The 72,089-nt window shown below is 40.9% G+C and overlaps 2 protein-coding genes and 2 pseudogenes across 2 annotated transcripts; 2 read left to right on the top strand and 2 right to left on the bottom strand.

Annotated features, from left to right (window-relative positions):
- Positions 1-13,849: 13,849 nt before the first annotated feature.
- LOC119524610 (butyrophilin subfamily 1 member A1-like) lies at positions 13,850-27,475 on the bottom strand. Its single transcript, XM_037823329.1, is given in 8 exon segments — positions 13,850-18,457; positions 18,459-18,919; positions 22,785-22,811; positions 23,965-24,147; positions 24,718-24,999; positions 25,747-26,100; positions 26,303-26,468; positions 27,127-27,475. Coding segments are annotated over 8 exon segments (1,785 nt in total). The 5' UTR covers positions 27,217-27,475; the 3' UTR covers positions 13,850-18,235.
- A 10,676-nt stretch (positions 27,476-38,151) lies between these two features.
- On the top strand, positions 38,152-38,979 carry LOC119524538 (annotated as a pseudogene).
- A 6,661-nt stretch (positions 38,980-45,640) lies between these two features.
- Positions 45,641-49,263, top strand: BTNL10 (butyrophilin like 10). The gene is made up of 5 exons (XM_037823283.1): positions 45,641-45,976; positions 46,697-46,802; positions 47,005-47,358; positions 48,044-48,325; positions 48,896-49,263. Exons 1-5 carry the CDS (start codon positions 45,887-45,889, stop codon positions 49,012-49,014), a joined length of 951 nt encoding a protein of 316 aa, XP_037679211.1. The 5' UTR covers positions 45,641-45,886; the 3' UTR covers positions 49,015-49,263.
- A 19,894-nt stretch (positions 49,264-69,157) lies between these two features.
- Positions 69,158-69,804, bottom strand: LOC119524615 (annotated as a pseudogene).
- Positions 69,805-72,089: the final 2,285 nt, after the last annotated feature.

The following is a 72,089-nucleotide window of genomic DNA, read 5'->3' as shown; positions in this document are numbered from 1 at the left end:
TGACACATCTCTCTACTCTCTGGAAGAGGGATCTGAGGTGACAGTGCTGGGGGCTGTGAGGTCAGCCAGCCAGGAGACTATTGCTGAAGTTCAGCTGAGAGAAGACAGGGACTGAGTTAGGGTAGTGGTAGCAAGCATGGGAAAGAGAAAATGAACATACAATTTGTATATTTAAACATTACCTTTATATATGCATTTATATTGATGTATAATGCTGCATGTAATATTTATATATACTCACATACATTGTATGTGGACGGGGTATGGTTATTTCTTTGATGGGGTGCCTGGGGGAGAAAAAGGAGACAAGGATGAATCCAAGCTTTTTAGCTTGAGTGATTGGGTTGATGGTGATGCTCCCAAACAGGAAATATAAAATGATGCAGCTTGTTTAAGGTGCGTTGGGTTTGGTGGGACGAACGTATTATACTCCCAAGGTAAAAGTTTATTAGGTGATTATACAAAGTAAACAATTGACTGAATGAAATGGCTTAGAAAGAGGGTATAGCTGAAGAAAAGCAATAAGCCAAGTGCCAAAATTTCCAAAGCATGAGTGGAATGATTAAGAGGTTGGCAGCTGACAGTAGTGAGTCTCAAAGATTGTCATGAGTCTCAAAGAAATAGGGTTCTCCGCTCATATGTGTGTGTGTTGGGTTTGTTTATTTTATAGGAATGGGGAGCAATATTGGACACAGGTGGTGAACGCAGGGCATAAGGAAGATGCCATCCCCACCTATTGGTCATTGGTAGTGTGAGCAAATAAAGAGACAGCAGATCCTGAGGCTTTGCAAGGCTTTAGCATAGCATTCTCCCCTGTGTTTCAGACTTATGCATCTAATAGTTGGGGACCCTTCCATTTGGGTGATCATGACAATAAAAAAAAAAAAAAAGCTGTACCTATTGAATTCTTACTATGTTTCATGCACAGTTTTACATGAATTATCTCGGTCTATCCTCACAACTACCCAACGAGTTTGTATTTTTATCCCCTGTTTACAGATGAAGAAGCTAAGGCTGCAAAAGTTAAGCTCATTGTTCAGTATCACACAATTAGTAAGACAGTTGACCTATAGCCTTATCTCTTGGCCATCGGAATTAAAATGCCTCCAACTTGCCTCCTTGCCTACTCTTTGTGTTTGGTCTCTCCTCTTGCAGGCTCAACCTCAGCAGTGGTTTAGAAACCTGAAGATCAGACATCCTTGATTCCTTTCTTCTCCTTCTTGCCCACATTCACCTATTCCCCGATTTCTCCCAACGAAATAGCCCCAGCAAATTCTCAGAGGCTCAGATATGGGTAGAGTAGATGCTGTACACCTCTACTATATGCTCTTAGTTATTTTCTGTGGCAAAGGTTTTGAAACAAAAAATAACTTTTAAACTGAAGTGCTGTTTGCCATAGCCCCAAGCTGGAAGAATCCAAAAATGTCCATAGACAGCAAATACATTGTGGTCTATTCATGTAATAGAATACCAGACAGCAATGTAAGTGAACAAATGTAGAGCAACATGTATTATTGTTACAACTGTGATGTTGGGCAGAAGGAACCAGACACAGAAGAGTACGAGATGTATGATTCTACTTGTATGACATTTAAAACAGGCCGAAGATTTGAGTGAAGTACGCCAGAAACCAAGGCAAACACTATAATGCCTCACCAATATGGACAAACTACAGTGTGTAAACTCAGAATTGGATCTTAGAGCACAGCCTAACAGGGAAATGCTTATAATTGTGCTTAAGAGTCTCCCCCTGAGTGCCTCTTTGCTGCTCAGATGTGGCCTTCTCTCTCTAGCTAAGCCAACTCAGTGGGTGATCTTGCTGTCCTCCCCGCTACATGGCACCTGACACCCAGGGGAGTAAATCTCCCTGGCAATACAGGATATGACTCCCGGGAATGAATCTGGACCCGGCATCATGGGATGGAGAACATCTTCTTGACCAAAAGGGGGATGTGAAATGAAACGAAATAAAGCTTCAGTGGCTGAGAGATTTCAAATAGAGTTGAGAGGTCAGTCTGGTGGACATTCTTACACACTATATAGATAACACTTTTTAGGTTTTAATGCATTGGAATAGCTAGCAGTAAATACCTGAAACTACCAAACTGCAACCTAGTAGCCTTGACTCTTGAAGACGATCGTATAACAATGTAGATTACAAAGGGTGACAGTGTGATTGTGAGAACCTTGTGGATCGCACTCCATTTATCCAGTCTATGGATGAATGAGTAGGTAAATGGGGACAAAAGCTAAATGAAAAATAGGGTGGGATGGGGGGGATGATTTGGGTGTTCTTTTTACTTTTATTTTTTATTCTTACTCTGATTCTTTCTGGTGTAAGGAAAATGTTCAAAAATAGATTGGGGTGATGAATGCACCACTATATGATGGTACTGTGAACAGTTGATTGTACACCATGGATGATTGTATGGTATGTGAATATATTTCAATAAAACTGAATTTAATTAAAAAAAACCACATTAAAAAAAAACAAAGCAGGCAGAAGAGTTCTCTGCTGTTAGAACTCAGGAGTGCGGTTACTGTTATTCTTGGGTAAGGGAAAATGAGCGGAAGGTGGGGGGTGGGGTTCCTCAGGTATTGTCAGTGGTCCACGGGAGCAGGCTGTGTGGGTGTGAGCACTTCGTCAAAATTCAATGAGTTATAAACCTGTGATTTCTGCACTTTCATGCATGTAAGTTGTACTTCAAGTTTCATTTAAAAATAAATATAAAGCTTGCCATGTGAAAGTACTACCACAATGTGAATTCACTGAAAATGTGTATGCTCCTTTTGTCTGCTTCGATGAAAGTATTGAGCAATTGGTTATCAAATTGACAATAATAAACAAGTTCACATAGCTCCAGATTTTCCATTATTTTGTCCTTAGTTTACCTTGCTTGGATCGAGGTATTTGGTTTCTCAACATAATAAGAATGTCATCAGTGGTTGGGACTAAACAGTTTGGTCGTATCATTTCATAAGAAGGAGTTCACAGGTTTTCCCAAAAAGCTCAAAAAGAGACCATAACATGGGATGGAGGTCCACATTGAGTAAAATAATGTTTTGGCCATGGTTGAGCAAATTGGAAAAGAAGAGAGATGGTCTCAGGGAGTGTATCCTTCAAAGCCATTCTTCTCTACTCTGCACCCGAGTCATCTGCTTTACCAAGGGTATGTGACCTTGTTGTCTTTATCATCACCTCCTTAGGACAGTGCCTGAGCTACCAGCCAATGCCTACAAACCCTTTCACAATGTTTGCAGCTTCTCTCTGCTGGTGAAATTCTATTGTCCATGTGTTCCTCTCCATAAATACTTGTTTTCTGCCTCTGTGTTTGTGGTAATTTGAAGTCGTTATGTACCCCAGAAAAGGCCATGTTCTTTTAAACCATTTCTGTGGGCATAGACTTATTGTAGGTAGGACCTTTTTGGTTAGGTTGTTTCAATTGAGATGTGACCCAGCCCAGTCAAGGTGGGTCTTAATCCCCTTACTGGAGACCTTTATGAAAGGATAAAACACACACAGAAGCTAAGAGATAAAACTAGGAGAAACTCAGAGAAAGCCACAGATGGAGAAGCCAGAAACTGAAACAACAAAACCCAGGAGAGAAGGAGCCACAGATGTTGCCATGTGCCTTGCTCTCTGAAAGAGGAGCCCAAGCTTGAGGGAACCCATCTTCAGAGAAGGTATCCTCCTGTTGACCTGTCTTTAGAGAAGGTATCCTTCTGTTGATGCCTCAATTTGGACATTTTCAAGGACTTAGAACTGTATATTGGTAAGCTAATAAATCCCCATTGTAAAAGCCAGCCCATCTCTGATATCCTGCATTCTGGCAGCTTTAGCAAACCAGAATAGTGATCTTTATAGCGTGCCCCTACTGCTCTAAGGAGCTCCACTTCATCGTTTCAAAGCCATTTTAGGGCGTGACCCGGGGATGTTCCACACTCTACCTGCCCCTCCCTGCAGTGGCTGAGTGAGGTCCCACCAATTTGCTACCACACCAGCCTTTATTTTCTTTTCTCCAACACTAGATATGACCTCCCCATGGGCATGCAACATGTTTTGCTCAACTTTGTAACTCCAGTATACTGAGTGTAGCTGAGTGTTTGTTGAACTGAACTGGTCTCCAGAGGCTGGGTGTGTTAGCAAGAACATAATGATATGAGGGAAGTAGGATTAAATCAAACATTGAAGAGAAGGGAAAGTTTAGGAAGGAAGATAGGGATGGGGTGCATTCCAGACGAGACCCATTTTGAGAGGAACCAAGGTTTTGGCTAAATTGGAAGAGGGATATGAGAGGAAAAGTTCTCAGTGTTGTTAGCCATCCAATAAACAGTAGGATAAAATCAGGGGCAAGGAATTGGTTGAGATGCACACCCCCAGCTAAGATCATGTGAAGGGGGCATGTTTCTGAACTTCAAGGAATGCCACTGAGGCAGATTTTTCCTGGTCCACCTCTGCCGGCACACATGAATTAGAGAACAGTTCTTTCCTCAGGGTGTTTTGTTGACACCTGTCTGAAACTGTGGTTATGAATATGCAAATCCTTCATCACCAAAATATCAGTGGCATCTCCTGAATAATACCAGATGCAACCTGCTCAGCTGCACATGGTGGCTGAGCCAAGCTATGTGCACAACCTGCTCAGCTGCACATGGTGGCTGCACACAAGCTGTGTTTACAGAGTTTTTTTGGGAGTCAAATGACCATGTTCACATCCTGTCCCCACACTAGCTGCATGAACGTAGGAAATGCAATCTTTCTCAGAATCTTCATCTGCAAAGGGAAGATAACGTCTACTTCACAGGAGTGTGATACAAATTAGAAAAAATGAAGGATTTCTATGCATCGCACATAAGATGAGCCTGAGCCCACGTAAGAGCTCGAATCACATAGACTTCAAGGCTCATTTTGATTCTTCACTAACTCTGCTTCTCAGCTTTCTTTTTCTTTTATGTCATCGTGGTTAACACTAGAGGGCAGCTCTTCGCTGACTCATTCTTGACCGAGGGCACTAACTTTTTTTAAAAAATTGTATCATCTAAAACACAGAATTTCACATTTTAAACATTTTTAAGTGCATATTTCTTTTTTAAGTGCATATTTTTAATATTCATAATGTTGTGCAACTATTGCCACTATCTATTACCAAGACTTTTTCATGACCGCAAACAGAAATTCTGTACCCATTACCCCCTCTCTCTAGACCTGATCTACTTTCTGTCTCTTAGTTGGTCTAGTTCATGCACTTCAAGTACCAATTCTTCATTTCTCCAAGAAGTTAAAAAACTCCCTCCTTGCCAGAGCCATGTTTCCCATGGAAAACTAGTTTCAGATGTGTTAAAATAAAAGCTTGAGCAAAATTTGGTTGCATCTCCAACAGTTTTATTGAATCAATTCATGAATTGGGGAAATTACAGTTGCCATGACATAGAGAGGAATTATGCTGAATAAAGAGAGCAGGGGCTTTATAGACAGAAAAGGGGAATATATTGGGAGGAAATTTTCATTGATTAATGCAGACTACATTTCCTAGTATGGTTAGTGCAGACAGTTGTGGAGCAATGAGGAAGTCAGCTGGCACAAGAATAGGGAGCTAGTGATAGCTGACTGGCTGATTTGAATTCTGTTTTCTTGGGAGTCAGGCATTTTCAGGGAATAGAAACACTGAGATTTTGATTTTGTTGACATGGGGCTTAGCAGAGGTTCCTCTGGTTGTGTCTACTAGATTTTATTTCTCAGCTGTTAATTAGGCATTACGTGAAGGAAGGATCCTGTGGTCCTTTCCACAAGATCCTTTTGAAAACTTTTTGAAACTCCGGGTCTAAGAGAGGTTAACTTGTTTCTTTACTGCAGGACTTCTCAGAGCCTTTAATTTGTTGATTTTTGCTGTGTGTCTCTGAAAGGTGTTGGGGGCAGTGTTTTAAAAACTTATTTATTTGACTTTGAACTTGTATTTTTTTCCTTTTTTTTTTTTCTAGAACACATACTGGTACGCATTGGAGCAGAGTTGCATCATGTCCCATTAGGTGATACTGCACTAAGGGACCAAGCCTGGGCTTTACACAACTAATTGCTTCTTTTCCCTCCATATCTGTGCCAGTTTGGATGTATTATGTCCTCCAAAGCACCATTATCTTTTATACAATTTTGAGGGGGCAGGCATATTGTTGATTAGGTTGGAACCTATTGATTGTTTCCATGGAGATGTGACTCAATCAACTGGGCGAGACCTTTGATTGGATAATTTCCATGGAGGTGTTACCTCACCCATTCAGGGTGAGTCTTTATTAAATCACTGGAGTCCTATAAAAAGAGTTCACAGACAGAAGGAGCTCAGAGCAACTGAAAGTGACATTTTGAAGAGGAGCTGCAGCTAAGAGAGGACAAAATGCTCCAAGAGCAACATTTTGGAGAACACCATTTTGAAACGCAACCTGGGAGCAAGCAGACATCAGCCACGTGTCTTCCCAGCTAACAGAGGTTTTCCAGACATCACTGGCCATCCTCCAGTGAAGGTACCCAATTGTTGATGCCTTACCTTGGACACTTTATGGCCTTAAGACTGTAACTGTGTAACCAAATAAACCCCCTTTGTAAAAGCCAATCCATTTCTGGAATTTTGCATTCTAGTTGCATTAGCAAACTGTAACAACATCCCAGACTCTACTTCTGAATCTTCATGCTTCTCAGACAGTACCAGTTTATTCCTATATCTGGCTTTGTTCATCCCACCTTGTCTCTTGACCAAAACAAAATAATACATGCTCTTGGGGAAGCCAGCACTGTGGGCAGACTTCTGGGAGACAAATCAACCCCCAGCAAAGACATACAAGTACTCACCACTGCAGAAGTCATCCACAGCACAGAGCCTTCAAGCCATGTGGCTACATGTTGTTTTCCAATGGATGCTTTGGGCGTTTGGGATAGGAATATTATTCCTTGTGCTAGGCTGTCTCATATTTTCTCAACGTCCTGATTTGAGAACCTATCTCTGCCCATCTCATGGGATGGGTCTCAGGGGAGGATACAAAGAGGAGAGCTGCTTACAGAGGCAAGGGGAAGGAGTGGAAGATTGCCTGATCTCTGATTGGCTGAGACAAACCTAGTATGTCTGTAGTAGCCAAAGAATACACTTCATGGAAGTACATTGAAATAGCTACATGAACAAAGCAGGAGAGAGTCAACCACACGTGCGTGCACAGCCCCTGTGGTAGTTTGCTGCTGTTATGTACCCCAGAAAAGATCATGTTCTTTTAATGCATTCCTGTGGGTGTAACCTATTGTGGGTGGGACACTTTGATTAGGTTATTTTAGTAGAGACTGCTCCAGGGTGGGTCTTAATCCTCTTACTGGAGTCCTTTATGAGAGGATAAAGGACACAGAAAACCCAGAGATACCGAGAGACAAGGACATATTCAGAGAAGCTCAGAGAGACAGAAGCTAAAAGAGAGAAACATGCAGAAGCTCAGAGAGGAAGCCACTGAAGCCAGAAACTGAAAGCAACAAAACCCAGGAGAGAAGGACCAGCAGATGCCGCCATGTGCCTTCCCTTGTGACACAGGAGTCCTGGATCACCAGCAGCCTGTCTTCAGAGTCCAGGTATCATCTTGATGGCACCTTGATTTGGACTTTTCATGGCCTTAGAACTGTAAGCTTGCAAGCTAATAAATCCCCATTGTAAAAGCCAATCCATTTCCAGCATATTGCATTTTGGCAGCTTTAGCAAACCAAAGCACCCCGTTTCCCCCCAAAGTATATGCTCAAGGAATCACAGAAGCACATGTGATCCCAAAGGGGCATGCATGACGCTCCCCATATTTGTATGCATTTAGTGTGTCCACCAGCTAACACACTTGCCTACCTCATGCTCAGAGAAAAGATACAAACACAGGCAGACTTATCTATTCAGAGGGTACGTGCAGTTACCCTCATCATGCACTATCTGAAGAACACCCAGGTCACCTAGAGGTTTCCAGCTCTTTGCACACCCAGGCACCTCGTGGTCTTGCATGGAGCAGCAGACAAGACCTTCCAGCCTTGCAGGCAGCGGAGGGAGGAGGTCATGTCCACAGCCTCCGGCTCCAGGCGGCCTGGATTGGAATCCCAGCTAGGCCACAGTGGAGTGAGTTGCTGTATGGTGTGTTGTGGGAGCACAGGCTCCGGCACAGCGGAAGCTTTTGGCGAATGACTGTTTTATCACTCACACAGCACAAAAGGTCCAAACGAGCAGGGGGACAGATCCATCACAGCCGGTCTCATAGGGTGGGGAGGGGTTGGGGTGGGGGGAGCAGCTGCAGCTCCACAGGCCCTGAGCCCTGACACTTGTGGGAGAGGAGAGACAAGCCTGTGCTTCCTGAGGGTGGGGTATTTATACAGCCCAAGGGGAGGGGAATTGCCACTGAGATTGCCACCTGATAAGCAGCTGAAACTGCTTGCTCCTGGTTTTGAATTTAAGTTTGGTTAGGTGGCTCCATCAGATCTGACATCCCCTCCTCCACCGCCCCTGCTGGCTGTGGAATGGAAACTTCTGGTTTGCTGAAGCTGCCGTTATGCAAAATACCAGAAATGGATCGACTTCATAAAGGGAACTTACTAGGTTACAAATTTACCATTCTAAGGCCATAAAAGTGTGCACACTAAGGCATCACTGAAGAATGGCCAATGGCGTCCGGAGCACCTCTGTCAGCTGGGAAGGCACGTGGCTGGCGTCTGCTGGTCCTTTGCTCCCAGGTTGTGTTTCAAAATGGCTTTCTCCAAGATGTCTCCGGGCTTCTGTCTTCACTCCTTTCTCTCAGCTCCTGTGTGGCTTTGCTTCTTTCTCCCAGGAAGCTTCTCTCTAAGCATCTGGGGATCCTCTCTTAGGTTCTCTGGGACAAACTCTGGGCTTCTTCTCTTAGCTTAGCATCTCCAAATGTCCTTCTGTCTGCATCTCCAAGTGTCTCCAAGCATCAGCATCTGTGTCAGCTCTTGAGCTCTCAAGTACTCCAGTGAACTAATCAAGACCCACCTTGAATGGGCTGGGTTCATACCTCCATGGAAATAATTTAATCAAAGTTCTCACCTACAGTTGGGTGGGTCACATCTCTATGCAAACTCAATCAAAAGGTTCCACCCCAATCAAAAGACTAATAAATTTGCCCCCACAAGATTGCATCAAAGAACATGGCTTTTCTGGGGGACATAATGTATCCAAACTGGCACAGAAATGTATTGAAACATCTGCACACAATAGAAAAGGAGGAATGGGGGCTGTAGGTGAGGGCTGGGAAAGGGTCACCAGGTGTGTCCGACTCATTGGCTGGGTGGTCCAGGACAAATTCCTTAACTTCTCCAAGCCTGAGTTTCTCCAAATGTAAAATAGGGACAAGATCAACACCAGACCACAATGATCTGCTGTATGGAAGACATGGAACTGTGCCTGAATGTAGCGAGCACACCATTCATGGCTGCTTCAGCTCCCACATAGCCTGGGTCTCGCCGCATCTCCCCTGGGTCACTTGTGGACCTCTCCAGGCCACCAATCTTCTTGGTTGTTCTTTCCTTGGGGTCACCAGCGCCTTGGTGACAGTCTCCCCTCGTGGCTGACATTACTTTAGTAACTATAAGAGCCACCAAGACAGCAGCTGGCTGAGGTGAGGGCAGGGCTGGGATCTGGGAAGTGGGTGGGGACTCTTGCAGTTATACCTGGAATTGGTCTGGTTGCCTGTGTGGGTTCATGAAACCCACAAGAGCTGGCAGAAGAGAACCACTGCCAGCTGGGCTCTGAGAACTTCAGCCTGACTCCCAGGCCCTGGAGTGACCCTCTGCAGTGATCTGCAGCCTCTTTTTCCTCTCCGCCCCCTCCACACCAGCAATTCTCCTTCCTCTTCTAATCCTTTGTCTTTGCCCATGTCCGAAGTGGAGCCCCCAAGGCTGTTCTCGTTTCTCCACCCCAACAGTGTACACTGCTGAAGACAGAGGATCTGCCTGTCTGCCTGGGCAGATATACACCGTATGGACAGAGGACTGAGTTTCCATCCTCTTTTTTCCCCACATGCCATGTAGCATAGCTCCAAGGGCTGCGGAACTCAGCCACTGCTAAATTCAAGGAAGTTCCCAGCTCACCCGCCACCGTTGATCCTCTTTATCAGCAGCAGGCACCTGTGGGAGCCACCGGCCAATGGCAAGAAGCCACAACCAGACTGACAACAAGGAGGACGAGGGAATATGGAGAAGGGAGAAGGGAGTGGCGCTTAGGACCCCTCAGTCCAGGCTGCCGACCCAGCCGTGGAGCTCGGAACTGGATGTGCACTTCCCCCTTGTCAGGAGGAGGAAGCCAGAGTGTGGAGACTCCCAGCTTGGCTGAGCCACGGAAGCCCCTCCACATGCACGCTTGTTGCTGGAATGGGAGCTGCGTGTGTGTGTGTGTGTGTGTGTGTGAGAGAGAGAGAGAAGGTGCAGGAACTGACCCCCTATTATCTCCAGCCCCTCGAACACTGTGCAAGGTGTGAAATCCCAACCCATATTTATTAGCTGTAGGACCCATGTGGGTTATTCAATATGCCTGGATATCAGTTTCCTCATCTGCAAAACAGGAGCCATATAGTAGTTACTGGAGAGCAGAGTGAGGGCACTGGACAAGTTCGCATATGTAAAACCTGGCACAGCAAGCAGGTCCTTTATAGGTATTTGCCATCCCCATTTTTCCATAATTAGTAATTGCAAACGTTTACTGAAGTCCCAGCATGGGCATGTCCTGTGCCTGATTTTAGACATGCATTTACTTGTCTCATCCTCACAGCTGATGCAGAAGGTGAGTGTTTTCATCCTCATTCACATTTTATAGGTGAAGACATGGAGGCTCAGAGAGCTGATGTCAGTTGCCTGAGGTCAAGAGCAAGTAGGTAGAAAACACCAGAAGTGATCTGAAACTTTCCCTCGTACCCACTGCAAGAAGCTGACTCCTCTGCTAAGCCTTAGCCCAAGTACACCCTTGCTTTTGTATGTTGTATGCACTTTTACAACTGTGTTAACAGCTTAAATGAAGTATAGTTAATTGACTACAAATTAATGGCACATATTTGAAATGTGTAATTTGACAAGTTTTGACACATGTATAATTTGTGGAACAATCACCACAATCAAGATGGTGAACATATCCACCATCATCAAAAGTTTCCTCCTTCCTCTTGGCAATCCCTCCCTCATTATCCCCCCACCCCTCCCCAACACTCCCCAAGCAATACGGATTTGCTTTTTTTTCCCTACTATAGATTAGTTTGTGTTTTATATAAATGGAATCATACAACATGCACTCTACCTTCTTTCATTCAGCATAATTATTTTGATTCATCCATGGTGTAGTGTGTATCAGTGGCTTATTCCATTTTATTGCTGAGTATTATTCTGTTGTATGGATGAACCGAATTTATTTATCTACTTTCTTGTTGATGGGGATTGTGCTGATTGGAATCTATCAAGTACTCCATAAAAGACCATGTTCTTCAATCCAATCTTGTGGGAGCAGACCTATTGTGCGTGGGTCCTTTTGATTAGGTTGTTTCCATGGAGATGTGACCCCGCCCATTCAAGATGGGTCTTAATTAGTTTAGTGGTGTCCTCTATGACAGGATAAAAGGCAGAGACATTTTGAAGAGAGCTTAGAGATGCTTGGAGAGAAAACGCCCAGAGACATCTTGGAGACAGTCTTTAAAAGCAGAACCAGGAGAGAAGCTAAGAGATGAAATCCAGAGTTTGCCCTGGAGAAGCTGAGAGGACCCCCAGACACTTAAAGAAAAATGCCCTTGGAGAAACAAGCAAGGATGAATGGGAGCTGAGAGACAAAAGCTAAGACAAAAGCCCAGAGACATTTTGGAGAAAGCCACAGAAACCAGAAGCTAAGCCCAGGAGATCCCCAGCAGACTCTGGCCATGTGCCTTCCCATGTGACAGAGGACCCCCAGATGCCATCAGCCTTTCCTCAGAGAAGTTATTGTCCTATTGATGCCTTAATTGGGACATTTTCATGGCCTGAGAACTATAAATTTGTGAAGTAGTAAACCCCCATTGTAAAAGCCAACCCATTTCTGATATTTTGCATTGTGGCAGCTTTAGCAAACTGGAACAGGCATCATTGTCTAGGTGGCTGCAAATACATTATCTTACATGTCTCTCATAGACAATAGATTGGTTATGGTACATACATTTCATGAAACTAATAAGATAATAAAGAATAGACAAAAACACAAGTCAGCTGTGTGGCAACATGCAAGCAACTCCCATCTACCCATACCCCCCAAAAATTCATAATACGTCAGAAAAAATTCTTAAAAACTGCATATTTTAATAAGAAATAAATTCAATAAAGAATGATAATACTGAGAACCAAGGCATTCAGAGATTTCAAAAATCATGCTTTTTTTTTCAGTTGATCTAAAATTTTGTCAACTGGGTTTACAAAAGTTTTTTCAGAGTCAACATTACCTATAAATGTTGCACGTTTGTTTCAAATACTTACTTTTTTCCCAATAAAAGACCTTTGATAAACATCTAAAATGTCCAGGTATAATATAGTTGAGATAAAACTGGATCAAATACTGGTATTGTTTTTAACAACTATCACCTCACGTTTTTGAGTGTCCCAAGTTTATTCAACCAAATAAACAAAGTAAAAATCAAAATGGCATGGCATATATTGTAAATAAATCAAAACCACTGTATTGTAACAGAAAGATAAAGCAGTTGCACATTAAATCAAAGCTAGCTGTATACAAAATGAAGGATGTCTGTTGCATAGTAAATAAACTGAAAACTGTTTCCAGGTGAGACAAGATGATGGGTGACGTCACCATGTAGTTGCTTACTGAGCTTACTACTGACCTCTGACTGTGACACCATAAAGGTATACAAGACAGAATGAGCTGGTAAGTTGGTAATCCACTGTCACTTGATGTTTGCCATGTCTGGTACCAAGCAGGTAATGATTATTTCCTAGGGTGTTTAGATGTAGACTTTGTGCACAAATTGCTTCAACTACAAAACTAACTGTTTGAACTTCATGAGAAATTGGAAGCTTAAACTGAAATGTAGTTGAGAGTAGGTTACCACACTAGTACCACACAAATACTAGGGACAAACAATTAAGGGCTGACAAGAGCTATGAGATGTCATTTGGGTCATGAGAATTGTTTAAGATTGGGAGTGATGAAGATTATACAGCTAAGTGATGGTAATGTGCGATATGGATGGATTATTGTAGACATAACGCGCTATGTGAACTTAGGAACCCTCTGCTTTATAAGTCAAGCTCTTGATTTTGAGACTTGCTCAGGTGAAACTTAGTGTGTAAAGGGGAGGCTAAACCCACCTATAATAATGCCTAGGAGTCACCTCCAGAGAACCTCTTTTGTTGCTCAAATGTGGACTTTCTCTCTCTCTCTAAAAAAGAAAGAAAGAAAAAAGGTGTGCTATGTATAGGGTTGGTTTTCTTTTTTTTTTTTCATTTTTTTAATTTTTTACTAAAACCAGCAAAGAGATGGACTATACCAGTTATCTGGTATGGTAGAAAGAAATCTGATTAAATTTTTGGGTCATTTAAAAACGTTTTTCAAAATGAAAATCATAAAGATTTATTTTTTTGTGAGGAAGTTTTCTATAGTCTACTATTATCTCCAATTAATAAGAAAAATTCAACACACCCTCCTTCTCTGAATAAAATAAAGCTCTAATATTGTCTATAAACTGATATTTAGAATAAACATAATTCTTATGTTGAATCCTTTGGGCTTACTTACAATGAAGACTGCAATAACTGAAAATACTCAGTTATGATTTTAAAAGAAGGATGTTTTAAAAACTTACTAGTCAGGCATTAGAAAAGTTATCAAATTACTTCACAGGATGAGATTTGGCAAATTTGCGTCAAGGTAACATGGCAAAAATCATGATTCAAACCATCAACTCGTTTGTCTCCCCTCCTATTTTCTTTTCACATATGAGGCAACAGAGCAGCATGCATTAACTTGAATTCTGAGGCAGGAACTGATCTTAGGGACACTTGAGTAAATGACTATGAAGGAAAATAAAGCACTTTCTTTTCTTTAGACTTACTCCAATACTTAAAAAATAAAAAAGAAAGACAAAAACCTCTTTTGGTCTTTTGTTTCTTAACAACCACCAGAACCAATCATTTAATGAAATAAAGGGTTTCTTTGTTTTTTGTTTTCTTTTAAATATAACACTTGAAAGTACAAAATGGTACATTTCCAAAAATACATATATTTTTTTCTGCACCAGCACCTCGTATAGTAGAAGTATGTGCTTTTTGCTCATTTGTTTCAATGCACTACTTTATCTACAATTTCATTACATGTGTACAGCAAATAGGCAAGCATGGCTTTTACATCCTTAACGATTTTTTTTCTATACAGGGAAGTTTTAAAAAAAATACTTGAACAGCTTGTCCAGTAATGTGACTCATAATGCATGTACCTTGTTCTGAAACATTTTTTTTTTTAAGGTGTAAAACAAAAGTTCAGTAATTGTGGCTCAGATACTTATTTTCTTAAAAAATAGTGTTGCAGTTTTGTTCTTTGAATTACTTTCCAAAATTTCCTTGTTAATTTTTCTCTTACGGCACACTTTCTTCTAAGACTAGAAAATGTGGCAGGCAATATAAAAAAGGCTGCAATTTCTGCCCTTTGAGGGCACTGCAGTGACTCAACAGCTTACCGCATTTTGAACCCTTGTTGAAATCCCTTCACTCATGACATCCCTGTGGGCGCGGGCAGGGGAACCCGGGCTGGAGCCGCCGGCCGCCCTCTCCACTGGTCACCCGCCCCGCACGGTCCCGCGCTAGCTGATCTGTTCTTAAACCACTGTAATATTTATTGGTAGTGTTTTGGAGGTTTGTTAGCAGTTTTAAAATTTTAAATAGTACAGTAGATTATGTGATTAATTAGATTTTAGAAATTTTGATTTGAGTTTATAACCAGCGTTAAAAATTTGGAACTATATTTTGTAAAATTGAAAAGTTTTGATTTGATCATTGTGCAGTGGTCTGTGAGTATTTAGGGGAACACTGAGTGTTTAGCGTTTTAAAAATAATGATTGTTTAATAAATTCACATTATTAATACATTAGTCTATAGACAAAAAAGTGAGTAGTGTTACTTCTACTCACACAAATCTCTAGGACATCAAGAAATCTGTCAGAAATAGTAAACCCAAGGGTACACTTAAAATTTTATCTACTTAACTTATTTATTTTTAAAATTAAAATCAATGGTTAACAAATGCGCTACTATCCCACCCAGCTGGGGTGGGAAGGAGAAATTCCTATGGCTCAAGCAGACGCTGCACAAAAGTGAGGTGGGAACCTGGGCGAAGCCGGCTGGGAGGGGACCCTGTGGGGCGGAGACTGCGGGAGACAAGAAAGCCATCGGGTGGATAAGCTTAAAATACCACCTTCTAACTCAAAGGAGAAAAGAGTTTTCTACGAATGGTTCTGGAAGAACAGGATATCTGTATTAAAAAACGGACTTCAGCTTTTACTTTATGCTATACACAAAAAATCAACTCAAAATGAATCAGACTTAAATGTAAGATCTAAAAGTATTAAACTCCTATAAGAAAACATCAGAGAAAATCTTTCTGATATTGGATGAGGTGACAATTTTTTAAACAGGACCTCAGAAACACAGATCAAAACAGAATAAATGAAAAACAATGGATTTTTGCCCTTTTAAGTATTTAGTTAAGAAAATAAAATGAGAAGCCACGGACTGGGAGAAAATTTCTGTGAAACACATATTCAACAAATGGCTCGTATCCACAATATACAATTCAGTAATACGAAGAGAAACCATCCAAATTAAACAAATGGACAAAAGATTCAAACAGAGACTTCACAAAAGAAGATACATGAATGGACAATAAATACATGAAAAGATGCTCAATATCACTTGTCATCAGAGAAAGGCAAAATTAAACTTACTATACACGTCCATGAGAATGGCTAAAATTAAAAAGCAAATTTAGTATTGACCACACCAAATGTGGGCAAGCATATAAAGCAACTGGAACTCTCATACTTTATTGGTAGGAATGCAAAATGGTGTAGTCATTCTAGAAAAGGCTGTGGAAGTTCCTTACCAAGTTAAACCTAAGCTTACCCCATCACCTTGCAATTCCACACCTAGGTATTTACCCTAGAGAAATGAAAGCCTCAGTTTGTGCAGCATTATTCGTAATAGCCAACTCAAATGTCCATCAGTCGGTAGGTAAATTACATATGGAATACTACTCAACAATAAAAAGGAACAAATATCAGGTAATAACATGGATGAGTCTCAAAAGTGTTATGCTAAGGGAAGAAAGCCAAGAAGGAAAGACCATGTTTTATTTGTATTAAATGCTAGATTAGGTTAAACTACAGTGACAGAGAGAAGGTCAGTGGTTGCTTGGGGTCAGAGGTGGGGAGACGTTCAAAGGAATATTTGGTGAGGAAATGTTCTATCTCTCGATTACGGTGTGAGTCATGATTGTATACAATTACCAAATCCTTCAAATGGTACACTTAAAATTGGTGAATGTTATTATACATAAATATTACTTTAGTAAGCCAAAAAGAGGAAAAAACTTATCACTCTGAGGCTACAGTGGGTAACTTGCAGAATTTAGTAACATTTTGGATTTGCTGATGAGGAAAGTGGGAGCAGGAGATGAAACAGGGACAAGTTCTTCTCTCCGTCCCTCCTTCTCCACTTCTGTCCACAAAACCCCAGCCTGTCTTCAAACCCAACCACAAGGTCACGTCCCTGCTTCGGCATTCCCTGCCCACTTAGTCCCAGTTAGCACTCCCCACTATGAACTCCTGGAGCACTCATGAAAAACTTTTCATTCTATGAGAGGCTTGCCTCTCCAAGACATTTGTAGATTATCTCTTTTTTGCACATCCTTCCTGCTCTGAGGCAGGGGCACCACCCTATAGAAAGATGTGCAGCCATGTAGACAGTGCCTCTGAGCTCCACTCACTCTGGAGTGGGATGAGCTGTGTCCTCTCAAAATGCCCTAACCCTGGTTCTGGCTAATTGGACCTTATTTGCAAAAAGGGTCTTTGCAGATATTAAAGTAAGACTCTCGAGATGAGGTCATTCTGGATTAGGGTGAGCTGTAAGTCCAGTCACAGTTGACCTTACAAGGGACAGGGAGGAGAGAACACAGAGAGAACACACCTAGTAGAAACAGACCAGGTGGCAATGGAGTAGAGGTTGGAGTGATGCGTCTACAAGCCAAGGAGCCCCAGGATGGCTGGCAGCCACCAGAAAAAAGGAGAAAGCGTTGGGACGAATTCTCCCCCAGAGCCTCCCGGAGGAACAAACCCTGCTGAAAGCTCGAGGTCAGACTTCTGTCCTCCAGAAAGAACTGTGAGAGAAATAAATTCCTGCTGCTTTTACCCACCTAGTTTGTAGTCACTTACTGAGCATTTATTGAGCCGCCTTCGGAAAGGGACAGACCTTCCCCCCACGCTCTGCTCTGTGCTGTGGATGAGACTCTGCAAATCAAGTCTGCTTTGTGAGACCCCCTCACTAAATCTGCCTTGGACAGAAAGAGGGAGCCTGCAGGCTGGAGGGGAAAGTTCAGGACATCTCCTGCCAGGGCCACCCCAGCCTCACGGTCACTCCTTCCAGCACTCACAGAACCAGCCCAGAGGCGCTGGTGCTTTCTGGGCAGAGCCCCTCCACAGTCCCCTACTCCAAGCAACCGAGTCTTAATAATTCCAACCTTTCCCCTCTGTTCCCCAGCTAGTGGGGTGCAAGCTGCTTCTGGCATTCACTACCTCCACAATACGTCCGTGTTCTCTTTGTGCCTTGTGAGTCCTTCAATTCCTAGCGTATGCTCTGTCAAAACACCGGTGTGTTTTCTGCCTGGACTGGGACCTGCTGACACAAAGGGCAAGACGTGGAGTCCCGAAATCTCCAACTGGCCAAACAAGACCAGGCACAACCTGTCCTAGGGAGGGTGGCAGAGAGAGGGAGCTGAGGGTGAGTCTGACGTTTGGGTGGTTGTGAGGAAAAGGGCTGCGTGGCTGAATGTTTATATATGCTCCCAAATTCATTCCACAAAATAGTCCATGATGTACTTTATAATCATCATTTTATAGGGTAGAAAAATGAAGATAAGGCAGGTTAATACTTTGCCCAAAGTTGCACACTAGTACATGGTTGAATTAGGATTTAGGAACCTGGATGTTTCTCTCAGAGAGCAGGGCTGGCCTTGGGTGAGAAGGACATGGGCCGTGTCTGAGGAGAGTCCCCGTCCCTCGAGAATGTTGTTGCCTTTTCCCTAATGGGGGTCCCTGGGAGCCCAGGGGTAAGTTCAGAGCCTTCCAGGGGGCTGGTCACTTCCCCTAGCTGTCTAAACACTGAGCAGATGATCAGGGGACGGACGTCGAGAGTCCAGAGACAGAAGAACGGCCGCCAAGGGGCCTGAGAAAGAGATTTCAGAGAATGAGTAGAGGTGGGATCTGTCAGTCTTGTTATAAAAGGTGAGATTTCTGGCATCACAGTCCAGCAAAATGCCCACCACGTGTGGGGGCTCAGAAAGATGCAGGCGTTTCCTAGGATAGGTGAGAGCCCGGTATTTCTCCTTGTAAAACTCTATGGCCCAGACACCATGCGCTGGTGACTTGGGAATTCTTCCTTTCCGATCTAAACTTTCCAGACAAACACCCAGATTCCAAGCCTTCCTCTTTCCCACCTCGACTTCCCAGTAAAACTTCCCAGAGGTGAATTGCTCCCTGCCTAGAACGCAGGGGTCCTGGTCAAACCTCTCAGGGGTGTCAGGCAAGTCCTGTTCAAAGTATAGCCGTTCCACGCTTTTCCGGTTCTCACTCAGGAAGAGTTTGGTATTAGCAGTGTCTGGATCCAGGGATGGGCTCACTGCAGAAAGAGGAGAGGGGCAAGCTTTTGGCATTCAGGTTCTCACTGAGTTCTTGCAAGTCCTGGAATCCTGGGGTTGCCTCCCAGATCTCTCTCCCCTTGCTTCTCTGATGGAGCCACTGCTGTCACCAGGAGTCCCTGAATAGCCTCAGTTTTCTGTGCCAGGAGCCTACAGCCCACCCTAAAGGAGTGGCAAGATAACACAAGGCTGGGGATCAGGGGCAGCTTCCTCAGGGAGGTAGAACATGACTTAGAGTCTTTTATGATCTGGCTCATCTCCCAATATTTTGACTATCTTTGTTTTGCCGGCCTGTCCTGGTGTTGTGGTGGGATTGTGTGTGTGTGTGTGTGTGTGTGTGTGTGTGTGTGTGTGTGTGTGTGTAGAGAGAGAGAGGTGGAGCACAACAGAATGAGGTGGCATTTTTGATTATAGTATGTTCACTGAAGCAGGTGCTGTTCTACAGCTGTGGAATCAAAAACTGGCCAGCCATATCTGGAAAACACCAAGACGGATTTTAACAGCCACAGAAACATTCCCCCAAACAGACAAAATCTATAAGAAACATGTGTTCCCTTGCCCAAACATTCCCCACTGGCCAACCCTTTGATCACAGTGGTCTTATCTGCTGTCCCCTGGTTGATCTATGTCTTCTTTCTTCAGAACTTCTACCCTGCGTGAAACTCTTGGAGCTCTTATGATCAGTCCTCAGTCTTACCGAGTGCCTGGGCATAAAATCCTGTTAGATTTGTTCTACCTAAGTGAGAAGCAGGGAGGCGTTTGTGGCCTGGCTGAGTACCCAGCTATTCCGGAAGCTGCCCTAAAACACCTAAAAACATCTCTTTCTTTTTGGAAAAAGCCTCAGTTCTAAAGCTGTACATGTCTCAGATCATTGTCTGTTTTAGTCACCAGATGCCTCCCTCTTTCCCAGATGGCTTGGCATGACTGATGCTTAGTCCTCTACTGCTATCAGAACCCTAGATTTTTTCTCAGGAGGTCTATATCCTTTCTGAGGTAAAACCCTGCTCTCCTTGGCTTTCTGGCACAGGCCATTTGTTTCTTTTTCCTCAACATTCCCAACAACTGTCGTTGCTACTTCCTGAGCATTCCTTCTCCTCTTTCCCCAAATCCTTCCTCTGTTGAGTCGCGGGTATGTGGATCAAGCTCCTTCACATTCTACCTCTTTATTTTGATTATAAACTGACTCTCTAGGCTGACCTCTTTCCCTCACTGTAGAACTGACCCAGCACCCAGTCCTCTATACTCCTCATCACTCTGGACAACCTCAATATGCATGGGGGATGAATCCCTGAATGCCTTTCTCAGTTTCCTGCTCTCAGGTTCTGGGTTCACTGATCCCACTGCATCATCGTTCTGCTGTCTTAATCTTCCTTCTCTTCTCATCCGCCACAGATTCTTTGGTTGTGAATCAAAGTGACTTCTCTCTAGCAAGTATGCTCAACAATGTCTCTTACAAGACTCTACAGCTGGATGAGTCTCCACTGATCCAACAAATGAGCCTGGCAGATCCTACTATATCACCAAGTAACCTCACCTTCCTCTCTGACTCCTACTGCATCCCCTCTCCATGCACCTCAAATTCCCTTCCCCATCTCAACTACATTTGTAGGCCAATTTTTCTTCTGATTAGTCCAGCCCATCCTCATATGCACACCTTTGCAAAATTGTTCTTTATTCATTTCCGTTATCTATCATTCTTAATTGCTCTTTATTCTGGATCATTCCTTTCAGGTAACAAATGTGGTCTATTATCTCTTATCTTAAATTAAAGAAAAAACGTTTCCTTGATCCCCACTCTCAAATTTTTAGCTCTGCTTAACAGTCAGTAGTTTGGAAATTCCCTACTCCAGTTCTCTCCATGTTTTCATCTCCCCTTCACCAATGTCTCTTACCAATCATGAAGGTCATGTCTCTGACCTCATTTTACTTCACTTCTCAGCTGCATCTAACACAATTGTCTACTTCCTCAATACATTTTATCTCCTGATGACAGCGGTAAATTATCTCATGTTTTCTCCTACTGCTCTATCCATTTTTTTTCTGTCTCATTTGCTAGTACATCTTGTTCTACCAGATCTTTAAATGTGGTGGGTTTTCATGACTAGTCATGGCTCGCTCTTCTTTGTTCTGTACCTTTTTTTCATGTTCATAACCTTAAATACCAGATATATACAGTTGACCCCAAATTCATATCTTTAGTCCAAACTTCTGCTGCAAGCTCTAGATTTGCATAGCCAATCATTTATTCTATGTCTCCATTTGGAAGTCTCAAAACATCTCAATCATAGGAGGTCCAAAAGAAATTCCAGTTCTCTTGCCTAAATCTGTCTCAATTCACCCCAAGGCTTTCCCTTCCAGTTACTCTTCTACACAATTATCCATCCTTGGTTTCTCCCTTTTTCTTGCCCCTTCTCTAGTCTACTTCTACCTCCAAGACCAACTCCTATCTGTTTACCTCTCTTCATCCAGTATCCAGACTCTCCCCCACTAAAAGCCCTCATTCATTTTCCGTTGCATCTCAAATAAAACCCAAGTGCCTTGCCGTGGTCTTGGGAACTTGGCATCTTCTCTGGCCTCTAACTGTTCCAGCCTCTTGTGGTGCTTCTCCATGCTTGCCTGTCTTCCTCACCCAGACTGCTGTCCTTTCTGCTTCTCCATTACCCTCTTCAGTGTCTACTCTTCCCATCGCTGAGGAGGGTCCCACTCCCTTCTTTGTCCATGGCTGGGATCTCATCATTCAGCTCTCAGCTTGAACGTCCTAATCTCACAGCTGAGCCTTTCCCGACGAGCCAAAGCAAATCCTCTCTGTTAAACTTCATCATTATGCTCACTACACTCCTATAATGTTTATCCCAATGTATTTCAGTTTTAATTAAACATTTTCACTGGTTTATTGTTTGTATCCCCAAATAGACTCTATGCTGCATGAGGACAGGATGAAGCCATTTTATTGACTGATATAAACCCAGTTCCTGGCACATGAAGCCCTCAACAACTATTTTTAATGAATGAGTGAATGAGTGAATGAATGAATGTGTTCTCACCATCTCCTTGGCTCTTCATCAATTGAGTATGTCCTGATTGGGTCCTCCAGGCCTTTCCTTCATCCTCCCACATGCCCTTCTCATTCCCTGCCATGTAGGTCTTTCTAGAAAGGCTCTCCCTCTCCACAGCCAGACTGAAAGTTCCTTATTTCTCTGTTCTTTGTAGTAATAGCAACCCCTGAGTCCCCTGTCTTAGAAAAGCTGATTCCCTCAGACTCCCCCACAGGCAGGACTATCCCTCCAGGCTTGTCTCTTCTACAGTCTCAGGAAGTTTAAAGGAAAAGGAGATAAAATCTCTTCAGGCAGCAAAACCTGTTTTTCACAAGGATGTTGCTACCACTCACCAGCATATGGTACAGCATTTCTGCAGTCTGGAAATAAAAGAGGCTACAGAAACACACACATACATGCACACACATCCAAACATGCACACAGAGGAGTGAGCACTGGAAAGAGGGCTAAAGTCTGGATTTGCCTCCTTGTGCTCCTTGCCCATCTCTCTCTCACAATCTTCTTGAATCTTATTGAATACCTATGGCTTCACACACTTATTTCTGGAATAACTGACTTCACACACTTATCTCTGCTGTGTGAGGGAGAGAAGCTAAGACCCCTCGGTAACTGATGGAAAGGCTTCTCTGTGATTTTCTCTTTTCCTGAGACCAACTCTGATTTTGGGATACCTCTTATCCCTGCTCCAATGGAACCATGTCTGTGTTTCTGGCTCCCTCAGCCATTGGGACCCAGGACAGGGATGGGACATGGGATGCAGAGACCCCAAGCTTCCAAGAACGGTACTTACCATAAATTAAACTGCTCTCCCTGGAGCCTGCAATGAAATGGAGATATGTGATATTATAGGCTTCAGTTTAGCAAAATGGGGCAAAGCTGCTATTCTGGAGAGATAAGTCAAAAGAAAGCTTACTGAGCTCTGCCTATAGTTTCTCTGTATAAAAGAATAAATGTATGTTCTTTAATGCTCAGTAAAACCAAGTGGATGCAGTTTTATTCCTAAATAAACATGCTTATATAGAACAGTTCATTGGCCCAAATCTTCCTGTCAGCCATCCGAAGTTTGTAATGCAGTCTTTATAACAAGCCAAGGAACAGGCTTGACTTCCAAGATAGGGGTCTGAAATCTGAGTACAAGTCCCCAGCTTCTGAAATGACATGTGGGAGAGTGAGTTGACTGATGAACGAATTAAGAATCAATAATGATGATAACATCCAGCCCCACTGCCAAAACAAGTCCTCTGCATGTTCAGGGCCCTGTAAATTATTGTATCTCATCCTGAACACCACATTTCAGGAGGTAATTATCAGCTCCACTGGTAGAGGAGGAAGCTGAGGCTGAGCCTTTCGGGGCAGGTCTCAGACCCCTAGGCCAGCACTTCCAAATCAGGGTTCAAGTCCTGACCCCTAGGACAGCATGAGTCAGGGCTGGGGTTCAAGTCCTGACCCCTAGGTCAGCATGAGTCAGGGTCGGGGTTCAAGCCCAGATCCCCGAGGTCAGCATGAGTCAGGGTCAGGGTTCATGCCCAGATCCCTAGGTCATAATGAGTCAGGGTTGGGGTTCAAGCCTAAACCCCTAGACAACATTTGTCTAAGTTGCAGTTCAAGCCCAACCCTCATCCAGCACACATGCGAGTGGGGCTTCATGCCTAGACCCCTCAGTCTGTGTCAGAGTCGGGGATCAAGGCAGAGCCTTGGCCAGCACGTACCACGGTCATGGTTTACGCCCAAATCTGTTGGACACCAAGCCTACATTAAATTCTCTAGCAAAGAGCAACCAAGGAGGTTCTCAGACATACAGCATTTTCAGTGGATACATGATTTCACAATGTCTAGAATGCAGACTTTCCCACATCCTTCAATTGTTACTGTATTTAAGAACACACCAAGGCTGCCCTAGCACAGGTCTCTGCTCTGATGGGCTCAGTGTCTGAGTGCTCCCCCCCATCCTGTTGGCTCTCCCTGCTCACCATTGGCACTGCTGGCTCGTTGTCTGCTCTGCTCGCTCACTTGTTCCCACAGTCTTCTATTTTCATCCTGTTGCCGTTTCCGGAAAACACAGATGGCTCCAGCTATTATAAGTCCCGGTGCAACAAAGATCAGAAGCAATACTATACTCCAAGCTGCAAATGACAACCTGCTGGAGGAGGAATCTGAGGGAGATTCCAGAGAGTCATATGAGTAAAGAATACTGGAAAGAAGGAACTTCTTTGTTCTTAGGAAACACGAAAGGATTGATGTTTACAAAGAACTCTGAAATGAATCGGAACAAAATATGTATGTATTTGCACAGATAGACATATAGTACATAGCTACTAGGTAAAGAGAGAAAGAGAAATGATAAAACAAATGGGGCAAAATGATAAAAATTGGTGAATCTGGGTAATGGATGGACAGAGTTCTTTGTATTATTATTGCAAATTTTCTATAAGTTTGAAATTATTTAAAAATTAAAATAAAAAATTAATACCAGGGCAAACATTCCCTGTTCTCCTTGGGGCTTTCCCAACACCCCTATCTCTGAACCACTTCAATTAAAAGCACCCAACTCTGCACCCCCCTAGAACCCAGTGAGCCAGGTCTCTGGGGGAAAGATGTAGAAAAGGATCTGCGGTCTCCTTTCCCTCTTGCTAGAGGACTTGTACCTCTGCCCCAGGTGCCCACGAAGGCTATGGTTTCCTATTCTCAGCCTTTTTGAGAACAAAACTGAATAAAATACTAACCTGGTAGGTGAATGCTAGCCGTCTTCCTCTCAGGGTGGAGGGGGCTGGCAATGGAGCAACTTAGGGCCCCCACAGCCCTGTCCCTGACAGTCACACCGGATGCCACAGTGAAGAGCCCACTGGTAGCTGATGCTGAGATATTGGTCTCAGAAGGTATTGAATTTCCCCTGAAATCCATCCACTGCACCTCGGGCTCAGGGAACCAGCCAGCTGAGGTGCACTCTGCCTGGAGGCCATCGTCCTTGTGATCTCTCAAACTGATTCTGGGCTTTTCACCCACTCCTGAAGAAAGAGATATTGGCTTAAATCTTTCCATCTACTGCTGCCACCATTTTTAAAAAGTCTTGAGTATTTCTAATATGTATTAGGTTATTTTTCATATACTACCCTGTTTGATATTTAGATCCCAAATATATTATCCCAATTTTACAGGCAAAGCAGAAGAAATCAAAACAAAAAATGCTCAGGAAGATTAAATAATTTTCCTAAGTCACAAAATTAGTAAGTGTGAGAAACACAGTTTGAACCCAGGTTTGCCTGACTTCAAAGCACAATTTCTGGTACTGACAAGGAATTTCTCCCCACATCCCAGAAGCATTCTCCCCTGACCACAGCTTTCTCTTCCCTTCCCTTACCTTCCTTCCCTTCTCTCCTCTCCCCTTCCTCTCTCTTCCTCTTCCTCTCCCTCTCTCTCTCTCTCTCTCTCTCTCTCCCTCCCTCCTGTCCCATCCCTTCTCTCTCCCTCTTCTTCTCCCCCCCCCTACAACAGTATAATGGTGTAATGAAAGGAAGGAAAACTAGAAAACATATCTATGTATTAAGAACTGCATTTTCCAAGAAGTACTGTCATTGTACAAGGTTTCTGTAAAATGGGATTTTTCTTGGAAGTGTATGTTGTGAAAAGTCTAACATTTTATTGGAAGTTTGGCCATAAACATGATTATTTATGATTGGGACTGAAAACTCTGTAAGCAAAAGTTATACTTTGATCACACAGAAACAAGATGCCCAAGCATGCAGGCCCCTTACCTGCCACCGTCAGCCACAGAGTGGCTTCTGAAGAAGCGTTACCGTCTTTGAAACGGCAGTGGTATGTCCCATTATCAAAAGTGGTGACATTGTGTATCCTCACTGCTGCTATGCCCTTGTCAATGCCATCTCTCAAAAAAGTTGTTCTTCCCTGGTACTCTTTCATCTGCTCTTGATACATATCTTTCCCCTTCTCATACACGTACACGGCGGGAGAGGGGTGGGCCCTGTACCATCTCAACTCCATGTCCTCAACACTGATATTGGGATCCAGGTGACAGGGTAACTCTGTGTCTTTCCCCACGATGGCCAGAATGGTGTCATTAGGCACAAAGACACAAAAATCAGCTTTTCCTGAAAGAGGCAGATTCAAAAGAACCACGTTAGTGCATCTGTGAGAAGACTTCTCCCACCGCGTCCCACATTCCTCTCTGAGGATTTAAGGATTCCCGGCATCCTGAGCTGAAGTGGAAGGCATCATCTTAACTTTTCTTTGGGCTTTTCTGTTCTTCTACTGGGGCATCCTCTTAAAGATGAAAAGGGGATGTTCTCCTACCATATCTGCATTTGCTGCTGAGTAGTGGCTGTAGCAAAACAAGGATGAGGCAGCAAGGCAGCAAGGCATCTTGAAAATGCATCTTTGTCATCACAGTCCAGGGCTTCTGAGTTGGTGGGGGAGAAAACCACAACCAGAAGATCAATAGGAGCAATGGAAAAGTCACCTTGGGAAAGAAAGATCATGTTTAACCACCTCTTTACTCACATTCTCTAACCTGTTATTTATCCTAGAAACAGACACCAATCCTCATCGACCCTTGTGTTACATGTAGGATATCCCTCCCATAATACAAGTCATTGGAACCCACCTACAGAATTCCACAAAGACATCCTTGAATGTGAATGGGTTTCATTTTATTACCCACTCACATAAGAGTTTTAAATGCATCTCGTCATCTACCGGAGTGAAACGTGAGAATGATAGTGAAGAAAACTCAAGTTCTGATTAAGCAAACATAGATCAGAAATACATTTACTGACTCCCTTAAAGTCCTTAGATTTCTTATTGTCCCCAGCCACAGTCTCCAGTCTACTGGGCATTATAATCAGCTTCTGTAGAACACAAACCTACTGGTTGCCCCAAAATTCATTGGCAGGGACGGTCAATCCAAGACACTCATTAAATTATTACTTATTACCAATTACTAATTAACTTATGAAATTTATTAAGGAACTATGCCCTTAAATTCTCATGTTGTATTCAGACAAGGTATTCTGTTCTTACCTTTTAGGAAGGCCACTGGGGTTTCTCTAGCACTGAGGATGGGGTGAGAATGGACAAACAACGACATAGATGAGTGCCTTTAAAATAAAACTACTCACCCAGCTCAAATCCAGCTGCAGGCTTCCCAGGGAAATTTTGGTGACACTGAAGGAATTGATTGAATGCTCCAAAAACTCCAGGAGGGGCATAATCTCAAGGAACCACAAGAACACAGGCAGTAATATGAGTGGGGAGCTTAGAAATCTGTTATAAGCAGCCAAGTCCCCCAGTGTCAGTAGAATCCTCTTATTATTTTTTGCAAAAGTAACCAACTATGCCTTTTGGCAGTTGCAACAGAAAAAATAAGGGTTTCCTAAGGTGTGGCCCATGGTGTGAACATACTGAAGACTGGGGAGAAATACGGTGGCCCCAGCAGATAAGCCCATGGGAGGACGGCTGTCAGGGCCAGCTCTGGGTTACCACCAACCTGGAGAAGGAGGCACCGATCTCGGGTGTTGGGATCCAGGCCAAATGCAGAAGCTGGGAAATCCAGATAAACTTTCTTGGCTATCAAGAGTCCTTCAGTCCTGCACAAGCCTGGCCCAGGTCCTCGGGAGGGTTTTTCAGGATCAGCTTGAAATTGGGCTAATTTCAGCATTTTCCTAGGAGATTCTTGTCTGCAATTCACACCCCTTTTGGAAGATGATGGCACCACCTCTTCCCTCCCTTCCCTGTCCCCTGTGGCCATGGGGTCCTGGAAATCTGTACATAAAATATTGTGACTGGGAGCCTGACCTGTACCAAGCTTCAGACATTCACCTCGACTCTACATCTAAGATATGACGGAAACATATCCTGTCCCATTTTCCCCTAATGTTAACTCAAAAGTGTGGGCATTTTCCTGAACGGGCTTGGAGGGGAAAGAGCTACAGGGAAGGGCTGCCAGATTGTCTTGAAGATCAGGCATTTAATTTTTTTTTTTTATTGGATATGTTTTTATTTTATTTTTTTTATTTTTTTATTTTTTTAATTCAGTTTTATTGAAATATATTCACAAACCATACAGTCATCCATGGTATACAATCAACTGTTCACAGTATGATCATATAGTTATGCGTTCATCACCACAATCTATTTCTGAACATTTTCCTTACATCAGAAAGAATCAGAATAAGAATAAAAAATAAAAGTGAAAAGAGAATACCCAAACCATCCCCCCATCCCACCCTATTTGTCATTTAGTTTTTACTCCCATTTTTCTACTGATTTTTTTTTCAATTTTTTAACTTTGTTTATCAAAAAATTAAAAACAAACAGGCAAACAACAACCAAAAAAACCCCACAACATTTCAAACAAAGCAATGGATTAAGGAAAACAAATAACCTAAAATAACTACTTTGCTTCCAATATGTTCCTACCATACCCCAAGAAAATTAATAAACCATGTCCAAACAGAGGAGTAAGAAAAACAAATAATCTAAAATAGCTACATTGCTTCCAACATGTTCCTACCATACCCCAAGAAAATTAACAACCACTAAGAAAACAAAGGAATAAGAGAAAAAAAAAAAAACCTAAAATAACTCTATTGCTTCCAACATGATCTTACTCTATCCAAGGAAGTTTACAAACCATAATCATTCCTGAGCATTCCCATAACATTGAGATTACCCTCCATAGTTTATCTGTTCTTATTAGATTATCATTCCCCCTACCCTAATTGGTATCTCCAGGTCCCCTGCATTCTACAGTATAAAACATTGTACATTTTTCACAGAATTCACATTAGTGGTAACATACAATATCTCTCTTTTTGTGCCTGGCTTATTTTGCTCAGCATTATGTCTTTTTTTTTTTTTTTTATCTTCATTTTATTGAGATATATTCATATACCACGCAGTCATACAAAACAAATCGTACTTTCGATTGTTCACAGTACCATTACATAGTGGTACATTCATCACCCAAATCAATCCCTGACACCTTCATTAGCACACACACAAGAATAACAAGATTAATAATTAGAGTGAAAAAGAGCAATTGAAGTAAAAAAGAACACTGGGTACCTTTGTCTGTTTGTTTCCTTCCCCTATTTTTCTACTCATCCATACATAAACTAGACAAAGTGGAGTGTGGTCCTTATGGCTTTCCCAATCCCCTTGTCACCCCTCATAAACTACATTTTTATACAACTGTCTTCGAGATTCATGGGTTCTGGGTTGTAGTTTGATAGTTTCAGGTATCCACCACCAGCTACCCCAATTCTTTAGAACCTAAAAAGGGTTGTCTAAAGTGTGCGTAAGAGTGCCCACCAGAGTGACCTCTCGGCTCCTTTTGGATTCTCTCTGCCACTGAAGCTTATTTCATTTCCTTTCACATCCCCCTTTTGGTCAAGAAGATGTTCTCCGTCCCACGATGCCGGGTCTACATTCCTCCCCGGGAGTCATATTCCACGTTGCCAGGGAGATTCATTCCCCTGGGTGTCTGATCCCACGTAGGGGGGAGGGCAGTGATTTCACCTTTCAAGTTGGCTTAGCTAGAGAGACAGGGCCACATCTGAGCAACAAAGAGGCATTCAGGAGGAGGCTCTTAGGCACAACCATAGGGAGGCCTAGCCTCTCCTTTGCAGCAACCATCTTCCCAAGGGTAAAACCTGTGGTAGAGGGCTCAACCCATCAAACCACCAGTCCCCTATGTCTGTGGTCATGTTAACAACCATGGAGGTGGGGTAGGCGAATACCCCTGCATTCTCCACAGGCTCCTCAAGGGGGCACTGCATCTTTTTTTTTTTCCTTGTTTTTTTTTTTTTTTTTTTAACTTTCCCTTCTTTTTTAAATCAACTGTATGAAAAAAAGTTAAAAAGAAAACAAACATACAATAAAAGAACATTTCAAAGAGACCATAACAAGGGAGTAAGAAAAAGACAACTAACCTAAGATAACTGCTTAACTTCCAACATGTTCCTACTTTACCCCAAGAAAGTTACCTAATATAGCAACATTTCTGTGAACTTGCTCCTACTATATCCATCAGAAATTAACAGACCTTAGTCATTCCTGGGCATCCCCAGAACGTTAAATAGCTTATCTGTTCTTCTTGGATTATTGTTCCCCCTTCCTTAATTGCTCTCTATTGCTAGTTCCCCTACATTCTACATTATAAGCCATTTGTTTTACATTTTTCAAAGTTCACATTAGTGGTAGCATATAATATTTCTCTTTTTGTGCCTGGCTTATTTCGCTTAGCATTATGTCTTCAAGGTTCATCCATGTTGTCATATGTTTCACGAGATCGTTCCTTCTTACTGCCGCGTAGTATTCCATCGTGTGTATATACCACATTTTATTTATCCACTCATCTGTTGAAGGACATTTGGGTTGTTTCCATCTCTTGGCAATTGTGAATAATGCTGCTACGAACATTGGCGTGCAGATATCTGTTCGTGTCACTGCTTTCCGATCTTCCGGGTATATACCAAGAAGTGCAATCGCTGGATCGAATGGTAACTCTATATCTAGTTTTCTAAGGAACTGCCAGACTGACTTCCAGAGTGGCTGAACCATTATACAGTCCCACCAACAGTGAATAAGAGTTCCAATTTCTCCACATCCCCTCCAGCATTTGTAGTTTCCTGTTTGTTTAATGGCAGCCATTCTAACCGGTGTTAGATGGTATCTCATTGTGGTCTTAATCTGCATCTCTCTAATAGCTAGTGAAGCTGAACATTTTTTCATGTGTTTCTTGGCCATTTGTATTTCCTCTTCAGAGAACTGTCTTTTCATATCTTTTGCCCATTTTATAATTGGGCCGACTGTACTATTGTCATTGAGTTGTAGGATTTCTTTATATATGCAAGATATCAGTCTTTTGTCAGATACATGGTTTCCAAAAATTTTTTCCCATTGAGTTGGCTGCCTCTTTACCTTTTTGAGAAATTCCTTTGAGGTGCAGAAACTTCTAAGCTTGAGGAGTTCCCATTTATCTATTTTCTCTTTTGTTGCTTGTGCTTTGGGTGTAAAGTCTAGGAAGTGGCCGCCTAATACAAGGTCTTGAAGATGTTTTCCTACATTATCTTCTAGGAGTTTTATGGTACTTTCTTTTATATTGAGATCTTTGGTCCATTTTGAGTTAATTTTTGTGTAGGGGGTGAGGTAGGGGTCCTCTTTCATTCTTTTCGATATGGATATCCAACTCTCCCAGCCCCATTTGTTGAAAAGACCATTATGACTCAGTTCAGTGACTTTGGGGGCCTTATCAAAGATCAGTCGGCCATAGATCTGAGGGTCTATCTCCGAATTGTCAATTCGATTCCATTGATCTATATGTCTATCTTTGTGCCAGTACCATGCTGTTTTGGCAACTGTGGCTTTATAATAAGCTTGAAAGTCAGGGAGTGTAAGTCCTCCCACTTCGTTTTTCTTTTTTAGAGTGTCTTTAGCAATTCGAGGCATCTTCCCTTTCCAAATAAATTTGATAACTAGCTTTTCCAAGTCTGCAAAGTAGGTTGTTGGAATTTTGATTGGGATTGCATTGAATCTGTAGATGAGTTTGGGTAGAATTGACATCTTAATGACATTTAGCCTTCCTATCCATGAACATGGAATATTTTCCATCTTTTAAGGTCCCCTTCTATTTCTTTTAGTAGAGTTATGTAGTTTTCTTTGTATAGGTCTTTTACATCTTTGGTTAAGTTTATTCCTAGGTACTTGATTTTTTTAGTTGCTATTGAAAATGGTATCTTTTTCTTGAGTGTCTCTTCAGTTTGTTCATTTCTAGCATATAGAAACATTACTGACTTATGTGCATTAACCTTGTATCCCGCTACTTTGCAAAATTTGTTTATTAGCTCTAGTAGCTGTATCGTCGATTTCTCAGGGTTTTCTAGATATAAGATCATATCATCTGCAAACAATGACAGTTTTACTTCTTCTTTTCCAATTTGGATGCCTTTTGTTTCTTTGTCTTGCCGGATTGCCCTGGCTAGCACTTCCAGCACAATGTTGAATAACAGTGGTGACAGCGGGCATCCTTGTCTTGTTCCTGATCTTAGAGGGAAGGCTTTCAGTCTCTCACCATTGAGTACTATGCTGGCTGTGGGTTTTTCATATATGCTCTTTATCATGTTGAGGAAGTTTTCTTCAATTCCTACCTTTTGAAGTGTTTTTATCAAAAAGGGATGTTGGATTTTGTCAAATGCTTTTTCAGCATCTATTGAGATGATCAATTGATTTTTCCCTTTTGACTTGTTAATGTGTTGTAATACATTGATTGATTTTCTTTTGTTGAACCATCCTTGCATGCCTAGAATAAACCCCATTTGGTCATGGTGTATGACTTTTTAATTTGTCTTTGGATTCGATTTGCAAGTATTTTGTTGAGGATTTTTGCATCTATATTCATTAGGGAGATTGGCCGGTAGTTTTCCTTTTTTGTAACATCTTTGCCTGGTTTTGGTGTTAGATTGATGTTAGCTTCATAAAATGAGTTAGGTAGTGTTCCATTTTCTTCAATGTTTTGAAAGAGTTTGAGTAAGATTGGTGTCAGTTCTTTCTGGAAAGTTTGGTAGAATTCCCCTGTGAAGCCATCTGGCCCTCGGCATTTATTTGTGGGAAGATTTTTGATGACTGATTGGATCTCTTTGCTTGTGATGGGTTGGTTGAGGTCTTCTATTTCTTCTCTGGTCAGTCTAGGTTGTTCATATGTTTCCAGGAAATTATCCATTTCCTCTACATTATCCAGTTTGTTGCCATACAGTTGTTCATAGTATCCTCTTATAATTTTTTTAATTTCTTCAGGATCTGCAGTTATGTCACCTTTTTCATTCATTATTTTGTTTATATGGGTCTTCTCTCTTTTTGATTTTGTCAGTCTAGCTAGGGGCTTGTCAATCTTGTTGATCTTCTCAAAGAACCAACTTTTGGTGATATTTATCCTCTCTATTGTTTTTTTGTTCTCTATGTCATTTATTTCTGCTTTAATCCTTGTTATTTCTTTTCTTGTACTTGGTTTAGGATTGGTTTGCTGTTCATTTTCTAGCTTCTTCAGTTGATCCATTAGTTCTTTGATTTTGGCTCTTTCTTCCTTTTTAATATATGCGTTTAGTGCTATAAATTTCCCCCTTAGCACTGCTTTTGCTGCATCCCATAGGTTTTGGTATGTTGTGTTCTCATTTTCATTCGTCTCTATATATTTAGCAATTTCTCTTGCTATTTCTTCTTTAACCCACTGATTGTTTAGGAGTGTGTTGTTTAACCTCCAGGTATTTGTGAATTTTCTAAGTCTCTGATGGTTATTGACTTCTAATTGTATTCCATTGTGGTCAGAGAATGTGCTTTGAATAATTTCAATCTTTTTAAATTTATTGAGGCTTGTTTTATGTCCCAGCATATGATCTATTCTGGAGAAAGTTCCATGAGCACTAGAAAAGTATGTGTATCCTGGTGATTTGGGATGTAATGTCCTGTATATGTCTGTTAAATCTAATTCATTTATCAGATTGTTTAGGTTTTCAATTTCCTTATTGGTCTTCTGTCTCGTTGACCTACCTATAGGAGAGAGTGATGTGTTGAACTCTCCCACAATTATTCTGGAATCATCAATTGCTTCCTTTAGTTTTGCCAGTGTTTCTCTCATGTATTTTGTGGCACCTTGGTTGGGTGCATAGACATTTACGATTGTTATTTCTTCTTGCTGAATTGCCCCTTTTATTAGTACGTAGTGGCCTTCTTTGTCTCTCAAAACATCCCTGCATTTGAAGTCTATTTTATCTGAGATTAATATTGCTACACCTGCTTTCTTTTGGCTGTAGCTTGCATGAAATATTTTTTTCCATCCTTTCACTTTCAGTTTCTTTGTGTCTCTGTGTCTAAGATGAGTCTCTTGTATGCAACATATAGGTTGTTCATTTTTTTTTGATCCATTCTGTGAATCTATATCTTTTAATTGGGGAGTTTAATCCATTTACATTCAACGTTATAACCGTGAAGGCATTTCTTGAATCAGCCATCTTATCCTTTGGTTTATGTTTGTCATATTTTTCCCCTCTGTCTATTAATATCCTTTATTGTACCTGTACCGAATCTCTTTAGTATTGAACCTTTCTCCAAGTCTCTTTGTCCTTTCTTTGTTTCTCTGTCTGTAGGGCTCCCTTGAGTATCTCCAGTAGGGCAGGTCTCTTGTTAGCAAATTCTCTCAGCATTTGTTTGTCTGTGAGAAATTTAAGCTCTCCCTCAAATTTGAAGGAGAGCTTTGCTGGATAGAGTATTCTTGGCTGGAAATTTTTCTCACTCAGAATTTTAAATTTATCGTGCCACTGCCTTCTTGCCTCCATGGTGGCTGCTGAGTAGTCACTACTTAGTCTTATGCTGTTTCCTTTGTATGTGGTGAGTTGCTTTTCTCTTGCTGCTTTCAGAACTTGCTCCTTCTCTTCTGTGTTTGATAGTGTGATCAGTATATGTCTCGGAGTGGGTTTATTTGGATTTATTCTATTTGGAGTTCGCTGAGCATTTATGATTTGTGTATTTATGTTGTTTAGAAGATTTGGGAAGTTTTCCCCAACAATTTCTTTGAATACTCTTCCTAGACCTTTACCCTTTTCTTCTCCTTCTGGGACACCAATGAGTCTTATATTTGGACGTTTCATATTATCTATCATATCCCTGAGGTCCATTTTGATTTTTTCAATTTTTTTCCCCATTCTTTCTTTTATGCTTTCATTTTCCATTCTGTCATCTTCGAGGTCACTGATTCGTTGTTCAACTTCCTCTAGTCTTGTACTATGAGTGTCCAGAATCTTTTTAATTTGGTCAACAGTTTCTTTAATTTCCATAAGATCATCCATTTTTTTATTTAGTCTTGCAATGTCTTCTTTATGCTCTTCTAGGGTCTTCTTGATTTCCTTCATATCCCGTACTATGGTCTCATTGTTCATCTTTAGTTCTTTGAGTAGCTGCTCTAGGTGCTGTGTCTCTTCCGGTCTTTTGATTTGGGTGCTTGGGCTTGGGTTATCCATATCGTCTGGTTTTTTCATATGCTTTATAATTTTCTGTTGTTTTTGGCCTCGTGGCATTTGCTGAACTTGATAGGATTCTTTTAGGATTTGTAGACCAATTGAAGTCCTTATCTCTAATTTATCAGATCTACAGCTTCGTGGAGTACACTTTCTCTAACTAACCAGCAGGTGGCGTCCACGAGCCACCTGTTCTCCACAAGCCAGTTCTCCCCTGCTTAGCCTTTTTGGTGAGTGGGGGAGTGTGTCTTGTGGGGTCCAATTGGTGTACCAAGCTTGCGTGTGTAGTTGGTGTTGCCTGCCCTGTATATGGGACGTGTTTTTGGGCAGTCAGGGAGGGGGGGGGGTGGCTCTAACAATCAAATCTCCCTGGTGATCTTAGATTTTTAAAGCTGCTGCAATAGTGTAATCCTTCAGTTCAGTCCCGCCACAGTTTGTCTCTGCCACTGACCCACAAGTCCTTGGTATTGGCGTATGGCTCCTGAGACTTGCAAGTGGGCCCCTCTTCCAGGCCGTGCACCCCCTGGTCCTCTGTTGAGGGATGACTGTGCTATGTCACAGGTGAGTGCCGTCCCCCCAGGGCAGTTCTGGGCTGCTGGGCTGTGTAGGGAGGCTCCCAGTCTGCTGAAATGATGGCTGAATGGGGCTTTGTTAATTCACACTGCTCCACCTTCCCAACTCTGGGACAATCAGCTGAGGTTGCAGGGAAGGCTAATATCCACGCCCAGTTTTGTGGTGTGTGCCTGTTATTTGAAGCACTTCCGTCACACTGGGTTGTCTGGGGCAGTTCTGGGCTATGGGGCTGGCAACGGGCAGGAGTGTTTCCTGTCCACCAGGATGATGGCTGTGAGTGGACACCCCCCTTTTCTTGGGAAGTTGTGGTGTTTAGTGAATTTTCTCAGCCACTGGATTATTGCCTTTTGTCTCAGAGCTCTCCTAGTTCTGCTCTTTACTTGACCTGCCCAAATAGCAAGTCTTTGAAGCTTTCTGTATTGGGCTTCTTAGAGTAATTGTTTTAGAAAAAGAAAAAAGGATTAAAAAAAAAACAAAAGAAAAAAAAACAGGCCCTCCTCAGAGATCTAATGGGTTATTGAAATGCTAAGAGACAAAGCAACCAGGGCCATTAAGGAAAGGTCCACAGGGTAGAGAGATCAGCTTTTCTTCGGGATTTGCATATGCGCCTCAGGGCCCTTCCCCTTTCTATGTTCACCAGAACTCCAAAAATCCTCCGCTTTTATTTTGGAGTTTTTCATGTTGTTTTTTTTCTATGTCTGTCTCCTCTCTGCTGGGCTGGCTGCTCTGAGATTCTCTGGTGTCTGGTCTCAGTCTATCTATGGTTGGAATTTGGATCAGTAGAATGAGTTTCCGATAAGGGCTGCCACTGCAGTTCTCCCTTCTCCTTCCCGGAGCTGACAGCCCCTCCTCCCCCGGGACTGAGCCTGGCAGGGAGGGGCGTGGGTCCCCTGGCCGCAAAAACTTACAGATTTCGCTGATCTCAGCAGTTCCACATTTTCATGAGTGTTGTATGAAGTATGCCCAAAGTCAGATTGCTCTGTGGTGTCCAGTCCACGCAGTTCCTGGCTTTCTACTTACTTTCCTGGAGGAGTAACTAAAACATACAGCTCACCAGTCTGCCATCTTGCCCCGCCTCTCCAGGCATTTAATTTAAGTCACAGACATGTGTTCAGTAGCACAGTATGCCCTGTTCTGTGCTGTGGGACTCCTGGTTTAAGTAGCACAAGTTGCAGGCAGAGTAAACCTCGGAAGGTGGTGGTGGTGGGCTGGAGGTGGGGCTAGTGTTCCAGGACTAATGCAGCAAGGGGGGAAAGTCAGGTGCCTGCTGTCAGGAAGGCAGGGGTAGGACGGGCTCCTGGCAGTCAGAGGGCAGTGCGAGCGATCCTGTTACTGACCCTCATCCCAGAGACAGGATCAAAACCCACTGCTCCTCTAGGAACCTGATGCCAAGAAGGTCTTCCCATTTAGCAGTTCAATTTTGAGGAGCGTGAAATAGTGGAATTGGCAGGAATGCACACACAGAGGTGAGTGGTACCGAAACCCAAATTCTCTCCTACTTTCCTCCTTAGGTAGAGTTTCCTCTTGGAAAGCAAGTTGTTCCCCTTCTGACTGTAAATATATATGTGTTACGGCTACTGTTCATTTATATCTTACTTTGAATTGCTCTCACCAGATAATGACACACCTGGAACCAATAAGATTTTCTTATGAGTCAGTGAGGATTGTAATAATCCATCAGAGAGCCTAAAATCATCATTAATTGCAGTAAAAGGCAGGATGAGAGGTAGGAGAAGGGCATAGTGCTCTGGGCATTCAGAGAGGCAGATGATAATTCTGTATGAATTAGAAAGACCTCCTGGAGGAGTAGCAGCTGGAGAGGGTGGTCCTTACAGTGTAGCTCTTCAGCTACTGCATGACCCAGATCTTTTTAGCTAGGGCAGCAAGAGCTCAGAGACATGACTGGGAGACAGTTCCACTCCTGATAACCTCGGGGTGTACTAATTAAGCTGAGATAAGGACAAGCCCGTCAACAGTCAGGGTTCTCCAGAGAAAGAGAAATAGATATTTTTAAAAATAACCATATATATATATTTTTTAAATAATTCAGTTTTATTGAGATGTATTCATATACCATGTAGTCATACAAAGCATACAATCAGTTGCTCACGGTACCACCATACAGTTGTGCATCCATCACCAAAATTAATTTTTGAACATTTTCATTACCACACACACAAAAGTAATAAGAATAAAAATTAAAGTGAATAAGAAAAATTAAAATAAAAAAAAGAACACTGGGTGTTGTTTCTTTTTTTTGTCCCCTTTTTCTACTCATCCATCCATACACTGGACAAAGGGGAGTGTGGTCCATATGGCTTTCCCAATCCCATTGTCACCCTTCAAAAGCTAGATTTTCATACAATTGTCTTCAAGATTCATGGGTTCTGGGTTGTAGTTTGATAGTTTTAGGTATTTACTGCTAGCTATTCCAATTCATTAGCACCTAAGAAGGGTTATCTATGTTGTGCGTGAGAGTGCCCACCAACCCAGAAGCGGCAATCCTCAGCTCCTTCTCCAATCTCTGGTTTGGCCTGCCTGCCCACTTCTTCAGCCTCCACCATGTCCATCAGGGTCACCCAGAAATCCTACAAGGTGTCCTCCGCTGGCCCCCGGACCTTCAGCAGTTGCTCTTACACAAGCGGGCCCAGTACCCACGTCAGCTTCTACTTTCGGGTAGGCAGTGGTGGAAACAGCTTCCAGGGCAACATGGGCACTTGCATGGGTCTGATGGGGGGCTATGGAGGGGCAGGGAGTGCAGGGGGCATCACAGCCATCATGTTGAACCAGAGCCTGCTGAGCCCCCTTAAGCTGGAGGTGAACCCCAACATTCAGATCAAGTAGGAGGAGCTGCAAATGCTGGCCAGGAAACATGGGGATGACCTCCGCCACATGAAGATGGAGATCTCAGCGATGAACCGGACCATCATCTGGCTCCAGGCTGAGATTGAGGGACTGAAGGGCCAGAGAGCTTCTCTGGAGGCCACCATTGTGGATACTGAGCAGCATGGGGAGCTGGTTGTTAAGGACGCCAATGCCAAGTTGGCCCAGCTGGAGGCCACCCTGCACCAGGCCAAGCAGGACATGGCATGGCAGCTGTGCGAGTACCAGGAGCTGATGAACATCAAGCTGACCTTGGACATCAAGATCGCCACCTACCACAAGCTGCTGGAGGGCGAGGAGAGCCGGCTGGAATTTGGGATGCAGAACATGAGTATTCATACGAAGACTTCCAGAGGCTACTACTCAGGTCCACTGAGCCCTGTCTTCAGGGACCTCTCAGGCTCCAGCAACAACTATTCCTTCAGCTCCAGTGGGAGCCGCACTAGCTCCATCAAGGCCATGGTCGTGAAGAAGATTGAGACCCATGATGGGAAGCTGGTCATCTGATGTCCTGCTCAGGTGAACTGCCACTGCAGCCCCTCCCAGGCCACCCACCTGCTGTGCTGCCCCAAAGCCTGGGGACAAGGAGCTGTGCAGGGGGGTGTAGGGAACAGGAGACCTGGGGTACCCCTTCTAGTCCATGTCACCACCTGGAAGTCATTTTGTCTTTTCCAAAATAAAGCCTCAGTTGGCTCTGCCAACCAAAAAAAAAAAAAAAAAAGAGTACCCACCAGAGTGACCTCTCGGCTCCTTTTGGAGTCTCTGTGCCACTGAAGCTTACTTCATTTCAGTTCACATCCCCCTTTTGGTCAAGAAGACACTCTCCATCCCATGATGCCAAACCATATATTTTTAATAGTAAAACACACACTATTTCAAATGATTTGCTCACGAGGTTATGGGGGCTAGCAAGTCTGAATTTCACAGGGCAGGATGGCAGGCTGGAAACTCAGGCAAGATTTTATGCCTCAGTCTTAAAGCAGAATTTTTTCTTCTCCAGGGAACCTCAGGTTTTCTCTTAAGGCCTTTGGAGTGTTTGGATGGGACCCACCCACATTACTGAGGGTCATCTCCTTTCCTTAAAATCAACTGATTGTAAATGTTAACCACATCTGCTAAATACCTTCACAACAACATCTGGACTAGTATTTGATAAAATATCTGGGTACTCTAGCCTAGTCAAGTCAACAGATAGAATTACCATCCCAGATGAAGAGAACCAGAAATGATAAATAAGAATGTTGGTATAAGGAAAGCTATAAGTATATACTTGTTTCCTTTCTTCTCTTGGCTTCTTTAAAAAACAAAAAAATATATTAATTCATAATTATAACAATACATCTTTGTACTTATGACATTTATAAATGCAATATGTATAACAATAATACCACAAAAAGGGAGAAAGGGAATTGAACTAATCACAATTCTATGTCTGAATGGAATTGTGTTAGTATAAATCTGAAACTGATCCTGAGTTAATATGTACATGGCAAGTCCTAAGGTAACCACTTAAGAAATAATTCCAAATCTATAGTAAAAAAACATTAAAGAAATTAAAATACTGCATTAGAAAATACTCACTGAATGTAAAAGAAACTGGTAAGTGAGGAACAAAGGAACAAAAGAAGTCATGAGACATAGAGAAACAAAAAGTAAATTTCAGGCATAAATCCAACCTTATCAATAACAACAAATGCAAATCAAATACATAATCCAATCAAAAGAGATTGTCAGACTGGATTAAAAAAATGTACAACTTGTATTTTAGATTTAGACATGCTTTAGATTCAAAAATAGATTGAAAGTAACAGAATGGGAAAAAGATATACTTTCAAACAGAAACCTCAAGAAAGCTGAAGAAGTGGCTATACCAATATCCTAACCATCACACTAGCATTTTAGAATTTAGAATCTCTCTTTTTTTCTTTGTCAATCTAGCTAAAATATTGCCAATTTTGTTTATCTGTTTAATGAACCAGCTTTTGGCTTCATTGGTTTTCTCTTTTGTTTTTATATACTTTATTTAATTAACAGTTGTCCATGTCTGGTTCTGTGTTCCCATTTAAAAATGTGAGGATTATTAATCCAGGTTTTTCAGATTGTTCATGAGACCCAGATGATGGTCTTGATTCCAATGTACATTATATATATTCTAAATCAGAGAGATAGGGAGGTGGCTTCATAAGGACATGATGTAGTTTCATGGAGATCCAGCTGAAGCCTGCAGATAATGCAGTGAAGTTTTTGGAGCTCAAAGTCTTGGACAACTGTATTTATTCTCCTTGGCCTGTCCAGTGACCGGGGCACTCAGGAATCACTCTTTGCCCTATTCTTGATCATGTACCTGGTGACAATACTGGGAAACTTTCTCATTGTTCTTCTGATCAGACTGGACAGCCATCTCCACACTCCTATGTATTTCTTTCTCACCCCACTCTCAGTACCAAATTGTATTAGTTAGGGTTCTCCAGGGAAACAGAATCAATGAGAGGTGTCTGTGACTATCAGATTTGTAAAAGTGACTCGCACAACTGTAGGTATGCACGAGTCCAAATGACTCTCAGACTTCGAAATCTAATGGAGTTTGTCCTGCAGGTTTTAGGAACTGTTTTGGTCCTGTTAACCCTGTTTTCCTTACTGTTTCTCCTTATGGCAATGGGAATGTTTATCCTATGAATGTCCCTCCTTTGTATATTGGAAACAGATAACTTTTTCTAAGTTTCGCAGAAAGAGGGGAATTTTGTATTAGGACTGACCATGCCTGTAATTGATTTAATGGGATCTTGTACTTAACTATTGTTACTGAAACAATTTAAATTTTTGTGATATTGTGATGGGATGAATGTATTTTGTATATGGAAAGATAATGTCATTTTGGGGTCCAGGGGATGGAATGGGCCAGTTTGAATGTATTGTGTCCCCCAAACACCATTATCTTTGATGTAATCTTGTGTGGGCAGACGTTATCAGTTTTGATTAGATTTCTTTGAGTGTTTCTTTGGAGATGCACCCCACCCAGCTGTGGGTGATGACTCTGATTGGATATTTCCATGGAAGCATGGCCCCACCCATTTAGGGTGGGCCTTGATCAGTGGAGCCATATAAATGAGCTGAGGGGCAGAGGGAACTCAGTGCAGCTGTGAGTGACATTTTGAAGAGGAGCTACAGCCAAGAGGGACACTTTGAAGAAAGCACAGGGGCTGCAGATGAGAGGGTTTGAAGATGGCTGTTGAAAGCAGACTCTTGCTCTGGAGAAGCTGAGAGAGGACAAATATCCCAAGTGCAACTAAGAGTGACGTTTTTGAGGAACTGCAGCCTAGAGAGGAACGTCCTGGGAGAAAGCCATTTTGAAACAGAACTTGGAGCAAACACCAGCCACATGCCTTCCCAGCTAACAGAGGTTTTCCGGACACCATTGGCCATCCTCCAGTGAAGGTACCCGATTACTGATGTGTTACCTTGGACACTTTATGGCCTTAAGACTGTAACTGTGTAACCAAATAAACCCCTTTTGTAAAAGCCAATCCATCTCTGGTGTTTTGCATTCCAGCAGCATTAGCAAACTAGAACAGCTAGAATCAAAGGAAATCATAAATGAATCATAAATGAAAGAAGAGCATTACTATCAACCTTACAGAAATAAAAAGGATTATAAAGGAATAGTGTAAACAATTGTATGCCAGTAAATTAGACAATTTTGATGAAATGGACAAATTTCTAAAAAGATATGAACTGACTCAAGAAGAAATAGACACTCTGAGCAGACAATGTGAACAAGTAAAGAAAGCAAATTGGTAATCAAAGCACTACCTACAAAGAAAACCCTAGGCCCAGATGGCTTCCCAGGTGAATTCTGCTACACACTAAAGAAGAATTAGTTCCAATTCTTCAAAAACTCTTCAAGAAAATAGAAGAGGTGGGATTATTTCCCAACTAATTGTAGGAGGACAGTATTTCTGTGATACCCAAACCAGAGAAATACATCCCAATAACTCTCATGAATATGGATGCAAAAATCCTCAATGAAATAATATAGCAAATTAATCCAGAAACATATATAAAGAATTATACACCATGGCCCAGTAGGATTTATCCCAGGTAGGCAAACTTGGGTCAATGTCCAAAAAATCAATTATTGTAATGTAAAGTTCAATTAATTCAACCATATCAATTGAATAAAAAACAAAAACCACATGATCATCTCATAGGCACAGAAAAAGCTTTTGACAAAATCCAACACCCTTTCAAGAGGTGATGAAGATGTCCTAAAATTGACTGTGATGATGGTTGCACATATCTGTGAATGTAGTAAAAATAATTGAGTCACATATATTAAATGAGTGAATGGTGTGGTATGTGAATTATATCTTATTAAAGCTGTTATTTATTTATTTTTTTTTTTAAGGAAGAAGATGCAATGTGTTTCTCCTCAGGTTTTCTGAGGGCCAGGTAAGTCTTACTTCTTTGCAGCTTTCTGTCATCCTGGAGTACCTGAGGATCAGGTAAGTCTTACTTCTTGGCAGCTCTGAGACATGGCTTTGTGTCTGACATATACGGCATAGAGTAGGAGCTTTTACTGACCCCCTTAAAATAGCCTAGCCTGCAAAGCATTCACTAAGTCTCAAGAAGAGAAACTTTGAAAAAGGGTTTTTTATATTTTAATTTTAATATTCTGCAATTTTGGTTGCAATCCCATGCATTCCTTAAAAAATCAGACTTACTACAGCCCTCAATACATTGATGAAATGTAAGCTCCTGAGGTCAGAGTTATTTTTGTTCATTCTATTCTATTCTATTCTTGTATTTACTCCTAGTGATGTGAAAAACGAATGACATATAGAAAGTGCTCAACAAAGACTTTTTGGATGAATAACTATTATCTGATACTAAATGGCCCAATACCCTTTATTCATTGATTTTTGTTCCTTTCTATCCAAAACATTTGCCATATTCCCTCTCATTTTTTCCTTCTCCCCTCATGTCTTAAACTGCCCAGTGTTTCTCTCACCCTCCCCTGCTGAACTCTGCTCCCCACCTTGAAGGATCTGGTTTTCATCTTTTCTTCCCATGAGCGCTGTATCCTCAGGAATTGTGAACTCATGTTTTTACACTTTATTGCACTCAACTGCTGCTTATTTGACAAACAGTTGTTTCCAAAGCACAGGACACAAAGGTGACTCTGACATTTCTATGCAGGAGATGCTTGTTGACAGATGCGATTATAAGAGGATATTTCAGCAACACGTACATAACAATTTACATGGCATTGAGAAAAATCTATTCTTTCACATGTTAGAAGGCGAGGTCTGGGGAAAATGTAAGAAAACTATAGTTGCTGCAAGTTACTCCTTGGGACCTGGACTAGACAATCTGTATATAAAAGTGGTAAAGTCTCAGGGACTTCATTTATGATCCAAGAGAGAGTTGAGCCAAATTATCAAAGATTTGGGGGATTAGCATTTTAAATTTAAATGCTCATTTTCAAAAGAATTCTGTGCGCACAGTCCCAGGGTAAAAGAAGTAGGAGGTTTGCACAGGGAGACAGGGAAGAAGGGGGAAATGGAAGAGAAGATGATGGGTCCTCCAAGCCTGCTCCTGTGGAGTTGGTCTGATTTGCAGGACACGGGAGCTACCGAGGAAATCCTAGTAGTGCTGCTTTCAAAGGGGGCTCTGAAAGAATACAGCAGGGGATGCCTGTTTCAGGACCAAAGAACCGGCTGGGAGGAGGCACTGCCCAGCTCTGCCTCAGATACCCCACAGCTCCCGTACCCAGAGAAAGCCAGGTGGCCCCACTGAACCTGTGTTCTCAAGTGGTGCTGCCAGGGACCCAGTGCAGATGGAGGAGGAGGAGAATGTGCAGCAACTAATTCCAGATAGAAAATTCTTACCCAGAAAGAAACAGTAGAGAAGAAGTGGAATGACATAGCACGCTTCTGCAGGGGGCGACAAAGAGCCAGAAAAAACCCGTGTTGATGAGGCTGGTTTCAGTTGCAGGCAGCTGAGCTCAGGGTGATTGCATTTTTAAACGTGTCTTCCTCATATTCTCTTTGCTTTTGAACTTAAAGGGAACCTGTTATGGTAATTCTATCTGTTGACTTGGCTAGGCTAGAGTACCCAGATATTTTATCAAACATGAGTCTAGATGTTGCCAGGAAGGTATTTAGCAGATGTGGTTAACACATATATATTTACAGTCAGAAAGGGGAACAACTTCATTTCCAAGAGGAAACTCTACCCTAGGAGGAAAGTAGGAGAGAATTTGGGTTTCGGTACCACTCACCTGTGTGTGTGCATTCCTGCCAATTCCACTATTTCACACTCCTGAAAATTGAACTGCTAAATGGGAAGACCTTCTTGGCATCAGGTTCCTAGAGGAGCAGTGGGTTTTGATCCTGTCTCTGGGATGAGGGTCAGTAACAGGATTGCTCACACTGCCCTCTGACTGCCAGGAGCCCGTCCTACCCCTGCCTTCCTGACAGCAGGCACCTGACTTTCCCCCCTTGCTGCATTAGTCCTGGAACACTAGCCCCACCTCCAGCCCACCACCACCACCTTCCGAGGTTTACTCTGCCTGCAACTTGTGCTACTTAAACCAGGAGTCCCACAGCACAGAGCAGGGCATACTGTGCTACTGAACACATGTCTGTGACTTAAATTAAATGCCTGATCTTCAAGACAATCTGGCAGCCCTTCCCTGTAGCTCTTTCCCCTCCAAGGCCGTTCAGGAAAATGCCCACACTTTTGAGTTAACATTAGGGGAAAATGGGACAGGATATGTTTCAGTCATATCTTAGATGTAGAGTCGAGGTGAATGTCTGAAGCTTGGTACAGGTCAGGCTCCCAGTCACAATATTTTATGTACAGATTTCCAGGACCCCATGGCCACAGGGGACAGGGAAGGGAGGGAAGAGGTGGTGCCATCATCTTCCAAAAGGGGTGTGAATTGCAGACAAGAATCTCCTAGGAAAATGCTGAAATTAGCCCAGTTTCAAGCTGATCCTGAAAAACCCTCCCGAGGACCTGGGCCAGGCTTGTGCAGGACTGAAGGACTCTTGATAGCCAAGAAAGTTTATCTGGATTTCCCAGCTTCTGCATTTGGCCTGGATCCCAACACCCGAGATCGGTGCCTCCTTCTCCAGGTTGGTGGTAACCCAGAGCTGGCCCTGACAGCCGTCCTCCCATGGGCTTATCTGCTGGGGCCACCGTATTTCTCCCCAGTCTTCAGTATGTTCACACCATGGGCCACACCTTAGGAAACCCTTATTTTTTCTGTTGCAACTGCCAAAAGGCATAGTTGGTTACTTTTGCAAAAAATAGTAGGATTCTACTGAAACTAGGGGACTTGACTGCTTATAACAGATTTCTAAGCTCCCCACTCATATTACTGCCTGTGTTCTTGTGGTTCCTTGAGATTATGCCCCTCCTGGAGTTTTTGGAGCATTCAATCAATTCCTTCAGTGTCACCAAAATTTCCCTGGGAAGCCTGCAGCTGGATTTGAGCTGGGTGAGTAGTTTTATTTTAAAGGCACTCATCTATGTCGTTGTTTGTCCATTCTCACCCCATCCTCAGTGCCAGAGAAACCCCAGGGGCCTTCCTAAAAGGTAAGAATGGAATACCTTGTCTGAATACAGCATGGGAATTTAAGGGCAAAGTTTCTTAATAAATTTCATAAATTAGTTAATTTAATCAGTACTAAGTAATAATTTAAAGAGTGTCTTGGATTGACCGTCCTGGCCAATGAATTTTGGGGCGACCAATAGGTTTGTATTGTACAGAAGTTGATTATAATGCGCAGTAGACAGGAGACTGGTTGTGGAAAACAAGAAAATTAAGGACTTTAAGTGAGTCAGTAAATGTATTTCTGATCTCTGTTTGCTTAATCAGAACTTGAGTTTTCTTCACTATCATTCTCACGTTTCACTCCGGTAGATGACTGGAGATGCATTTAAAACTCCTATATGAATAGGTAATAAAATGAAACCCATTCACATTCAAGGATGTCTTTGTGGAATTCTGTGGGTGGGTTCCAGTGACTTGCATTATGGGAGGGATGTCATACATGTAACACAAGGGTCGATGAGGATTGGTGTCTGTTTCTAGGATAAATAACAGGTTAGAGAATGTGAGTAAAGAGGTGGTTAAACATGATCTTTCTTTCCCAAGGTGACTTTTCCATTGCTCTTACTGATCTTCTGGTTGTGGTTTTCTCTCCCACCAACTCAGATGCCCTGGACTGTGATGACAAAGATGCATTTTCAAGATGCCTTGCTGCCTTGCTGCCTCATCCTTGTTTTGCTACAACCACTACTCAGCAGCAAATGCAGATATGGTAGGAGAACATCCCCTTTTCATCTTTAAGAGGATGCCCCAGTAGAAGAACAGAAAAGCCCAAAGAAAAGTTAAGATGATGCCTTCCACTTTAGCTCAGGATGCCGGGAATCCTTAAATCCTCAGAGAGGAATGTGGGACGCGGTGGGAGAAGTCTTCTCACAGATGCACTAACGTAGTTCTTTTGAATCTGCCTCTTTCAGGAAAAGCTGATTTTTGCATCTTTGTGCCTAATGACACCATTCTGGCCATTGTGGGGAAAGACACAGAGTTACCCTGTCACCTGGATCCCAATATCAGTGTTGAGGACATGGAGTTGAGATGGTACAGGGCCCACCCCTCTCCCGCCGTGTACGTGTATGAAAAGGGGAAAGATATGTATCAAGAGCAGATGAAAGAGTACCAGGGAAGAACAACTTTTTTGAGAGACGGCATTGACAAGGGCATAGCAGCAGTGAGGATAAACAATGTCACCACTTTTGATAATGGAACATACCACTGCCGTTTCAAAGACGGTAACGCTTCTACAGAAGCCACTCTGTGGCTGACGGTGGCAGGTAAGGGGCCTGCATGCTTGGGCATCTTGTTTCTGTGTGATCAAAGTATAACTTTCACTTACAGAGTTTTCAGTCCCAATGATAGATAATCATGTTTATGGCCAAACTTCCAATAAAACATTACACTTTTCATAACGTATACTTCCAAGAAAAATCCCATTTTACAGAAACCTTGTGCAATGACACTACTTCTTGGAAAATGTAGTTCTTAATACATGGGTATATTTTCTAGTTTTCCTTCCTTTCATTACACCATTACACTCAATGGGAGGGAGGGTGCAGAAGAGAGAGAGAAAGAGAGAGAGAGGGAGGGTGGAAGCGAAGGGAAGGGAAGGGAAGGGAAGAGAAAGACAGGGTCAAGGGAGAAAGTTTATGGTTTGGGGGGAGAAATTCCTTGGCAATTCCAGAAATTGTGCTTTGAAGTCAGGCAAACCTGGGTTCAAATCATATTTCCCACACTTACTACTTTTGTGACTTAGGAAAATTATTTAATCTTCCTGAGCATTTTTTTTTTTTTGGATTTCTTCTGCTTTACCTAAAAAATTGGGATAATATATTTGGGATCTAAATATCAAACAGGGTAGTATATGAAAAATAACCTAACACATATTGGAAATCCTCAAGACTTTTTAAAAATGGTGGCAACAGTAGATGGAAAGATTCAAGCCAATATCTCTTTCTTCAGGAGTGGGTGAAAAGCCCAGAATCAGTTTGAGAGATCACAAGGACAATGGCCTCCAGGCAGAGTGCACCTCAGCTGGCTGGTTCCCTGAGCCCAAGGTGCAGTGGATGGATTTCAGGGGAAATTCAATACCTTCTGAGACCAATATCTCAGCATCAGCTACCAGTGGGCTCTTCACTGTGGCATCCGGTGTGACTGTCAGGGACAGGGCTGTGGGGGCCCTAAGTTGCTCCATTGCCAGCCCCCTCCACCCTGAGAGGAAGACGGCTAGGATTCACCTACCAGGTTAGTATTCTATTCAGTTTTGTTCTCAAAAAAGCTGAGAATAGGAAACCATAGCCTATGTGGTCACCTGGGGGAGAGGTACAAGTCCTCTAGCAAGAGGGAAAGGAGACGGCAGATCCTTTTCTACATCTTTCCTCCAGAGACCTGGCTCATTGGGTTCTAGGGGGGTGCAGAGTTGGGTGCTTTTGACAGAGGTGGTTCAGAGATGGAGGTGTTGGGAAAGCCCCAAGGAGAACAAGAAATGTTTGCCCTGGTATTAATTTTTTATTTTAATTTTTAAATAATTTCAAACTTACAGAAAATTTGCAATAATAATACAAAGAACTCTGTCCATCCATTACCCAGATTCACCAATTTTTATCATTTTGCCCCATTTGTTTTATCATTTCTCTTTCTCTCTTTACCTAGTAGCTATGTACTATATGTCTATCTGTGCAAATACATACATATTTTGTTCCGATTCATTTCAGAGTTCTTTGTAAACATCAATCCTTTCGTGTTTCCTAAGAACAAAGAAGTTCCTTCTTTCTAATATTCTTTACTCATGTGACTCTCTGGAATCTCCCTTAGATTCCTCCTCCAGCAGGTTGCCAGTTGCAGCTTGGAGTATAGTATTGCCTCTGATCCCTGTTGCACTGGGAGTTATAGCTGCAGCCATCTGTGTCTTCTGGAGACAGCAGCAGGACTAAAATTGAAGACTGCGGGAAGAACAGAGAGCAGATCAGACAACGAGCCAGCAGTGCCTGGGAGCAGCCATCCAACAGTGCACAGGGAGAGCCAACGGGATGCGGGGACACTCAGGCACTGAGCCCATCAGAGCAGAGACCCTGTGCTAGGGCAGCCTTGGTGTGTTCTTAAATACAGTAACAATTGAAGGATGTGGGAAAGCTGCATTCTAGAAATTGTGAAATCATGTATCCACTGAAAATGCTGTATGTCTGAGAACTTCCTTGGTTGCTCTTTGCTAGAGAATTTAATGTAGGCTTGGTGTCCAACAGATCTGGGCGTAAACCATGACCGTGGTACATACTGGCCAAGGCTCTGCCTTGATCCCCGACTGACACAGACTGAGGGGTCTAGGCATGAAGCCCCACTCGCATGTGTGCTGGATGAGGGTTGGGCTTGAACTGCAACTTAGATAAATGTTGTCTAGGGGTCTAGGCTTGAACCCCAACCCTGACTCATTATGACCTAGGGATCTGGGCATGAACCCTGACCCTGACTCATGCTGGCCTAGGGGATCTGGGCTTGAACCCCAACCCTGACTCATGCTGGCCTGGGGGATCTGGGCTTGAACCCTGACCCTGACTCATGCTGACCTAGGGGATCTGGGCTTGAACCCCAACCCAGACTCATGCTGACCTAGGGGATCTGGACTTGAACCCCAACCCTGACTCATGCTGACCTAGGGATCTGGGCTTGAACCCTGACCCTGACTCATGCTGGCCTAGGGGATCTGGGCTTGAACCCCAACCCAGACTCATGCTGGCCTAGGGATCTGGGCTTGAACCCTGACCCTGACTCATGCTGACCTAGGGGATCTGGACTTGAACCCCAACCCTGACTCATGCTGACCTAGGGATCTGGGCTTGAACCCTGACCCTGACTCATGCTGTCTAGGGGTCTAGGCTTGAACCCTGACCCTGACTCATGCTGACCTAGGGGATCTGGGCTTGAACCCTGACCCTGACTCATGCTGACCTAGGGATCTGGGCTTGAACCCTGACCCTGACTCATGCTGTCTAGGGGTCTAGGCTTGAACCCTGACCCTGACTCATTATGACCTAGGGATCTGGGCATGAACCCTGACCCTGACTCATGCTGTCTAGGGGTCTAGGCTTGAACCCTGACCCTGACTCATGCTGACCTAGGGATCTGGGCTTGAACCCTGACCCTGACTCATGCTGACCTAGGGGATCTGGGCTTGAACCCTGACCCTGACTCATGCTGACCTAGGGATCTGGGCTTGAACCCTGACCCTGACTCATGCTGACCTAGGGGTCAGGATTTGAACCCTGACCCTGACTCATGCTGGCCTAGGGGATCTGGGCTTGAACCCTGACCCTGACTCATGCTGACCTAGGGGATCTGGACTTGAACCCTGACCCTGACTCATGCTGGCCTAGGGGTCAGGATTTGAACACCGACTCTGACTCATGCTGACCTAGGGGTCAAGACTTGAACCCCGACCCTGACTCATGCTGACCTAGGGGATCTGGGCATGAACCCTGTCCCTGACTCATGCTAGCCTAGGGTTTTCCCTTTTTTTTTTTTGTTTCAACAATTTCAGGTATTTCCTTCTAGCTATTCCAAAACACTGAAAACTAAAATGGATATCTGTATAATGCATAAGAATAACTCTGGAATGACTTGTTGACTCTATTTGAAATCTTTCAGCCCCCGAAACTTTATGTTGTTTCATTTCTTTTCCCTGTTTGGTCAAGAAGGCTTTTTCAATCCCATGATGCCAAGTCCAGGTTCACCCCTGGAAGTCATGTCCCACATAAGGGGGAGTGCAGTGAGTTTACCTGCTGAGTTGGCTTAGAGAGAGAGGCCACATCTGAGCAACAAAGAGGTTCTCTAGGGGTGACTTTTAGGCACAACTGTAAGTGGGCTCAGCCTCTCTTTTGCAGTAACAAGCTTCTTAAGGCAAGTCACAAGATCAAGGGCCTAGCCTTCTAAATTGGTAGTCCCCAATGCTTGTGAGAATCAGTAATTCCTTAGATGGGAAAGTCTAATATTTCCACGTTTTCTACCAGTTCCTCGGATGGGTTTTGCAAAACCATTTTTATTCTCTGCTCAAATTATTTGGGGGTATATGGGGTTTTACACTAACCTGTACAAACTAACTAAATCTCATTCTCTATTCAAAGTTCCATGTATTTATGGTGTTTGAGTAAACTGACCATACAAGGTAAATTATCTGGTGTGCTACCAAAAACATAGATTTTGCACCAAATAAACATATCTTCCTTTGGTTTCACTTAAAATTTGGAGCTTTAAAACAGTCAATATTGTCCTTTGTCCTTTAGTCTGACTTACCTTAGTCCTAACTTAGTCCGTTTCATTTGTATCTCTAATTGAATCTGAAACTCTTTTTCAGCTTTTTAAATAGTTGCTATGCAGCATAATACTGACATTCACAGCTGCAGGACTCTAGCTCTGAGTCTCAGGTGTCACATAGATCCTTGAATTTCTAGGGGCAGACCAAGTTATACACAAAGAGCTCAGCACCTCAGAATTTAGAGATAATCATTACAAGTCAGGAATAGACATGACTGCAGTTAAGAGCTTACAATCTAAGGACCTTTACAATAAACCTTCCCCTGATAACCTGTGCATTAAGATTCAATTCTCAGTGTTTACACATTATACTTAGTCCATGTTAGTGAATCATAATGTTTGACTTCATTTCTGGTGTATATCACTCAAAATGCTGTCCTCAAGATCCATTCACCTAGTTGCACATCTCACAATTTCATTTTTTCTTGCAGCTGCTCAATATTCTATTGTAAGCATACACCACAGTTCATTATTCTGTTCTGCAGTCAGTGCACCCTTAGGCCACCTCCCTCCCTTGCAGATAGTGAATACTATCACCATAAACACCAGTGTGCAAATGTGCATTCATATCCCTACTCTCAGTTCTTTCAAGTATGTACCAATAGTGAGGTTGCAGGATCTTATGGTAACCACATACTTAGCTTCTAGTGGAGCCACCACACTGCCCTCCAGATGGGCTGTACCATTCTACTTTCATAGTAACAGTGAATAGGTAACTCACTATCTATGTTTTCTCCAGTGCTTGTATCCCTCTATTTATTTTATTCCCTTGCAATTTTATAGGGATATATTCACATACCATAAAATCATCCATGGTGTACAATCATTCAGAGTATCATCATACAGTTGTTCATTCATCACCACAATCAGCCCTTGAACATATTTGTTACTCCAAAAAACTAAAATAAGAATAAAAAAGGACAAACAAAAAAAGAAAAAGAAAATAAAATACAATAAAAAGGTTAGACAACAACACCACAACCAAGAATACTATACCCCTCCCTTATATCCCCCTCTTATAGACATTTACCTTTGGTATATTGCCTTTGTTACAATTGGTGGAGCACATTACAATGATGCTGTTAACTATTTACTCTAGTTTTCCTTGATTATATTTTTCCCCAAACCATCACATTCTCAATGCCTTGCAAAGTTGACATTCATTTGTTCTCCCACTTGTAAAAGCACTTTTACATTTGTACATTTAATCACCATCATTGACTACTCTAGATTTCACTAAGTTATACAGTCCCAGTCTTTATCTTCTCTCTTTCCTTCTGGTGTCATGCATGTCACTAGCCTTCCTCTTTCAATTTACTCGCAGTCATCTTGGTTCAGTGTACTTACCATATTGTGCTACCAACATACAGTATTGTGCTATCCATTTCCAATCTATACAAGCAATCCTGCTGAACATTCTACACTCCTTCAGCATCAAATGCTTGATCTCTATCCTCTTTCTATCACCTGATAGCCTGTGTTCTCAGCATTAACTCTCAAAGATTGCTCATTAATGTTAGTTCATATTAGTGAGACCATAGAGTTCTTGTCCTTTTTTTTTTGGCTAATTTCACTCACCATAATGTCCTCAAGGTTCATCCACATTGTTATATGCTCTGTGACTTTATTGTGTCATACAGTTGCATAATACTCCATCATATGTATATACCATGGTTTGTATATTCCCCTCTCTGTTGATGGACATTTGGACTATTTCCATCTCTTGGTAATCATGAATAATGTCACTATAAACATTGGTTTATAAGTGTCCATTTGTAACTTAGCTTTCAGTTCCTCTGAGTATATATACCTAATAATAGAATTGCTGGATCATATGGCATTTCTATACTTAGCTTCCTGAGGAACTGCCACACTGCCTTCCAGAGTGGCTGCACAAATCTACATTCCCATCAACAGTGAATAAGAGTTCTTCTTTCTCTACATCTTCTCCAGCACTTTTAATTTTCTGTCTTTTTGATAATGGCCATTATCTTGGTGTAAGATGGTATCTCACTGTGGTTTTGAGTTGCATTTCCCTAATAGCCAGTGTGCCAGTTTGGATGTATTATGTCCTCTAAAATGCCATGTTCTTTGATTCAATATTGTGGGGGCAGACATTAGTGTTGATCAGGTTGGAATCCTTTAAGTGTTTCCATGGAGGTGTGACTCAAACAACTGTGAGTGAAATGTTTGATTGGATAATTTCCATGGAGATATGGAAACTGCCCATTCAGGGTGGGTCTTAATTTAATTACTGGAGTACTTTAAAAAGATGCACACAGGCCCAGATGTTAGCTGCAGCTTAGAGAGACATTTTGAAGATGACCATTGAAAGCTGATGCTGACATTTTGGAGAACACCATTTTGAAACACAACCTGGGAGCAAGCAGATGCCAGCCACATGCCTTCTCAGCTAACAGAGCTTTTTTGAATGTCAATGGCCTTCTCCAGTGAAGGTACCCCATTGTTGATGCCTTACCTTGGACACTTTATGGCCTTAAGACTGTAACTTTGCAAACAAATAAACCCCCTTTATAAAAGACAATCCATTTCTGGTGTTTTGAAATACGGCAGCATTAGCAAACCATAACAGCCAGTGAAGTTGAGCTTTTCCTATGTTTTGGAGCCATTTGTATTTCTTCTAGGTTCTGTCCATGTTTTTTGCCCATTTTTAAATTGGGTTCTCTTTTTGTTGTTGAGTTGTAAGATCTCTTTATATATTCTGGATATTAAACCCTCATCTGATACGTGGTGTTTTGGTTTTCTAATGCTGCTATTTTGCAAAACACCTCTCTGGGGCCTGGGGTAGCAGCACTTTTCCTGAACACTGAGGTGGAAGGACTGCCCTCTGACTCTGGGGCAAATCACACCTTCCACATGCTTGAGCCACTCCACTCTCCCTGCCTGAGACCTATTGACTCCAGACCTCTAGATTTCACTAAGTTATACAGTCCCAGTCTTTTTTTTCCCTCAATTTGTTCCTTCTTTGTCCCCTCCAGGCTACACGGACTGTGGTTCCATTTATAAAGATCTCACAAAAATCTGTTGGCTTTGCATGAAGTATACAGGGGTCAAAACCATTGGATAATAGGACTTTCCACAAATCCTTTCTGGATAACTCCATCTTCAATCCTGGCTTGTACTGAAATGGCAGTCATTTTCCATGTTTGGTTAAATCCTCATGTGGGGCTGTAGCCTCTGGATTCTCACTTTCTAGAAACCCAGAATTTTCTAGACTATCAACTTCTGGTTTCTTTGTACCTAAGAGTTCAGTTGTAAGTTTATCTCTCTCCTCTCACATTTTACTATAACCTGCAATGAGAAGCCAAGCTACACTTTTGATATTTATTGTTGAAATCTCTTCAGCTAACTACAACAGCTTGTCATTTTCAAATTCTGCCTTCTATCCAACACCAGGACACAATTTTGCCAAATTTCCTGCCACTTTAAAACAAGGATCACCTTCCTTCCAGTTTGCAATGACACATTCATCATGTCTGTCTAAGGCCTTGTCAGAAGTATCTTAGCATCCATATTTCTACCAACAGTCTCTTCAAAGCAGTCTAGGCTTTTTCTATCAAGCTCCTCAAATTCTTCCAAAATCTTCCCCTTATCAATTTAAAAAGCCATTCCAACATGTTTACTATTTCCAAACCCAACAGCACCCCACTCCTGGTATGAAAATATATTCCAGTTTGCTAATGCTGCCATTTCACAAAACAGTAAAGTCCCAACAACTTATTTTATCATATTAAGAAAGATAGTTGTTCACAGTACCATCATATAGTCGTGCATTCATCACTGTGAACATTTTCATTGCTACAAAAAAATAAAAAATAAAAATACAAGTAAAGATCACCCACAACATCCCATCCACCCATCCCCACTATTGTACATTTAATTTTTGTTCCCATTTTTCTACTAATATGTCCATACACTGGATAAATGGAGTGTGAGCCACAAGGTTTTCACAATCGCAGTCACACCATGTAAGCTACATAGTCAAACAATCATCTCCAAAAATCAAGGCTACTGATTGCAGTTCAACATTTTCCAATGTTTCCTTCTATCTATTTCAATACACTAAAAACTAAGAAGGGATATCTATATAATGCATAAGAATAACCTCCAGAATGACCTCTCAACTCCATCTGAAATCTCTGTCACTAAAGCTTTATTTTTTTTTTTTTTAATTTTTCTTACCCCTTTTGGTCAAGAATATTTTCTCAATCCTACAATGCCTGGTCCAGCTTCATCCCAAGGAGTCATGTCCCATGTTGCCAGGGAGATTTACACCCCTTGGCACCATATCTTATGTAAGGCGGAGGGCAGTGAGTTTACCTGATGAGTTGGCTTAGAGATTGAGGACACATATGAGCAACAAAAGAAGTTCTCTGTGGGAGACTCTTAGCCACAATTATAAACAGACTTAGCTTCCCCTTTGCAGTAGCAAGCTTCATAAGGGCAAGCTCCAAGATCTAGGGTTTGGCCTTCCAATTTGGTAGTCCCTAATGCTGGTGAGAAAATCAGTAATTGCCCAGGTGGGGATGTTTAATATTTCCATGTTTTCCTGCAGTCTCTCAGGGGGATTTTGCAAATGCTTAATTAATTTATTTTTTTTTTACTTTATTTATCAAAAAATTAAAAAACAATAAAAAACATTTCAAACAAAATCAAAACAAGGGAATAAGAAAAACAAATAACCTAAAATAACTACATTGTTTCCAATAAGTTCCTACCATACCCTCCCCAAATTAAAAAAAACAAAGTTGTTCTTGAGCACTCCCAGAACATTAGGATTACCCACCATAACTTATCTGTTCTTATTAGATTATCATTCTGCATTCACTATTTGCTGTGTATCACTAAGTCTCCTACATTCTACAATATAAAACATTTGTTTTACATTTTTCACTGAGTTCACATTAGTGGTAACATACATGATCTCTCTTTTTGTGCCTGGCTTATTGCACTCAGCATTATGTCTTCAAGTTTCATCCATGTTGTCATAGATTTCATGAGATCGTTCCTTCTTACTGCCATGTAGTATATACCACATTTGGTTTATACACTCATCTGTTGAAGGGCATTTGGCTTTTCATCTCTTGGCAATGGTGAATAATGTTGTTATGAACATCAGTGCAAATATCTGTTCATGTCAGTGCTTTCAGATTTTCAGGATATATACCAAGAAATGAAATTGCTGGATTGAAGTGTAACTCAGTGTCTAGTTTTCTAAGGAATCCCCAGACTGTTGTCCAGAGTGGCTGTACCATTATACAGTCCCACCAACAATGAATAAGAGTTCCAGTTTCTCCACTATTATTGCAGGGGTGTTGGCTTCTCCCTTCAGTGTTCTCAGTGTTTGCCTCATGTATTTTGGGGCACTCTGGCTGGATGCATAAATATTTATGATTGTTTTGTTTTCTTGATGAATTTTTCCTTTTTTGATATATAGTGCCCTTTTTTATCTCTTTTAGTTGTTTTACATTTGAAATCTACTTTGTCTGATATTAATGTAGTTACCCTTGCTCTTTACTGGGTTTTGTTTGCATGAAATATCTTTCCCTAACCTTTCATTTTCAACCTATTTTTGTCCTTGTGTCTAAGGTGAGTCTCTTGTAGACAGCATATAGTTGGGTCCTGTTTTATAATCCATTCTGCCAGTCTGTGTCTTTTTATTGGTGAGTTTAATCCATTAACATTTAGTGTTATTACTCTAGAGGCAGTACTTACTTCTAACATTTTTTCTTTTGGATTTTATACATCACATCTTATTTTCTTCTCTCTTTCATTTTACCCTTCTTGATAGTCTTCATTTTTACACTTTTCTCCAAACCTCTCTCTCTTGTCTTTTCCTATCAGCCTGTATCACTCCATTTAGTGTTTCTTGTAAAGGAGGTCTCTCCTTCACAAACTCTCTTAGTGTCTGTTTGTCTAATAATATTTTAAATTCTCCCTCATTTTGAAGGACAGTTTTGCTGGATATAGAGTTGTTGGTTGGCAATTTTTCTCTTTCAGTATCTTAAATATATCTTACTATTGCCTTCTCACCTTCATGGTTTCTTCTGAGGAATCTGCACAACATAGTCTTATTAGCTGTATGTGATGGATCTCTTTTCTCTTGCTGCTTTCAGAATTCTCTCTTTGTCTTTGCATTTGACAATCTGATTAGTAAGTGTCTCTGTGTAGGCCTATTTGGGTCTATTCTTCTTGGATCTGTAAATTTATGTCTTTCATAAGAGAAGGGAAATATTCAGTGATTATTTCCTCCTTTATTCTTTCTGGCCCCTTTCCCTTCTCTTCTCCTTCTGTGACACCTGTGATGTGTATATTTTTGTGCTTCATGCTGTCATTCAGTTCCCCGAGCCCTTGCTCATATTCTTCCATTCTTCTCCTTATCTATTCCTTTATATGTAGGATTTCAGATGTCCTGTCATCTAATTTACTAACTCTTTCCTATGCTTCCTCAAATCTGGTGTTGCAAGTCTCCATTGTGTTTTTCATCTCTTCTATTTTCCCTTTCATTCCTGTAAGTTCTGCCATTTGTTTTTCAAACTTTTGAGTTCTTCCTTATGTTTACCCCAATGTCTTCAATGTATCTTTTATATCTTTTGCCATATCTTCCCTCAGCTCATTGATTTGATTTTGAATTGATTTAGCATGTTTCTTTGAACATCTTTAATTAGTTGTTTTCAACTCTTGTATCTCATTTGAAGTGTTAGCTTGTTCCTTTGACTGGGTCATATCTTCATTCTTCCTAGTGTGAATTTTTTGTTGGTGTCTAGGCATTTGTTTCCTTCATTAGTTTATTCTAGAGGGTGTTTTCACTCATTTACTTTGGATTTTCTTGTTGGTTGTCTTACTTCTCTATTTGTTCTTTGGCATTCATATCAACTTATTCTAGACCTCTAACATAGCTTCTGTTTAAATGATGAGAATTTTTAGCTCTTTTTATCCTGGTTCTTTCCCTGCCTGCATGTCTGTCTTGCCAGCCAGTTGTCAGATTAGGTTTGCCCCCAAGTATTCATCTGTAACCAGGCACCCACAGCATCATGCCTCTGAGGGTAGGCACTGGGCACCACAATAAGTTCTTTGTGTATGTGTAAAACAATTCTGCTGGCTCCCAGTGTTGTTCTGATTTTTGCCGTCCAGCAAGCCCTGTGTTTGTTTTACAGAACTGCTTTAATTGTTGGGTTGTCCATATTTCTCAACTTAAACAGGGCCAGTTTTCTAGGCAGGATGTGTAGGCGAGCTCCACTGGGTCTGGGATAAGGTCTACAGAGGTTCTGAGAATTTCTAAAATTCCCTTGCAGTTTCTGGTCTGCCCAGCAGATGGCATTCTTTGGTGTCTTAATTGTCCTCAGGAGGTGTTTACCTTCTGGATCCAAGGCTGCTTCTGACCAGATGAGGCTGAGTTACTTCTTGGAGCTCAGCTGTGTCTTGCTGGGTGGGGCTGAATTACCTGGTGTAGCCTGGCTGAGTCCAGTTGGGTGAGGCTGAATTACCTCCTAGAGCCTAGGTGAATCTGGCTGGGTGGGGCTAAATTATTGTAAGTCCTCACTAACATAAACTTATTATAGTGAGCAAATACTGAGAATTGAATTTGAGGGCATAGGTACCAGGGGATAGAATGTAGACAGAGATTGGACAATTGATGATGTAGGAGTGTTCAAAGTTGCTTGTTGCAAAGGTTCATAGATTGTAAGGTTTTACAGCAGTAGCATCTATCCCTGAATTTTGACTATTTAAGAAATGTTCATTTGGTACAAAATTTATATTCTCTGTAGCGTGCTTTGTAATACAACCTGTATGGTGAGTTTATTTAAACAAATTGTTGCATGGAACCTAGAGTGGGGAAAGAGATATTTTTATTCTGTACAGGTTAATATGATACTCCAATTTACCCCAGAGTACTCTGGGAAGAAAATAAAAAGTATTTTCACAGTCCCCTTGAGTGACTGGGGAAAAGCATGGAAATATTAAACTTCATCACCTAGGGAATTCTTGACATTCTTGCAAGCATCAGGGATCCCAAATTAATAAGTCAAGCCCTTGATCTTGGGGCTTGCCCTTAGGAAACTTATTCTTGCAAAGGAGAAGTGAAGTCTACTTACAATTATGCCTAAGAGACACTCCCAGAGAACCTATTCTGTGGTTCAGATGTGGCCTGTCTCTCTAAGCCAATTCTACAAATAAACTCACTACCTTCTCCTCCTACATGGGATATGACTCCCAGGGGTGTAAGTCTCCCCAGCAACATGGGACATGACTCTGGGGATGAGTCTGGCCTCAGGATTGTGGGATTGAGAATGTTCTCTTGACCAAAATGGGGAAAAGAAATGAAACAAAATGAAGTTTCAGTGGCTGAGAGATCTCAAATAGAGTTGAGAGATCAATCTGGAGGTTATTCTTACACATTATATAGATAGTCCCTTTTAGTTTCTAGAGCATTAGAATAGCTGAAAGGAAATACTAGTGTCTGCTGAACAGTAATCCAATAGACTTTATTCTTGAAGATAACTGTGTAACCACATAGCTTTTACAGTGTGACCATGCTGTAGTGAAAACCTGGTTATTGACCCTCCCTTTAACCAGTGTATGGGCAGATGGGTAATAAAATAATGAAAAAAATATATATAAAAATAAGGGGCAAAGGGGGTAGGGGATGGTGTGGGTGTTCTTTTATATTTCTTTTTTATTTTTAATTCTTTTTAATATATTTATATATGTTTTTCTTTATTTTGGAGTAATGATAATCCTTGAAAATTGATTTTGGTGATGAATTCACAACTATATGATGATACTGTGTGTCATTGTATAATTTGGATGGGTTACATGGTGTGTGACAATATCTCAGTAAAATTACATTTAAGAAAAGAATAATTTTGGACTTCTGATTGTCATAACTGCAAGAGAATAAATTTGTTCTGCTTAAGATTTTATATATATATAAATCTAATATATATATAAATATATATATTTATATATAAATATAAATTGGCCATAGATTTGAAGCTCTATTTCTGAACTCTCAAATCAATTCAATCCATCATGTCTATCCTTGTGCCAATGACACACTGTTTTGACCACTGTAGCTTTGTGATATGCTTTAAAGTTAAGAAGTGTGAGTCTCCCAATTTTGTTGTTTTTTTCCAAGATGTTTTTGATCTTCAGGGCCCCTTACCCTTTGAAAAAATTTGATAATTTTCTCTTCCATTTTTTTCAAAGAAGGAAGTTGGAATTTTTATCGGGATTGCATTGAAATGTAAATCATTTTGGGTTGAATTAATGTGTTAAAAATATCTTGTCTTCTGATCCATCAGCACAGAATATCTTTCTATATATTTAGGTCTTCTTTGATTATTTTTAGCAATATTTTGTAGTTTGCTGCATATAAGTCCTTTACATACTTGGTTAAGTTTATTCCTAGGTATTTGATTCTTTAGTTGGTATTTTAAATGCACTTTTTTTCCTTGATTTTCCCCTTAGATTGCGCGTTACTAGTCTATAGAAACACTATTGATTTTTCCATGTTGATCTTTCACCCCACCACTTTTCTGAATTCATTTGTTAGCTCACTGTAGATTTTGGGGAACTTTGTTTATATAGGATCATGTCATCTACAAGTAGTGGTTTTACTTTTTTCTTTCCAATTTGGGTTCTTTTTATTTCTTTTTCTTGTCTAACCACTTTGGCTAGAACTGCTGGTACAATGGCGAATAACAGTTGTGACAGTGGGCATCCTGCATCCTTCTTTTTGCAGATTTTAGAGACAAAGTTTTCATTCTTTCACCTATGAATATAATGTTAGCTGTGGGTTTTGCATATATGTCCTTAATCATGTTGAGGAAGTTCACTTCTATTCCTATTTTTCTATGCATTTTATCACCAAGGAATGTTAGATTTTGTCAAATGCCTTCTCTGCATCAGTGGAGATGATCATGTACCCTTTCCCCTGATTTTGGTAATGTGGTGTTTTACATTAATTGTTTTTCTCATGTTGAACATACTTACATACCTGAGATAAAACACAATCAATAATGGTGTATGACTCTTTATGTGCTATTAAATTTGAATTGCAAGCACTTTTTGAGGATTTTTCTATAGTCATAAAAGATGTTGGTCTGTAATTTCCTTTTCTTGTAATATCTTTAACTGGCTTTGGTATTAGGGTGATGTTGGCTTTATAAAATGAATGGAACAGTTTAACCAGGATGGATATTAAATATTCTTGGAATGATTGGTAGAATTCACCTGTGAAGCCATCTCATCCAGAGATTTTCTTTGTTGGAAGGTTTTTGATGACTGATTCAATCTCTTTGCTTGCATTTGGTCTTCTGAGTTCTTTTATTTTTCTGGAGTCAGTGTAGGTTGTTCATGTGTTTCTATGAATTTGTCCATTTCATATATGTTGTCTAATTTGTTGGTGTACAGCTCATAATGTCTTCTTAGGAAACTTTTTATTTCTGTGGCATTGGTAGTAATGCTCCACCTTTCATCTATGATTTTATTTTTTGACATTTTCTCTCTTTGTTTCTTTGTCAGTCTAGCTAAGGGTTTATGAATTTATTGATCTTCTCAGAGAACAAGCGTTTGGTGTTGCTAATTCTCTCTATTGTTTTTCATTCTTGATTTCATGTATTTATGCTTTAACCTTTATTTCTTTTCTTCTGCTTCCTTTGGAATTAGTTTTCTGTTCTTTTTATAGTTCCTCCAAGTGTGCAGTTAGGTCTTGTATTATAGCTCTTTCTTCTTTTTTATTGTAGGCATTTAGGGCTATAAATTTCCCTCTCAACAATGCCTTTGCTGCATTTCATGTTTTGATATCTTGTGTCCTAATTTTCATTCACCTTGGGATAATTACTATTTTTTCTTGCAACTTCTTTCATCCACTGATTTTTGAAGATTGTGTTGTTTAACCTCAATATACTTGAGAACTTCCAGTCCTCTGACTGCTATTGTTTTCCAGCCTCATTCCACTGTGGTTAGAGAAAGTGTTTTGCATAATTTTAGTCTTTTAAAATTTATTGAGACCTGTTTTGTGAACCAGCATGTTGTCTATCCTGTAGAATGTTCTATGATCATTTGAAAAATATATATCCTGCTGTTTTGGGGTGCATTGTCCTGTATAGGTCTGTTATACCTAATTCTTTTTTCATATTAATAAAGTATTCTGTTTTCTTATTGATTCTCTGTCTAGATGTTCTATCTATTGTTGAGAATGGTGTATTAAAATCTCCCACTATTATTGTAGAGACTTCTACCTCTCCTTTCAGTTTTGCCAGTTTTCCCCTTATGTATTTTGGGACATCCTGGTTAGATGCATAAAATTTATTATTATTTCTTCTTGGAGGAATTCCACATTTTTCATATAAAATGCCCTTCTTTATTCCCCCAAAATCTACAAGGCTACTAAAGATAATAATTGAATTCATCAAAGTGGTGGGAGACAAAATCAACCTGCAATAATCAGTAGTGTTTCTTGCACTAGGAAAGATCAATCTGAAGAGAAAATCAAGGAAAAATATCCACTTAAAATAGAAACCAAAATAATCAAATGTCTATGAATAATAAATTTAGCCAAGGATGCAAAGGACTTTTACACAGAAAACTACAAAATGTTGCTGAAAGAAATCAAGGAAGACCTGAAGAAATGGAAGGACATTCTGTGTTCATGGATTGGAAGACTAAATATAGTTAACATCTCAATTCTATGCAAATTGGTTTACAGATTCAATGTAATCCCAATCAAAATTCCAAAATCCTATTTTGCATAAATGGAAAAGCCAGTCATTAAATTTATTTGGAAAGAAAAGGGGCCCTGAATAGCCAAAAGTATCTTGAGAAAGTAAAACAAAGTGGGAGGACACACACTTCCTGGTTTTAAAGCATGGTACAAAATTATCTTGTACTAGGTGCATAGTATAAAGCTATAGTTGTCAAAACAGCATGGTACTGGCATAAAGACAGAAATACTGATGAACAGAATTGAATTGAGTGTTCAGAAATAGACCCTCACATCTGTGGCCAATTGATTTTTTTTTATCTTCATTTTATTGAGATATATTCACACACCACGCAGTCATACAAAACAAATCGTACTTTCAATTGTTCACAGTACCATTACATAGTTGTACATTCATCACCTAAATCAATCCCTGACACCTTCATTAGCACACACACAAAAATAACAAGAATAATAATTAAAGTGAAAAAGAGCAATTGAAGTAAAAAAGAACACTGGGTACCTTTGTCTGTTTGTTTGTTTGTTTCCTTCCCCTATTTTTCTACTCATCCATCCATAAACTAGACAAAGGGGAGTGTGGTCCTTATGGCTCTCCCAATCCCCTTGTCACCCCTCATAAGCTACATTTTTATACAACTGTCTTCGAGATTCATGGGTTCTGGGTTGTAGTTTGATAGTTTCAGGTATCCACCACCAGCTACCCCAATTCTTTAGAACCTAAAAAGGGTTGTCTAAACTGTGTGTAAGAGTGCCCACCAGAGTGACCTCTCGGCTCCTTTTGGAATCTCTCTGCCACTGAAGCTCATTTCATTTCCTTTCACATCCCCCTTTTGGTCACGAAGATGTTCTCCGGCCCACGATGCCAGGTCTAGATTCCTCCCCGGGAGTCATATTCCACGTTGCCAGGGAGATTCACTCCCCTGGGTGTCTGATCCCACGTAGTGGGGAGGGCAGTGATTTCACCTTTCAGGTTGGCTTAGCTAGAGAGAGAGGGTGTGGCCAATTGATTTTTGACAAGGCTTCCAAAGCCACTCAACCGGGACAGACCAGTCTCTTCAACAATGGTGCTGGGAAAACTGGATACTATGTCTAGTGGAATGAAATAGGACCCCTGTCTCACAACTTATATAAAAATTAACTCAAAATGGATAAAAAGTGTAAATGTAAAAGCTAGGACCATGAACCTCCTAGAAGAAAATGTAGGGAAGCATCTTCAATACATGGTGGTAGGAGGTGGTTTCTTTGACCTTACACCCAAAGCACAAGCAATGAAAGAAGAAATAGATAAGACCTCCTCAAAATTGAATGCTTATGTGCTTTGAAAGACTTTATCAAGAAAGTGAACAGGATCCTACTTAATTGGAGAAAATATTTGGAAACTGCATATCTGATAAGGGTTTAAAATCCAGCCTATTTAAAGAAATACTACAACTCTGCAATAAAAAGACAACCAACCATGTTATAAATGGGCAAAAGAGTTGAATAGACACTTTTTTTCTGAGAGGATACACAAATAGCTAATAAACACATGATTCAACATCACTAGCTATTAAGGAAATGGAAATCAAAATCACCATGACGTATTTCACCTACTAGAATGGCTGGTATGAAAAACCCCAGAAAGCTACAGGTGTTGGAAAGGATGTGAAGAAATAGGGACACTTATTCACTGCTAGTGGGAATGTAGAATGGTGCTGCCACTGTAAAAGACCGTTTGGAAATTCCTCAGGAAGCTAAGTATAGAATCACCACATGACCTGGCAATCCTGCTACTAGGTATATACTGAGAAGAATTGAAATCAGGGACTCAAACACATAATTATGCACCAATGTTTGTAGCAGTATTATTCACAATTGCCAAAAATTAGAAGCAACCCGAGTGTCCACCAACTGATGAATGGATAAACAAAATGTGGTATATTCAGACAATGGTATACTATTCAATTGTAAGAAGAAATGAAGTCCCAATTCATGCAACAACATGAACAAACCTAGAGAACATTATGTTGAGTGAAATAAGTCAGACACAAAAGGACAAATATTGTATTTTTTATTTATAATTGTAATTTTAATGACCAAGCTCTTGGAGCTAAAATCAAGAATATAGGTTGCCAGAATATAGGAAGAGGGTAAATAATGGGGGAGGTAATGCTTAATTTGTGCAGAATTTTTAATAAAGTTGATTATAAATGTTTGGAAATGGATAGAGGTGATGGTAGCACATTACTCTAACTATAACAGTGCTGAAATATGGGTGTGATTACTGTAGAAAGGGGAAGTTCAGGGTTGTGTATATCACTTGAAGGAATGCTAGAATATAAGACATGGGACTGTATAACATAGTGGACCCTGTGGTGGACAATGACTGGGGTTACTTGTACAAATGTACATGAACTGGAACCAATGAGCATTATTACAAGCTGTTAATAATAGGGTTGTATATGGGGAAAATACAAGAAATGCAAACTATGGACTATAGTAAACAGTAACTGTAATATTTTTGCATCAATTGTAGCAAAGGTTTCATACAAATGCTAAGTCTCAATAATGGGGTGGTATTAAGTGTATGTTTTTTTTGTTTTTTTTTTTTTTTTTGGAGGAATGAGAAGTTTCAGTGAGAAGTAGTGAAATATGCACTGCTTTGCGATTATACTGAAAGCCATTAATTTTACACTATGGATGGATTGTATATGGTGTGAATAAAACCTAAAAAGAGGAAGAAGGCCCACTACAATTATCTACTCTTGAGCATACTGATTCAGTAGTCTTTAAGCATGTTACCATTTCAGAAGACCCTTCATGTAACCATGAGTCAATTTATGTTAAATGTAACAATGGAAGTTTATATTTAGTATTTAAGATCATGAAATATTTGTTCCTCAAAAAACCTTTATACTCACATCAAAAGAATGAAAAACAAAATACCACAGGCATAAAACAGCAGATTTCAACAGGCTAAAGGATCAGTGAATGAGAAAATAAGATATCCATAATCAGAAAGACAAAAGGACATATTGAGAAAAGAATGGAAAAAATTTAAGCAGGGTCTCAGGGAATTGGTTACAGCAGCATGAAGCATACAAACATATGCATCATGAGTATCCCAGAAGGAGAAAAGAAGGGGAAAGGGGCAGAAAGAATATCTGAGGAAATAATGGCTGAAAATTTTCAGATAAAGATTCAGATCAGATACAAATCAATGAACCCTTAAATAGAAGAATATATATTCTTCTCAGGTGTACATGGATCATTGTCCAGGAGAGACCACATATTGGGTGAGAAAACAAGTTTCAATAAATTTAGAAAGACTAAAATTATACAGAGCATATTTTCTTTTTTTAAAATCATATTTTATTGTAGATTATAACATATATACATAAAAGTGATAACTTCCCAAGTGCAGTTTAACAAGTAGTTAGCAAATTTCAAAGAATGTTGTGGTTTACAGTTACACACTCAGTTATTTCCTTATTGTGAAAGATAACATATGTGCAAAAAAGTAACATCTTCAAGTGTGCTTCACAAGTAGTTATATAGGAAATAAATCTTAATGACAGGCTCTTAGGTGGTGCTTTCTCCACTTAGAGGAAATGCTCATCTTATCCAACCACCTCATCTTATTAGTCAGAAACCCAGAGAAGGTAGCTTCTAAGTATTTTAGAAATAATTTGTCCAAGTAGTTGACACAGCTGAGATCAAAACCATGGTTTGTCTTGTGAGTCCTAAATGAAACTGTTGCCGCCAGTGATCCACCCTATAGATTCACAGGTGGCTGCTGAGCCAGTTCAGGCTTAAGGGATGATAGGTATTTAGTAACAGTTTTTGTTTTGCACATTTTGAAGGGAAGAGGCATAGTAATATATTATTAATAATTTTGTGTGTGTGTTTATAATGGTATATGTGGAAAAATCAAACCACTCTTATTAATGATGTTCTGGAAAAAATTAAAACTCTTAGGGAGACAGAAAATATATGCCTCAGATATATGTTTTAGTTTGGTTCATTTTTTTTTCATTTTTTGATAGAACTGAGAGACACAGTTATAATTTAACAGCTTTGCAAATTTGCATATAAATCTTTATGTATGCTAATTTCCTGTATTTCATTCCAGGAAAATGTTCTGGTTGTGGGACTTGATCATAAATGTCATGTTGTGGATAATATTTCTGGAGTCAATTTCAATGTTGTCAAAGTAGCTAGCATTTCTTTACTGGTTTTGTACAAGTCAAGAAAAAAGATGAAGATCATAAACTACCATATTACAATAAATTTTCACTAACAGCTACTTGTATCATCTTTATTTTGACCTATGAAATTTGTTTACATGAATCATTCAAGCATTAGCTCACATTCCTTATGACGCTAGTCTGGGGATTGTCTGGCTGAGACTGAGCATTCTTAGTTTCCAGCACTATCCCTGTCTATAATATTTGGTAAAGAGATGTTATGTCTAGGTTTTTTTTTAGCAAATGAGGAGGAGAAGTGGATTTTGAACTTATTGTCACCGTAATGCCAGTATAGGAGTCCTAGAAAAATGCATGAAAACATTTAACAATTAAATGAGATCAGCATAAATTGTCTGATAGGAGAAAATCATTTTTAGAGTAGCACATATGATGGGAACTGAGGGCAGGTAACCAATGTGTCCAAATATGCACATGCACAGTCACCACTTCATTCAGACTGGCACTTGAGCCTTTAACATGTGGTGTGTATCTTCAAAGATGAGGGAGCCATTCACACCTAGCCCTGGGGACTTCAGCCAGGCATGATAAGCACCACTGCAAATCCCTTCCTTTAATTCATGCTGCCACTTTCAAAGGACAACTCTGATGCTCAGGAGAAGCTCTCCCTCAGGAGACAATGTGACAGTCATTGTCCCTCACATTGCCCCTTCGATCTGCCAGTCAGGGAAACACCAACTCCCTCCCTCAGGTCCTTTCCCAGTCATCTGCTTGATTATCTGTAATAATAAGTTACTGACATGAATGCTGATCTCCAATCTATCCAGTGTGGGATGTTTTCTTTAATCTAGCTTTAAAGCACTTTTGTTGTAGTTAATTAGAAGTAGGACAAGAGATTATGTTATTTGGCCAGATTAAAAGTGGAGAGCATATTGAGTGCACCAAATTTTCAAATAAGTTTAGAGGCTAATGAATATATTATAATGCTTCTGTACCTCTTGGCAACCAGCTAAAGTTTAAAGCTGTACAGTAGTGGGCAATTGGTACAGTAGTGGCAGTTTAAGCCACATTTTAAATAATTTTTCATTTCAATCTCAGCTGAGAATAATACAGAACTGTTACTTGTCAAAACATGTTTTGTCCATTAATACCTGCTCTGGAAACACTGATATGAAATAGATTGTTCTGTCACATTTTTTCTCCAACAGCTTTGTGAATTTATCTCATTTATAATCAAAACAATTTTTTCTACATAGGTTGACAGTTTCAGATGCTCTATTTTGTGTGTATTTGCAGGTAAGTAGGAACATTTCCCCCTCCTTAGGTTCCCAATAGGTTCCAAATGTTTCCTTAGGCTTTTAGCTCCAGTACACAATAGTTCATTTTACTCATTTTGTATTTTACACATTTTCTTATGTTTATAATTAGGTATTTTTTTTCTCTGTCATTATCCCTCTGTCTCTCTTGCTATGGTTGTTCCTTGCTTGAAAGTCTTCTCTGGGTCCCAATGATGGTTCTCAGGCTTCAGCATACGTAACACTCATCTAGAGAGCTCTCTGAGAATGTAGATTCTGGAAATTCTAGTTCAGAGGGCCTGAGGAGGACCTTAGAATCTATAATTTTAAGCCACCTGGGGATACTAGCATGAAAAAACAAAATGTTAACATCCAAGCAAAATTCACATGTCCACTCTCCTTGGCCTGATAAGACCCTATGCAAATTGATTCCTAAGGACTTTTCTGTGAAACTGCTCATTCTTCCAAGTCCAGTTGGAAAGGCATCTCAAACATCTACACACCAGGCAAAAGTAACCATTCTCATTAATTAAATAGCATTTCACTCATCCTTGGAGGTTGCTGTGGTGTATCTCAGAGGTAGATTCAGCCCACAACTGGCCCAACAATGCTCAGCCATGAAGTGATGTAGTTGATATTCCTATTGATTTTTTTGAGAATCCTTTAATATAGGAGACATGAATTCATTCATCTTGTAGGGATGAAGTACAAACAGGGTTGCCCAAGTATTGGATGTCCCTGTTAGGTAGTAGTCTCCCATGGTCCCTGCAGAAGCCATGTCCTATAGCACTCAAGAACTCCTTCCCATATGTCCTTCAGAGTTCAAGTTCTTCCATCTAAAAAGATTCTCTGAAGTAAAGCACAGGCACTTGGTAACTGCAGGAATATAGGACATGAAACTCATATTTAATCACTTTGGACTCTGCTGTAGCTGGAGTCACTTCAAAATCATCAGGGGGTAGTTCTAAAGCCTCCTCAGTGAGAAGACATGTCTTACACAGTCAGATGTTCCTTGATGTGACATCATGGTCCCATTTTTAATTTGAATATGTGTTTTGCACACGTACCCATCAGAAAGTCCTTTGAATTTCTCCATTCCCATCCATCACCTATCTGCTGTGGATGTTTAATGAATTTTGCACAATAATGCTGGAATGCTTCTTCTCCACAGGACTCATCTTCTTCCATATTAAATGACAACACACTGTGCCAGGCCCCTGACCCTGCCACCCAGCACAGCAGGGGTGGGACAACACAGAGCATATTTTCTGACTGAAATTGAATGAAGCAGATGATCTTAAGGAAATAAAAGAAAGTGTTGACCAAATTAAAAAGATTCTGGATACTCATAGTACAAGACTAGAGGAAGCTGAAAAGCAAATCAGTGACCTAGAGGATGACAGAACAGAAAATGAAAGAACAAAAGAAAAAGTGGGGAAAAATTTGAAAAATTTGAAATGGATCTCAGGGATATGAGAGATAATATAAAACATCCAAATATAAGACTCATTGGTGTTCCAGAAGGGGAAGAAAAGGATAAAGCTCTAGGAAGATTATTCCAAGAAATTGTTGGGGAAAACTTCCCAAATCTTCTAAACACTATAAAGACACAAATCATAAATGCCCGGTGAACTTCAAATAGAATAAATCCAAATAAACCCAATCTGAGACATATTCTGATCAGACTGTCAAATACTGAAGAGAAGGAGTAAGTTCTGAAAGCAGCAAGAGAAAAGCAATTCACCACATACAAAGGAAACAGCACAAGAATAAATAGTGACTACTCAGCAGCCACATGGAGGCAAATGGGCACTGGCATGACATATTTAAAACCCTGAGACAGAAAAATTGCCAACCAAGAATTCTTTATCCAGCAAAGCTCTCCTTCAAATTTGAGGGAGAGCTTAAATTTTTCACAAACAAATTCTGAGAGAATTTTCTAACAAGAGACCTGCCCTACTTGAGATACTAAAGGGAGCCCTACCAACAGAGAAACAAAGAAAGGAGAGATAGAGAAATGGAGAAAGAATCAGTACTAAAGAGATTCAGTATGGGTACATTAAAGGACATTAAGAGAGAGAGGGAAAAATATATCTGACAAACATAAACCAAAGGATAAGATGCCTGATTCAAGAAATGCCTTCTCAGTAATAGTGTTGAACATAAATGAATTAAACTCCCCAATCAAAAGATATACATTGGCAGAAAGGATAAAAAAAAAATGAACCATCAGTGTGTTGCATACAAGAGACTTATCTTAGACACAGGGACACAAAGAAATTGAAAGTGAAAGGATGGAAAAAATATTTCATGCAAGCTACAGCCAAAAGAAAACAGGAGTAGCAATACTAATCTTAGCTAAAATAGACTTTAAATGCAAGGATATTATGAGAGATAAAGAAGGTCACTACATACTAATAAAAGGGACAACTCAACAAGAAGAAATAACAGTCATAAATGTTTATGCACACAATCAAGTTGCCACAAAATTCATGAGACAAACCCTGGCAAAACTAAAGGAAGCAATTGATGTTTCCACAATAATTGTGGGAGACTTCAACATATCACTCTCTCCAATAGATAGATCAACCAGACAGAAGACCAATGAGGAAACTGAAAACCTAAACAATATGATAAATGAATTAGATTTAACAGACATATATAGAACATTACATCCCAAATTACCAGAATACAAAATCTTCTCTAGTGCTCATGAACTTTCTCCAGAATAGATCATATGCCAGGACATGAAACAAGCCTCAATAAATTTAAAAAAATTGAAATTATTCAAAGCACATTCTCTAACCACAATGTAGAATTAGAAGTCAATAACCATCAGAGACTTAGAAAATTCAGAAATACCTGGAGGTTAAACAACACACTTATAAACAATCAGTGGGTTAAAGAAGAAATTGCAAGAGAAATTGCTAAATATATACAGAAGAATGAAAATGAGAACACAGCATACAAAAACCTATGGGATGCAGCAAAAGTGGTACTGAGGGGGAAATTTATAGCACTAAGTGCATACATCAAAAAGGAAGGAAGAGCTAATATGAAAGCACTAATGGAGCAGCTGAAGAAGCTAGGAAATGAACAGCAAACCAATCCTAAATCAAGTAGAAAAAAAGAAATAATAAGGATTAAAGCAGAATAAAATGACATAGAGAAGAAAAAAACAATAGAGAGAATAAATAACACCAAAAGTTGGTTCTTTGAGAAGGTCAACAAGATTGACAAGCTCCTAGCTAGACTGACAAAATCAAAAAGACAGAAGACCCATATAAACAAAATATTGAATGAGAAAGGTGACAACACTGCAGATCCCAAAGAAATTTAAAAAATTATAAAAGGATACTATGAACAACTGTATGCCAACAAACTGGCTAATGTAGAGGAAATGGACAATTTCCTGGAAACATATGAACAACCTAGACTGAGCAGAGAAGAAATAGAAGACCTCAACCAACCAA

Source organism: Choloepus didactylus, assembly GCF_015220235.1.
Source record: "Choloepus didactylus isolate mChoDid1 chromosome 11 unlocalized genomic scaffold, mChoDid1.pri SUPER_11_unloc2, whole genome shotgun sequence".
NCBI lineage: Eukaryota > Metazoa > Chordata > Mammalia > Pilosa > Megalonychidae > Choloepus > Choloepus didactylus.
The sequence above is the reverse complement of the archived record's forward strand: the minus strand, read 5'-3'. Positions and strand labels throughout refer to the sequence as shown.

Excerpts from the sequence above, each read along its gene's own strand:
- BTNL10 (XM_037823283.1), top strand. The coding sequence starts at position 45,887 with ATGCCCCTCCTGGAGTTTTTGGAGCATTCAATCAATTCCTTCAGTGTC. Across the intron at positions 45,977-46,696 it reads TGCAGCTGGATTTGAGCTGG|ATGCCCTGGACTGTGATGAC; the intron begins GTGAGTAGTTTT and ends CCACCAACTCAG. Across the intron at positions 46,803-47,004 it reads CAGCAGCAAATGCAGATATG|GAAAAGCTGATTTTTGCATC; the intron begins GTAGGAGAACAT and ends TGCCTCTTTCAG.